At 36.7% G+C, this 57,304-nt stretch overlaps 1 protein-coding gene across 1 annotated transcript; it reads right to left on the minus strand.

Annotated features, from left to right (window-relative positions):
* Positions 1 to 24,238: 24,238 nt before the first annotated feature.
* Positions 24,239 to 48,987, minus strand: wnt3a (wingless-type MMTV integration site family, member 3A). Its single transcript, XM_051093573.1, has 4 exons — positions 48,592 to 48,987; positions 37,573 to 37,814; positions 29,493 to 29,758; positions 24,239 to 27,701 (listed from the first exon to the last, which is right to left on the minus strand). Exons 1-4 carry the CDS (start codon positions 48,663 to 48,665, stop codon positions 27,222 to 27,224), a joined length of 1,062 nt encoding a protein of 353 aa, XP_050949530.1. The 5' UTR covers positions 48,666 to 48,987; the 3' UTR covers positions 24,239 to 27,221.
* Positions 48,988 to 57,304: the final 8,317 nt, after the last annotated feature.

Below are 57,304 nucleotides of genomic sequence, written 5' to 3' on the forward strand. Positions count from 1 at the left end.
AATATTAATACTGCAGCGAAGAAGCACAATGCTTCCTGTGTTTGAGGTGATGGCAGGTGCATGTGGATACTAAGGACAAACAACTTACTATTGCTCAACCGTTATGTAGTATATTGATGGTGATGTTGAAAATGCAACCTGAAAATGAATATCACATATAATACACTACCGGTCAAAAGTTTTTGAACAGTAAAATTGTTAATGTTTTTCTCACCAAGCCTGCATTTATTTGATCCGAAGTACAGCAAAAACAGTACAGTTTTGAAATATTTTTGCTATTTAAAATAACTGTTTTCTATTTTAATACATTTGATATTTTAATTTCTATATTAATTTATTCCCATGATTTAAAATCTGAATTTTTATTCCAGTCACATGATCCTCATTGTTGTTTAAAAAAAAAACAAAAAAACATTTATTATTATTGTTATTATTGTGAAAACAGCTGAGCAGAATTTTTTTCAGGGTTTTTTGATGAATGTAAAGTTCAGAAGAACAGCATTTATCTGAAATGGAAATCTTTTGTAACTTTAAAATGTCTTTATAATCACTTTTGGTCGTCACTTTTGCTATATATATATACTCAACTGTTTTAAATATTGATAATAATAAAAGAAATGTTTCTTGGCACTGAAGACTGGAGTAATAATGCTGAAAATGTATCTTTGATCACAGGAATAAATTACATTTTACAATATATTCACATAGAAAGCAGTTATTTTAAATAGTAAAAATATTTTACAATATTACTGCATTTTCTGTATTTCAAATCAAATAAATGCAGGCTTGGTGAGCAGGAGAGACTTCATTAAAAACATTAAAAAACTTTTGACTGATAGTGTTCATTGAATATAAATATAGTATTTTTTCATACTGTCTTGTCTAGATGAATAAAAATTGACATAATCCACATACACTATAACAACATGCCTTTATTTGCATTTTGCACAGAAACTAGTGGTTATTGCAATTTAATATTACAATTTAATGAAATGGGATGTGCATATCATATCAAAAAAATGTTAAATGTCTACAATTAAACAGTTACACAACTAACATTTTTGTGAATATTATTTAAACATGCCAGAACACCAAAGACTTACCATGGATTTTTCCACTCTTTTTTTTTTTCTTAAAAAACTTAGATTAGGCAAAAACTCACATAATTACATGTTAATGGTATTTGCTTTGTGTTTGCAGGAGTTAGTAAATGAATCAGTCCACCAGAGGGGGCAGCAAAGCGAGATCACAGCAGGAACTGAAGGATCCAAAATGAAAACAATAACATCTAAAAGAGGTGAGAAATGAACATTTTGTTCCTTAAAAAAAATAGCCTCATTCTACATTATTCATTTAAAGTTAAGCAGTTAATTACAGTTAAGCAGAAACCACAAAATTCTACTGCTCATATTTGACTAAGCTGTGACAAAGTTTTGTAAATAATTAATTATTAGTATTAAAAAATGATATAATAAGTATTATAATAAGACACAATGCTAATTTTGTTTGCAGACATATGTTAAATTAAACCGCATTTGTTCCAAGTTCATTTTTAATTATTCATTTAGTATGCTTAACAGCTAAAAAACAAACAAACATTACAATATGTGTTTAACAATATGTAACAATATACACTGTAAAACCTGGGCAGCTGTTAGGTGTGAATAAAGTGAACAAAAATACATCAGGACTAAAGATTTCAGTGTCAAAACAGTTTGTTTGGCACAACAAACATGTGAGAGGCAGGATAGTTCAATAATATCTTAAAATATCCTGGGGTCATATTAATAAATGCACTTAACAAGATCAAATGAACCAGATCCAACAGCAACAAAGTCCTGTTCAGGGTAGAGAAATGGAAAGATCTGGAATCACTGACAAAAGAAGCTGCATCTCCCGCCCAACAGCAGCAGATGAAGAAAGCGATTCTGAAAGGTTCACTTTCAGCAAAACACCTGAATGGCTTTGTGTCAAATTCTGCTTCTTCAACAACAAAGGCAACAAAAGCCACTGGAGTTACTCAGTTCACTGTTATGGAAACAGTGCGTAAGATATTTGCATGTCAACATAATTGTGTGTTGAAGCTCATGTACTAACCACAGCAGAAGTCTTCTCTACGTTATCAAAATAAATATGGCACATTCTTAAAACATTAAACAATAAAGAGCTCTAAAAATGGCAGAATAAGGTTAAAATAATCATCTCTTCATGTCACTTTTTGGACCAACAGCAACAAAAAAGACAAGAATAGAAGCAGATGGTGGTTAGATGTTTAATCTGTTTAATACTATAATTTATAGTCAACGATCATCATTTCATAATCGCGGCAGAAAAAAAATCTCCGTACAGCATCCGAGAGAACTAGGTTGTTCTTGATAGCTCTGGAGACTTGAGGTATTAGTTTTCCTATGTTTCATTTATTAAAGCAATTTCATGTGTGGTTTTTCTACAATGGAATATAAATCCACTGCTAAATGCTTGATTATGATTAGCTGACAGACATTTCAAGTTGTTAATTATTTTAGCAGTGTCACAGTGGTGTTGTACAATGCACAATGCCACAGGCTAAACAACAGCATGATTATTAGTGTGATATTGCTTTTATACAACAGAAAAATGAAATTAATAAACTTTTAGAAACAGTATGAAGGAAAGGAAATACTGTTTTTGATCTAATTCGTTTTTAAACTAATAGAGTTGCCTACACTAAAACCTAAATATCCTACACTAAAACACTAGTGCACAGACCAGGGTTATAGTTTATAGGTATAGTTTTCTAAAATGACATAAAATTAAAAAAATAACTTTTTTTATGTAAAATGATCATTAACTTAAAGTATATGTATATTTTAAATTATTTTATATTGAAATAAAAAAAACTTATTTCAGCCAAAATTTCTTATTTTAATTTAGTTTGGCTTGATGTATTAAAATAACTAAAACTAAAATTGAAACAAATATAAAAAAAAACTATAAAGGTATATATATAAAAAAACAAAAACTACAAAATTGACTTAAACTTTAACTAAAATTAAAAAATGAAAATAGAAAATATATTAACAACTGATTAAAACATTATATATAAACTATAATAGTATCTCAGTGGTACTAAAATAACACTGGAATGCTGAAAGAAAGACAAGCGGAGTGAAAAAAGTGAAAAGTCGCAGTGCTCTTGGCACTTTTAGAAAACCACTTAGCCAATCAGTTTTGAGGATCGGAACTAACAGTTGTATCATTTTCAATAATTGGACAGCTATAAAAAAGTAACCACATTACAGTTCCATATCACTGGGCCAAATTATTTCACTTATTTCAAACAGCTGTGCTATTTTTGAAATATTTTTAATATAGCCTATGTGTACTGTTGTAATCCCATCTGTGATGTATATTTCATTCCTGTGTTTAATTTCATTTCCTCATGGACTCTTATTTTGTATTAGCGTCAGTTGTTTTTTTGTTTCCAGTTCCTGTATTTCTTCCTGTGTTTGATTTGTTTCCATGGATTCTGATTTTGTTCACCTGTTCCTAGTTTGGCTTCACATGTGCTGCCTCTCATAGTACTTATACAATGCCCTAAAAGCATGTACTCTTTCAAAAAAAACTAAAACAAAAAACAAGTAGATACGTTTGAATGTCTAGCAGAAGAGCAGATAAGCTTTGAGACTTACTACCATGTCATAAAAAATGTACATGGTGCATAGTGGCTGTGACATAGTTAACATCCTCATACTTCACTTCTATATACACGCTTCACATTTAAAGGAGACCTATTATGAGCGTTTTATTTAATATAAGTCTCAGGTGTCCATAGAATATGTCTGTGAAGTTTCAGCTCAAAATACACCAGAGCATTTATTATATCATCTTGAAAATGCCTATTTTGATAGGAAGCGGAAACTGTTGAAAACGCATGTCTCTTTAAATGCAAATGAGCTGCTGGACCCGCCCCCTTTTCCAGAATAGGGCTGTGCCATTACAGCTCGTAACTCAGATACTGCTAAAAACATCTGTTTGGTTTTGATTATCATGTCTATCGCGCTGAAATCGTTTCACGTTGAAACCATATTACTTTAAACTTCTGATATAGGGTTTTCTGAGTGCACACACCGAAGCACGTGGAGAGAAAGTGGCTGTCACATGGCATGTGAGTACTAAACCAAGTTCTCTTTCATGTCTTATTGCGCTTAAACTGTCAAATACACAGTTTATGTTAGAAACATACAGGAGTTACAAAAACAGCCGGTTATGTCTGTGAAGGTGAACAGCTGGGAAAGAAATCACATGTTTATATTAGATCAGTGTGGCAGCAGCGTTATATTCAGTAATTAAATCAATATATCCACTACTCTTTTGTCTCCTCTCAGGCTGCACTGTAAAAAATAAAAAAACACAATTTGTTGAGTCAGCTTAAAATAATTTGTTACCCTGTTGCCTTAAAATTTTAAGTTGAGTCAACTAAAATAAGTTTAGTCAACTTGAAATGTTAAGTTGTACTAAGTAACAACTTAGATATTTGTGTTTGCTGAACTTAACAGATGGTTAAGTAACCCAGCTGCCTTAAAATTTTAAGTTGATTCAACTCAAATATCTAAGTTGTCACTTAATATAATTTAACCTTTCAAGCTGAATAAACTTTTTTTGAGTTGACTGAACCTAAAATTTTAAGGCAGCCAGGTTACAAATTATTTTAAGTTGATTCAACAAATTGTTTTTTACAGTGTGGGTCTCTAAATAGTGTTGTGTGCTCATCTGTGCAGCCAAAGACCGAACAGTTAGCATGCTTTCCTTAAACTTTTGCCATGGCGTTAGAACTGCTACACCATTGTCGCTTGTGAAAACAAAACGGCGTGCAGATTTAGGGGCGGTAATATTATATAAGATCCCTTTACCGCGTCACAAGGGGAGCGAAATCTGACACGCTGGTTTTTTCCCATGCTTGCAAAAAAGGCTTACCAAAACAAACGTTGTCCTTTTTCACGTTTTCTGGGTTGGTAGATGCACTAGGGACCCGATTATAGCAATTAAATATGGAAAAATCATTTTCATGATATGTCACCTTGAATTACATTTACACTACTCAAACAGTTCGTCCTACTATATTGGAGACAAACTATATTGACTATATTGAAAACAAGGAGCATTAGCCATTTGATTGTGTATGGATCAACGCTTTGAAAATTTACCTAAAACAGTAGACTGTCCGGAGACTTTCGGCATACTCTTTTCAACATACTATGTTTTGGGACACACTTCTTCTAATCTCACATACTGTTTTGTTTGTGTAGTATGCACATTAGTTCTTTGTCAGACGTTGCTTTGTGTTTAGGTTAGACCGTTGCATTTTGATGTTACATCACTCATTTCAGTAATATTGATGTTACCATGGTGTAAGTGAAATATATTAGTGGAATAACTGAACGCAGTTTTCAATAATTAATCTGTCTGTTGTCAATTATTCTTTACTTAGCACACTCTCCAGCACATATTTGCCAATCATCTTAACAGATTCATTAGCATTAGGGAGCAACAATAACTTAAGATAAAGGACAAATATGTAGAACAGCAAATAGTTCTGGACAGGCTCATCAATCTGTGCTGCAGGTTTTATTTATAGGGTCACTCACCACAAAAAGAAGATAATCCCCTTAGATTTGTGTATCGGTAGCATGGAGCGCCGCTTCAATGGAGGAAGACCGCCAAGGGACAAAACGGGCCTCTCAGTAGGAAATGGGGCTTGCAGCTCAGTAGGGTACAACCACGTTCCCCTCTGAGATGGGGCCTGGAGAGCAGAATATTGCACAGTGTGAGAACAGTGTGTTTTTCAAGGGGATTGTGGGAGAATGCGTATGCATTGAGATGAGCCTGGGGTGTCAAATGCGAGCCGTGCTGGCTTTGTCAATTCAGAGTTCGGGGAAGCAACTCGCTGCCTGGTGCGCTAGGCGTGTCTGTCATCATAATAACGTGAATGACGACAATAGCAAAAGTGCATCGCCATTTGTTCTCATTGTAAAGAACTGACCAGGGACAGGAACAACGAAACTCGCTTAATCGCGTAACGGGAAGTGAGTTAGCATGTTGCTTTTTGACGAAGGCTGACAGACGTGGAAGCACCCCTCTGTTTTCAGACACCCGAGAGATCGTGCTACAAAAGAACCTCAAGACGTTCAGGTTAGGAAACAAACAACGTTACGACCACGCCTCCCCTTCCCTCGCTGGCTCGCCGTGTTGGCAGCAGGAGTCGTTGGGCACTCTACCCCACGCCTCGCACAGTAGGGGTCACCGTTGAGAGGGGCTGGGTACAGCGCGAATAAATGCGCCTCTCAGTGTCGGCTGCCAATCAGCTTTGTGTGCTGATTACTGATAGCCTGAAAGGTCGTTAAGGGGATTTACATCGCATTTTGCACCACTTCCGCAGTCACGTCAAGAAACGTGCACGGCCTTCGCAATATTTCTCTCTGTCACCCAGTTTCCTACTCTTTCGAGAAACTTACTCCTCTGGTTTGCATACTGAATCACGGTTGGAGCACAAGGCTTAAAGAAGTACAAGGGCCCATTAAAATCTTCCTTAAAGTGTCACATTAGGAAAATCTTGATTTCATGAGTCAACTTCGAGAACTCCAAACTTGCTCGTAGCCGTTTGCATGCTACCCGACATAAATAGCTTTCAAAATTTGAATTAGTCCCAAATCGTAGTATGTTAAAAGGTATATCAGATGCCCATTTACCACAAATGGTATGTTTCTATAGAGTCTTCATGAAATGTCTGCAACTTTGGTTAATATTCCTCAATGGTCATGTAAAACAACACCCTTTTTACCTTGTCAAAAACAGCTCCGTTCACAGTGACCCGTTTTGGTGCATGTCTCTTTAAATGATAATGAGCTAATGCTGACCCCACCCCTCTCTTACACTTTTTTTGTGTATTTGGTGGCACATTACCATCAAAAACAAAACTGATCCATTGCATCCTCTTACATCCAATTACAAAACACTTGCATTGCTTGCGAGACATTGTTGTCGCTACAGCTGCTCGAGTGCAGAGAAAATGGTGGACAGCATACAACTGGCTGAGGGCGGAAAAATGCTAATATGGGACAGTCTGTCATACCGCTCAGAAAATCAAAACAGCTTGATAATTGAGACCGTTTAGTAGGTATGTGATGAGATCTCGTGAGATCTGATGTGTCTCGTGACGATATCCTTGCAAAACATTTTGCAGTGTTTACATTAGAGCTGCACGATTAATCCTTAAAAGATCGATATCTCGATCACCCAAGTGATCTTAGACAACGATTTAGCTATGCCTATTACAACTGTTTCACTTCACGAGTGTCAGTGGAGCGTGAGAAACACTTTTTAATGTTAATAAATCAGAGGGTAAATATGAATGCTGTCATTCACTGATATGGGCGGCGACAACGCGCTGTTCACGCTCCACTGACGCTTACAATGTGAAACAGGTGTTACAGACATTAAAATCTGCATTCATGCTGCTGCTGATCCAGAAAGAGCAACACAAACAGTCTTTTCAACCACATTATAATTATTATTTCAGTGTTACAGACATTTAAATAACAGAAGTACTGGGATAAAAGTTTATAGTTTGGGTATAAACACTTATTGTCTACAGTAGCGATTAAAACTAAAGTATCCTAACACTTGTATGTATAGTAACGCTTATCCTCTTCCGCCAGGAGGAGGCGACAACTGCCTGTTTAAAAAAAGTATATCATTGAATCATTCACTCAGGAGATTTCAATAGTCAAACAAGTCTTAATGAAGTGAGACACTGACTCCTTCATTGAATTTTTTTTACATTGTTTACGTGAATATATGTTTTTAAAAGACTTAAGCAATGAACATTTTGTCAGAAACACTAGTAAATCACATTATTTTGTTTAGTTTTCTAATCTTTCGTGAGAGAATCATGGTTTCCAATTTATTAAAAACAACTGGGATTCTCAATTTATCCAGAATTGTGAAGCTCTTGTTTAAATGTTGTTTATTACTGCATTGCATATAATTCATTAAAATGGAAGTTTAATTTCATAAACTTCAAAATGCACCTAGATTTTTTTTTTTTTTTTTTTTTTCTGTTGAATAAAAGACTATTTTCCCTATATATTTTATCACTGAGGATTTCTTTAAAGTTTAAAAATCTCGTCTCGTCTCGTCTCGTTTTCGTAAACCCAGTCTTGTGTCTCGTCTAGTCTCGTGGGATAAGTGTCTAGTCACACCCCTACCGTTTAGGTTTTTTGGGGATTAAAAAAAAATGAGTGAATGGATTTGTATGATGGTTGTGTCGACACACTGCTAAGATACATTTACTGGCAAACACCATGTAAAAGTGAATTTTGCATCTAATGTCCCCAAAAGTAACCAGATTGTTTACTATTGTTGGTGGACATTTGAAATGTGGATCTGTGAGTGCACTAATGGCTAAAACATGCCTCTTAATTTCTCTCCGATATGGTAGGAAATTAAATGAAATGTGGAGAATGTTAACTGCAGTAAACTGTGATGGGATGCACTGACTAAACAAGAAAGAGGTCCGGTAAAGATGCAATTATGAGAAAGTACTACTTTTCTGATTCGCACTTAAAAGTATTTACATTTCCGTCATACTTTTAGGGTGTAAGTAGTATAAGTAGGCAAATTTGGAACACAACACTTTTTTTTTTTTTTTTTTGGAAAAAATGGCTCATTGCAACCAATGACATCACAACCATTAATACATTAACACATTGCTGTCCACATTTGCATGACACCTATTTGGTGTTCAGCCACTTGGCCCATGCAGTCAGAGTGAGGTAATTAGGAGGAAGTAAGGTATGTGGGGTGAGTTTATTGAATGTTGTGATATTTCCAGGTTATAGAATAGTTTATTGTTATCCCATGTTTATTTTGCACCACAGTTCCTTAGTGTTCCTTAGTTGCATAGTCAGTCTTTTGGAAATCGTGATGATGTCTGGTTCTTTACAAGCACTGATGGTTTCATAAAGAACCTTTAAAATCCACAGAACCTTTCAAATGCACAGAAGATTCTTTAAAACGGAAAAAGGTTTTTTAGATACTTAAAATGTTCTTCACACTAAGAAAAGAGGGGTCTTTTAATATCTGTTCACTGACAGGTTTTTGGGGAACAAAAATCATTCTTCTATTGCATTAATTTGAAAAGCCACTTTTGGAATATTTCTTTTTAAGAGTAAATGACAACCAACTTTTTGAGTTCCACTGAAAAAAGAAAGTCGGTAACTCTTTAGTGTAGGGAACAATTCTCACTATTAATTAGTTATATATTAGCATGCCTATTATTAACATATTTGCTGTTTATTAGTACTTATAATCTAATATAATCCCTAATTCTATCCAATACCTGAACTACCTTACTAACTATAAATAAGCGTCAAATTAGGAGTTTGCTGAAGCAAAATGTAGTTAAACGTTTGGTAATAGTGAGAACTGGACCTTAAAATAAAGTGTGACCAGAAAGTCATATCAGTTTGGAACGGCATCCCACTTTAATTAGGTGGCCTTAACTACTATGTACTTACAATGGACTTACTGTGTTCATGTTGTATTGCAAAACGCTTTTGCTGCTATTGAGATGGGATCCAGAAAAGGTTAGAGAAAGGTTTGGCGGTTTTGGGTAAGTATAAGGGTGGGTTAAGCTATAAGGGATGGGTCAACAGTGCAATTATAAATGTAATTACATGCAATTAATCACAGATGTAATTACATGCAGGTGTTTTTAAAATATAAGTACAATGTAAAAACATATATGTACACAATAAGTGCATTGCATCGACAGATTAATTTAAATGTAAGCACATAGTAGTTAAGTTCATTTTGGCATTAACTACTCCTTTAATGCACAAGTATAATATTTACATTGTAAAGCAGCGTAGGTACTTTTCTAAATAGGCGTTAGTGCCACCTTGTTTGGCCTGCTTTGCCAAATGTTTAGCTTGTCGGAGCAAACCTGAGACCAAAGACAATTCCACTTGTCATTTTGATCCGTAAGCCACCCTTGCCTCACAGGTTCTCTTAGGATGAAGGCTAAGAGACGGCAGCCGAATTCCCCTAATGGGGTTAAAGGGAGTTTAACCATCTAAAGAAGCTCTCAAAGCGTCAGAGATCTCATCGCTCTAAGGTGGTCCAGGCGTGTCTCCTCAGTGCATTTCACATGACACCAGTGTCTCTTTTGATATGATCAAATCCCCATAGACAGGCTTTTCTCCTTGATGGGCATAATTTCTTTAATTATATTTAATCCTGCATTTGTGGCATTGATTGTGAAGTATGAATCAGTTTTGACACTTTAGAATGCTGTAATGCTCTTGTCAGCATTTCACCCGTGTCACAGAGAGCCTTAGAGCCTGTTGTTGTTTTTATCAGAATCAAAAGACAGTGTAAATAAATGAGGACGCATGGAAATACTCCTTTATAATGGCACGATTCATTTCTATGTTAACGTGGTGTCTTGTCTGTGCGCCAACACCTGTAGCGGCTTCCAACTGGAAGACCTTTGGCATTCCCTCTCTCGTGCTGCTGCAGAGCACACCTGTCCTCCTCAGGGCTAAATAAAATACCTCAGTACCTGGCAGGCGGCAACAACCGCTCATTGCCGTCTGACATGGCGGTGTGGTAACGTCTCTGGAGACTTGTCATTTTGCTTTATTAAGCCCCACTGACAGGCTGTTCGACACCGTGCGCGGGGTCAAAGGTGTCAGGCCACTGCGAGCGAGAGGTGGGTTACACTGATTACCGTGCAAATTACAGCTGAGCAGAGCCGAGCGACTGAGCTTCATAATTACAAGGGATGTTTCCACCATGAAAGGCCTCTCGAGAGACTTTATCTGTACGTGTGTGCGTGTTTGATCTGTGGGGTGGAATGTTAGTCCAGACTGGGTTTGAAAGTCTTCTACAAGCACATCTGTATACGAAACGCACCGTCCGTGATGTTCGGGTGCAGTAAAATCGTTTGGAGCTTCACAGGAATTTTTATGCATGCCATAACTGATTTCAAATTGGGTCTTTGCACACAGTAACCCAGTGTTAATCCTCAGTTTTAACTTGTCCTTCTGTCATACGCAGGTCGGTCTTAACGTTTTCCCATAGCTGATGTTATAAAAAATCTTCCAGCCTTTGTTTAGCCGACATCAAAGCTTGTCTTGACAAACTTTGCTTGTCAAGTTATTCTATCCTAAGATATATTTGTGTGTTGAGTATGAATGATGAATCAAATCGTGTCATTTCCTGAGGAGAAGTCTCTTAGTAGTTTTCCAAGACTTATGGTTTCTTTCTTTGGGGACCCAAGCCATATGGGAGGACAATATCATAGCTAAAATCGGTTGTCAATTTAATCCTGTTCTGTACACACACTGTTCTGTAATTTACGGGAACGGCAACCGCATTCTACAATTAAACTGACTCCACATTTGTAGAAATTCTAAGTACTGAGTACATAACTGAACTGAATCTTGCTACAAAAAACAAACAAACAAAAAGTCCAAATACCAAAATACCAAAATAACAATCAAATTGACTATGCATTTGTAGAAATTCTAAGCAGTGAGTACATAACCGTTTATTAATGATGTTTTTAAACGAATCAGAGTTGTGGTACAAGAAATCACAGGGAAAGACTCAGTGTTGCCATATCCTGCTACAAAAAAAACAAACAAAAAAACCCGGCAAATAATAACAAGCCTATATTAAATTTAAATCCAAATACCAAAATATTGCAACTTACCAACTTTGTGAACTCCATAAATATGAGCCGAGCCCAAACAACAAGTTCAAAGACGCTTAATAAGCGTTGCTTATAATAAGTGGAAATGGCAACCCTTCAAAAGTGTGCTCTGCAAATTAGTCTTCCAAACATAAACAAAACGGCTCTCTTGGCTGTGGTTTTAGTTTAAATTGCTGGACAAAACAAGTCTTTGATCGCTGTAATATTACTTGATCAAAAATAGTTCAAGAGACACTAGAATAATAAAAATAAATTTTTTGAATTTTTGGTTTTGAAATACCATGTCCACCAAAAATTTGAGGTAGACAAAAATTTGTCCTCTTTTAAAGATTACTATTATATACCTGATGATATAAAATAAATAAAGAAAAATGTTAATATTATATTGAAGGTAAAATTAAGTGATGTAAATATTATACACAATAATGTCAGTATGTACTGTTTTGCTCTGTTTCGTTAATCATTGCATTTACGATCATCAAATTGCTGTTTCGCGTAATGATTTAGCACTTTTGAATGAATCAGAGGATAAACCATTCACAAAGATAGCTGCGAAATTCAATACTACACACTAGTTCTTACTATTTTAGGCATAGGCTGTCTGTCTATGGCAGAAATAGTAAGAGTATATGCTAGTCCATGGTTCTGAAATCAGCAAGTCACTTGCTTCCTTCCTGAATAAATTAGTTTTGAACGAAGTGGTTGAATGAGTGAATCAATGACCCACTCAAAAACCACCTACTGGTGGTTTTTAGTTTCATATTTAATGTATCAGTATATCAGTATGATGTGTATATTTTATATTTAACACATAAAATATTATTTATGCAATTGTAACTGCTGCGTAAATGCATTTGTTGTTTAAACAGTGAGAAAATATATCTAAATGCCACTTCAGATGCAGCTTGTTTTCCACTTCTGTAGTGCAAAGATGGACATTGTTTTATTATTATAATTGCATTTATTAAAAAATATCTTTGAATATCTATTTACATGAAAGATGACACTTGCATTTAATAAAGTTAGAAAATTTGCCCTTATAAAGGTTAAACATGTCCCTGCAAATTCATTTAAGGATGAAAATATCATCGCTTAATGGAAATGTTTGTATTATTACTATTATTATTATTGTCACTGATTTAAGATAATTTCCTTTTTGGTGTTATAGAAATGCCATCCTAAAGGCCGATACTGTCATTTAGCAATTTTTTATAAAATACAAAAGATGTCTACAAATTTAGGTCATATAAACACTGAGGAAACATTGTTTTGAGATGGTTCTAAAATGTTGAAATGTCCCCTTTTTTGACGTGATTATACGATTATTTAAATGTTACAAAATCTTTCCTTAGAACGTAACATTATTTTCAAAATATAATGTGTAACACTTTATTTTAAGGTGTCCTTGTTACACATGTACTTACTATAATAGTAACAATTAATAATGAATAATTACATGCAAGTAGCCAAAGCCAAACCCTAGTCCTAATCTTAACCATATAGTGAATACATGTAGTTAATTAATATGACTCAGTCCTTTTAAATGTTCTAAGAACATTAAAATGCCCAGTATTTCTGACAACATTCTACTAATGTTATTTTTACCAAAAATATAATGTTATTGAATAAGTGAATGTTAATTTTGAAAATTCTAGGAACATTGCAATGTCAAGGTTTCTTTTATTTAAGGATTTAAGGTTACCAAAACATTTCTTACAAAGTTTTACTAATTGTATTTGTACCCAAAATATAACGTTATTTTAACTTTTACATTTCATATTTTGAGAATGTTTTCTCTCAATATTATTAGTTTTTTTCAAGAACAAAGAGAATGTGGATTCTCAACATTACAAGAACATAAAGTAAAAACAACAATATGTGACCCTGGATCACAAAACAAGCCAGAAGGGTCAATTTTTCAAAATTGAGATTTATACGGCATCTGAAAGCTGACTAAATAAGCTTTCCATTGATGTATGGTTTGTTATGATAGGATGATATTTGGTCGAGATACAACTATTTGAAAACCTTGAATCTAAGGGTGCAAAAAAATCAAAATATTAAGAAAATCACCTTTAAAGTTGTCCAAATAATGTTCTTAACAATGTATATTACTAATCAAAAATTAAGTTCTCATATATTTACAGTAGGATTTTTGTAAAATATCTTCATGGAACATGATCTTTACTTAATTTCCTAATGATTTTTGCCATGAAAGAAAAATCAATAATTTTGACCCATACAATGTATTTTTGGCTATTGCTACAAATATACCTCAGCGACTTAAGACTGGTTTTGTGGTCCAGGGTCACATATGAGGATGATCAAAAATGTTGTTCTAAAGCATTTTCTTTCAATGTTATAAGAATGCATATCAAATATTAATAAAGTGATAATAATGTTCAGTAAATATTCCTTTAAGAACGTTTTGTCCTTACATGTTTGTGAAAGTTGAGAGAACGATTCCTGTTATCTGGGTAGTTGGCTGACAACACTTTCAAAACTGCTTCTTCAAAAATACAGATCCTCGGCTCAGTGTAGTTTGATCTGTGCTTCTCTCATCTGTGGAATTAAACTAATTCGACCACTCTTACTTTCACACAGTGTGCAAGATCATAAATTATACTGACAGTGTTAAACTTTTTTGACTTAATTATTACATTCCAACTATAACATCTCAACCGGAGAAGCTTTGACTCTGAGCACTCAAAACCTCTAATCCGTTTACTCAATGACACAATAGAATACAAAAAATGTCAAATATAGATCATTACAAATTGCACAACCATGTTCTATAAAGACTCTAAGCATTGTCAGGTCCAAAATCCTGGTTAAGACTCTCCATTTTTTAAGCTAAAATGGATAACACCAAGAATCTTTTATCCTTTTATCCCGTTCTGATCCCTTAATCCTGTGGCCATTTCAGTTTTCTGCTGTTATTTCTATTCAATGCAAACAGCGCTTGCTTGGTTGTCCAGCTCTGGAATGCATCTGTACCGTAGAATTAGAAGCAGGGACACTCGAGAAAGAAGAACTGCTCAACGGTGCCAAGAACAAAATTAGATCTCTTTGAGTATTTTAATGAGATGAACTTAAGTATTCACATTTGAATAAACCTTTAAAAATGGAAAAAAAGGTTTTGTTGCTTCACTGAGAAAAGTGTAAACGGGCACTTTTAAACTTTTCATTTCTGCTAGATTTTACCCCTTGATTTATTCTCACATTTTCTCACATTTTTATTTTATCTTACAACAAAACATCTTTATATACAACGTTTGAATGCTACAGAATTGTAATATTTATTTATGTAGTATTGCATCTATAAACAGTGTTGCACATTGCAGAAACCCATTCAATTTAATATCCCCCCCCTCAATCCGTTCGAAATCCTTAATTAACCCCTAATTTAAACCTCCCAATAAACAAATTATTTACTCTCTATTTACCCTGTGTTCAGTGGCATCCCTAGTGTTGAGCGGTCAGACCGGGGGGCTGGGCAAGCCGGCACCAATAAAAACAGCACTAAAATGCAATTACAGTGCCTGAAGAATGGCCAAGCTTAGCAATTTGCCCGGGTTAAAGCAAGGAGATTGCAAGTCTGAGGCCACTTGGAATTCTGTGCCTGCCCTGTGTGGGAAAAACAGTGGGATGGCGAAAACCACCCTTTGTGAAGTAATTACTGGAACTAGTCGTGAACAGCAGCAGCAGGCTTCACTAATGATAACCCCTCTCCTCTACCCCCTCTAGTCACCTTGTCATTGATATACTTACGCTGATATAAGCACACTTCTCTGCAGGGTGGGTTCACACAATGGATCTGTGCTCAAAAAGTGAATGAGTTTTCTGCTCGTCACTATCATTTACATGTAAACCAATCCAAATCCATCAGATTCGACGCTTATAATGCATCATCCACAAATAGACAGTGCTAATTAATGAAAAATGTTTAACATTTTAAGAAAAACAAGACTATCAGTCATTATACTGCAGCATATTAACCATCACAGATGATAATGCAGAGCAACAAAAAAAAAAAAAATTCACATTTTGCTTAACTTTTAAGAAAACCTTTACTAAGTTTTCCATATACTGAATTTCTTTTTCTTCTTCTTTTTTTGTGGCTGTTTTTGGCAAGTGGATTTAATTTTTTGCCAGGTGGACTCAACTCAATAACAGCTAAAAACAGCTAAAATTGAATTAGCTTATGAGTATACAGAACAAAATCAAAACCTAAAGTTCTATTAGCTTAAGACTATTGAGTTCATTAACTAATTCATTTCAGGTAATAAGTAGAGTCACCTTTATTTCTATAGCGCTTTATACAATACAGATTGTTTCAAAGCATTTTCACAGTAATTAAATGAATTTCAGATAATGTTGTAAGCATCTATAAGCAGTGTAATTATAAGTCAGTTCAGTGTTGGTTCAGTTCAATTCAGTAACAGTGTGAAGTTTATCTATTTTGAAACTCAGTTCAAGCAGTTGTGCAGAAGGCAGCAGTGTTGTTATTCAGCTTGACTCATTAAGGTCCTAGTCATTTTTCATATCAATTATGCATTCCATTGGTTTTGTGAATTGATATGTTTTGTTGTCCCTTTAAGAAATATAGAGTATTAAGTAATACATATTGTCAGCACAGTAGTGAAAACTAAATTCTAAGTCATACATGGTGAAAAGCAAACAGTCCTAGTACTGAGCCCTGTGGTACTCCATACTGAACAATATGACACCTCTTCCAGCAGCTACCTTAACTTTCCCAGAAGGACTCCCATCCAGGTACTGAACAAGCTAAACCCAATTAAGAGCTGCCAGCTGCAGTTTATTTCACTGGAGCTTCTCAAATGTATTCACACCCCTGATTATGTGATCATCAAAAAGAAGCTCATGTAAATTTAAAGAGACAAATGTAATTCGAATCAAAGATAGAAATAAAAATAGAAGACATAGAAAGTTCTAAATGTTCATCAGGGTTACATTAACTTAAACTAATTTGTGTTATTAAACACAATTTTTAATATTTCATTCTGTAAAAAAGCACTGAATTTTCATACACGCTATGCGTAGTGGCCAAAACAAGAACTACAACAACAACACACACCAGAAAAAAACAGAGCCCTTTAATGATACATTCAGAGGTTTTAAGCTCAGGTTTCTTTTGGGTGAATTCAAACGGAGCAGGCAGTCAAAACATGACGTTACAAGAACAACTGTGAGTGTCACGTCCCAACATACTCATTACATACTGTTCATAGTCATTCATCTAGCACTCCAGGGAGGCTACCCGAAACCTTCCATAACTCCAGCATACTAAACCTCAAATATCACATAGTTATTAAAATGCTCCATTATTGCAATTAACCTATCCTAACTAGATCTGAAAAGCATTATTGAGGTCAATTGCCTTGAATAATAATGAAAATAATGTTTCATAATTTTTCAACAAAGTCATCGTCAAATGTACTTATAATGCTTTATTGATATCTTCATTTTTTTAAGTTCTATTTAACAGATTACAGCTGAGTGGTAGTATTGTTTACACTTTGTCGATACAAGAAATCAAACAGTTAAGATTTGATCAAATTGGATATACTGTTTCTGTTGCGCCACTGTTTTGTTAAACTGAATTTGGCCTTGCTTACACCTGGTACTAAAATGCTTTTTGGCCAATGGGATCATAAGTAGACGAGGGTGACACATTCCTATTTACACTTGCTGTTTCAATATGATTTCTTCAAAGGGAGGGTCTGTATGCATGTGCCTTTTCTAATTTCACAATCTAATATTGCAGAATATGTTTGTGCAATTTACTTATGAACACAAAAGTTGACAGTGCAGGTTTTGTTTCTGCTCTGATAGCGGCAAAAGAAAGTAAAAGAACATTGTGCATTTTTTCCACCTTCAAACCAAAATTATGAGTTCAGCTGGCAAAGTTTGAATCCCATCTGGCTAGCATGCTTTATTAATTTTCAAAAGTTAGGCCACTAGGCAAAAGTAGGTGGTCTTTAGCAACTGTCCGAATGCATTCTATCACATAAGTGTCTATCTGGTTGTTTTAAACTACCCCTGGAAGTGGTCGAATGTACACAAGCTGAAAAACCCTTTTAAAGCCCTGTATTTAGTGTTGTCCACTTGTGATCTGATCAACAAAAATACATCTTAATACCATATGTAAACAAGGCCTTTGCTAACAGGCCTCTAAAGATAACATGGTAATTGTTTTCTTAAATGCCGCTCATTCATCAATATTACTGAAGGAATCATTCAGACCCAGGAAAACCTACATAGTTAGATGCAATGATTTTGTGCACTAAAACAAAGCATATTATAAGATATTGTTTGTTTTGTAGTAAGCATATGATGGAGAACTTACTTGCCAGGTGCTAAACTTTGCTCCTTTTCATTGTGCCACATTACCAACCTCTCACATCTTACCAGCACCTACTCTTCCACATTTTCTTGTCCTTTCAGAGTCTAGCTAAAAATCTCTTGCCCTTTTAACAGCAAAGTAATTTCGCTGCAAATAGCTCAGACATCAAAAGACTGTCGTGTGTGAAATGAGAACTGTTTGAGCAGAGGTGTGACTTTTGTGTAGCTCCACCTAACTTTACTTCTTAACATTCACCCAAGGGGGCATTTATCCGTCAGCTTGTGTTGGGCCTTGGATGCATACGAGAGGCCCTGCATTCAGATGCATTCAGATGCTGTTGTAAAAGTCTGCTGAACTTCAGGTCATTAGAACAGAAGAGTGATCGAAGTGTAGGAGCATAAAGACAGTAGAGCTGGAGGACACTGATTGCAATTAGGTCCATTGTCTTCTATTTATATGGTTATTGGGAGGTACCGCTTCGACTGTGTCAAAGTTCTCACACTCGTTGAGTGAAGTCTCCCGCAGTGGAGCTGACAAGTCCTCTTCAGGCAATTACCTGCTAACTAGGTTGCTCTCACCTTGGTGACAAGCTTGTTAGGTGGGTTTCTGCTCTGTGAAAGCAGACAATTTCCTTCAGCCTGAGGGTGTGGTGCTCGGCTACTGTAGATTCTGACTAATTTGTGAATCCGATTCTAGGTCTGGTTTCTGTCTGTCTGATGGGAGATGGGATTTGGGGCTGAAAACACAAAAATCTTCTTTGAAGTCAAGAAGTTTCTACATTTCTTTAACTTGCTGAATGTTCTTCTTAGTTTTCTTCTGTTCAAAATACGCAACACTTATATTTATATATTTTTGTTACGGTGTTGCATTTGCGTGTTTGCACAAAAGGTATAAATATACTGATGGGATATTCATAGTAGTGTTTTGTGTTGAACACATCAGTGGGTTTTCCGTTGGAGACAGGTCTATTCATATGACACCTGTGTGAGTCATTTTGGTGCAAAAAAGTTTTTGAAAAGAGATAAAACAATTTTGGGTGCAGTGTTTGCTTTTGTCTGAGATTTGCAAAGTTTTTCAATTTATGTCTGTCGATTCGTGTTTAGAGTTTTGGGACAGTGGGCCAAAGATTCAGAAAGCATGTGTCAACAATTGTGAAAAACTGTAATATAGTTGTTGCTATTTAAACTATCTGAACAGTATAACTATTTGAAATGATTATGTATTTATAAAAACTTACTCTACCTATTATTAATAAGAAAGTGCAGTGTGTACACTGTATATACATGTATATTTTATATTATGCAAATTTGCTACCTTGTTACCTGTGCTATCTACTTTCCAAAATTTTAGTATTTATATGTCACATTTGTTTTTCTTTTTTGCCCATCCACATTTTGCATGATCTTTCCCCATTGCAAATGGATCATTCCATAATATTGTGAGAGAAATAATATCGTTTAGGTCCTTTGCAAAAAAAAACAGGTTAATAACTTTATTCCAGTTTGTCCACATTTACACAAATTTGTGGACACATAGCTAACATCACTAAATTAAGCAAGCAATTTAGAGATTATTTCATGTTTTTAGAATTTCAGAAACAATTTTTAAAAAATAATATGCCATGCGCATTATATACTGTATTATATACTGTACTGTATGCAAAAATAAATATGCTAGTTTCCCAATCTGAACATAGTTTTTGGATCGCTGTCAGCATTTTAGCCATATGGATATGAATGAACATACCACATTTGTCGTGTTGCCACTGCAATGTGAGCTACAATGTCAGTTATGTTGTTTCCTGCCATTCATGACTCCTCTCTAATGGCCTCACAGGATAGTAAAGCATTTATTAGATGCACAGTTTTGAATCTCAAAAGAAGTTCTTTTAATAAATTTAGACATACTCATTTCACATACATTTTTTTGTCTACTATATAGTAGGGCAGTGGGTAAATTCAGACAAGGGTAGGTTTTCTGATGGATTTAAAAATATTAGAACTTACTTTTTAATAATCTGAACTGACATACTCTTTCAGGTAAGGAGTTTTTTGACAAGGAATAATATGATGGCAGCCACCAGAGCTTGAATAAGTATTCGCTCACGAGGGGGCCGTGTATGTCAATATTTTTTTGGATAGTGGGGTTAGGCAAAACTAAGACCTAGCTTCTGGCAGGGACATTGTGAGAGGAAGAATGAGTTATCAGGGGTCCTCTATTAGCCCCTAGTATTGGTGGGCTCTATTCACGTTGGCCTATAATCTGCTTCATGGGCCGATCATTGATGCAGTCCTGTCACCACAGAGAATTTTTGCCCTTATTGTCCCCCAGAGAACTAAGCTGGCTCCTGAGCTCTCTCAAAAGAATCAAGTTATTATCAAGGGATTTTTTCCCCTTCTTTCTCTCACACCAAAATCAAGAAAGAATGATGCTATTGTGTCCTGTGTGTTCCCAGCTCCTAATTGTGGACAAGACTGACAACTATCCCAAGTTTTAATCTGGTCTATTTATTGGATGGTTTACTCTTCAGTGAGTCAGTGGGGGACAGATTCCATATAGACTGATGCTATAATGTCCTCTAAGCTCTTTAAAGGCCTGTACGTGGTTTTAGCTATTTCAGTTTCAGCTTTCTGTTGATCTGTTTCATACTTTTTCTATTATCTTAACATGGACAGAATGGTAATTGCACCTTTCAGGTTGGAACTTAAGAGCAGAGGATTACTGAACTAAAATTGATTGCGTTTGCAGAGAAAACAACCAAATTCCGGTCAGTCGCCAAGTCCCATACCAGCCTAAGACAGTAGGGCAGAGGATGAATGGGTAGTCAGAGTCAGGCAAAGGTCAGCACCGAGAGGGGTGATGTAGAGACGAAGTCAATGTCAGGCAGACCTTGGTACCATAGAGCAAAATCTAGAGCAGGGGTGCCCAAACTCGGTCCTGGAGGGCCGATGTCTTGCAGAGTTTAGCTCGAACTTGCCTTAACACACCTGCCGGGAAGTTTCTGGTATGCCTAGTAAGGGCTTGATTAGCTGGTTCAGGTGTGTCCAGCTGGGGTTGGAGCTAAACTCTGGGACTGAGTTTGGGCACCCCTGATCTAGAGGGTAGATCACGGATGAAGTGCAAATTCAGACCACGATGAACAGGCCGATAAATGGGATCAAGCCAGAGAACTGGACAGGGATACAGCATGAGAACAAACCATACCAACAGGAACCGAGACTGACAAGACAGGCAGGAGCGAAGGTGTGGTTCACAAACACTCTGCTACTAAAGTGATGTAGAGTTCAGGCAGGTGAAAAAAGAGGAATAAGCAGAAAATAGAAGACAGCACGGCCACCATATGGAAAGAGGAAAACAAAGAAAAGTAAAGAGGCTCCACTTGGCACACCCTAGGCCTGAAGAGACTGCTGGCAGTGGAAATCCTCATTGAGCACATGGTCTAGGATGTTCCAAGTCAAGACCCAACATCTCTCTCAGACCGGATCCCTTCCAGTCCAGCAAATCCTGCAGTCCCCATTCACGCTGCCTGGAATCAAAAAGTCCTCCTATTGATGAGTGGTAGTAAGCCTTCTATCACTGGGAGGAGGAGGGAAAGGGGCAGAAGCTGCACTGCACCATATTGATTACCATAGTGATAGGGCAGGGGTAGACAAGCTTGGTCTTAGATAGCTGCTGTCCTGCACAGTTTAGCTCCATCCCTGAAAAAAAAATTACCTGCCTGTAGCCTTAGTAATCCTTGTTTAGGTATGTTTGATTAGGGTTAGAGCTAAACTCTGCAGGACAGCGGCAATCTAGGACCAAACCTGCCTACCCCTGTGATAGGGTATGGCCCGATGAACTGGTAATGACTGAGTCGGAAATCTAAAAGGTAAGTCTGTGGTGGAGATCCACACCCTTTCCCCACAGATGTAAAGGGGCACCACAGTACAATGTAGGTCGGCAGTTTTTTTCCATGCATTCCACTTTCTGTTGCACTTCCTCTTTGGCTCTTCTTCAGGTGTAGCAGCAGCACTGGATGAATGCCTGGACTGAAGGAACAGCAGCTTTAGTACCCTGGGAAGGAAACAGGGAGTTGATAGCCAAGACTGCACAATGTGGACAATGACACCGTCAGGGAATTATAGGCATATTCCACCCAAACACAACTGCTGACTCCAAGAAGGACGGGAGGGAGACTAGACATCATTTGAGATCCTGGTTCAGATAGGAGGTCAGGCCGTTGGTCTAACCCTAACCCTAACCCTAACCCTTCCTGTGAATACTAGCAGAAATACTAGCAGTAGTGCCAAACTGCCAATAGAACCCCCTTCAAAAGTGAGAGGCAAACTGTGGTTCCTTGTAAGAAACCTCATTCTCCGGAAGACCATGAATGAGTAAGAAATGGTCTACAACCACTCAGGCCGTCTCCCTGACAGACAGGAATTTGGTAAGGGGAACGAAGAGGACTGATTGGAGAGTCTTTTCAAAATGAGCAAGTACCAGTATTCCTACTGGTTGGATGGAAACGGCTGACAAACTTGTTTAAGACAAACTTAAAGACATCATCTGCCATGGCCAGACACCAAAACTGGCCAGAGACGTCCTGTTTCTCAGATGGCAGGTCAAGTTTGGCGGAATGTGTCCCCACTTGAAGACCACAGAGTGGACCTACCTAGGAACTGACCCGCTGGACAATCCCCAGCCACCTTGAATCTGCTCAAAACTACTTTATGTGACCCTCAGGCCACGGCCCCCACTTCTCTGCCTTGAGCCAAGATGGTATTGAGATCATCACCTAAAGGTGCGAAGCATTGCGACAAGGTGTCTCTCTTGCTATTCTTCAAGTCCATGAGGTCAGTCCACACCATGAATAGAACGATAGCCACCATAACAGGCAAAGCCAGGCAAAGGTTAGGATTAAGAGGTCAGTCCAATCCAGCAAAAGTACCAGGTAGAAGACAGGTAAGAGCCACATGAAGAGCAGAAAACAAAAACAAAGAAAAAGAAGAGCAGAGATGTCAGCTGACAAACCTGAACTCCGGTTTGCATTGCATTTCAGTTGAAGAATGCAAACATTTCTCTGAAGGCAATTTAACCAACAACAAGCGGAAAATTAAGAATTTGTACTGCATTGTACTATAAGAACACTTCACTTTCCTATGTTAGTCCGATAGTCACAATAGACTGATACATGTTAAATGACTCTATTAATAAATTTAAGAGAGTATACTTTAAGTCAAATTTCTTAGGAACTTTATATCTTATGAACTTTACTTAGGTTTACTTAGTAAAAGTAACTTTTTGTAAGGGCTTACTTATAAATTTTTACACTATAGTATATTTTACACTATAATTTTTTTGTCAACTTAATAAATTTTTATTTTTATTATTTACCATAGAAAATAATTTTGACACAACCCTCAGTGTATAAATAAATGTGGTATGCGTTTACATTTTTACCCCACTAGCAATGCCCCTGGTGGTGACTATAGAGAACATTAAGAAAAAATTACATTGTGTTGCTCATTGTCCCTTCCTGTCATCCTTAAGTTAATACAGAGCTTGGCCATGACATGAGTTGAAAGCTATAGTTAAAGTCATAGTTGCATATTTGAAATATATATATATATTTTGCGATGCTGTCCGTTTGCCAGTTAAACTTGCTTTATAAGTATATATATACGGTAAAGACATCATTTCGTTTTTACACAGGGGACGAGTCAAAATTATTATCTGTGTTACTCGATAATATACCATATGTGTGGAACATTAACATTAAGTTAAAACCCAGTAATATTCCTTTAAAGTCTCCATGAAATTACAGATTATTTTCCTGTGTCGATTCCTCCCTTTAAAACAAGGCGTTAGAGGATAGCGTGTCCCTCTTTTCTTTTTTAGCCAATAGCTTTTTTTTTTTTTTTTACATCAGTTTCAATTACAGCCATGAACCATAATTTTACTAAATTATTATTTATTATTATTATTTGTTGCTGTTGCTTATATATCTATTTGAACAAACCTCTAAACCTAAATATAAAAGTCTGGCATGTAACTTGATGTCTAATGTCAAATCTGGGTCCGTGAAGCAAAAACACATTTGAATCAAAAGTCAATGACAAAAGCATATTTTTATTTAATTTGGTTATAACATTAACAGCTAGAATTCTAATAACAGAGAGCAGGACATACAGTGCATCCTATGTGGTCAGTGAAAAAAGAAGCAACATCAGATTCTGGTTGCCGGTAAAACTGTTACACAAAACAACATTTTCCTCACAAGTAATAATCTTTTGTCAGCAAATATATACTCTTGCTAATATATACATTACAGTAAAATAAATAATCATAAAAAAATCCAGAACTTCCAGAAATCCATAAACACAGAACTAGTCCGTACAAAACTTTGGAATTTAAGACCATGTTTAGAATACAAATCGAACTGTGTGGAAGCAAACAATCTAAATTTAGATGCAGTGATGTACACATGAAAACATGAAGTATTGATTTTGTAGTTAGGGGTGGATCATTATGTTAAATAAAGCTTTGTGGAAGGCTGAATAGGGCATGTGCTTTGAAATGATCCCTGATTGATGAGAGATTAAATCAGTGTGAGATGGGCAAGAGGAAACTTGAGTTAATTTTCTTTGAGGAAAGATCTGCGAAAATAACTTCTGCCAAAGAATTTTACAAGCTGGGGTTTTATCTCTGCCTTCTCACATTTCCCTGCAATATTAGACCGACTTACAGTTCATATCCTATGGAGTTTACTAGTTACAAATTGTTTTTTAACCGAATGGACCATAGGTATGATCACAAAGTTTTCTTCAGAAAGTTGTTCAGTGGTACTAATATAGCGTGGCTTTCAATAACACCATATGCATCTTAATTTTCATACATTACATGTTTTATAAGCTATTGTTCAAAAGGACTCACAAAAGTGTTAGAATATCTCTATTTGGTTAATGAACACAAACTCTATCAAGATTCCATTAGTAGAAAACTTCACATTTTAGTTCTTAACTATGCTTACACAGTGTCTTTCACAGAAAGAAGAAAACAAAGAGTCATGCACATATACAGACACATTTACATACAAACATCAAGACACACGTACAGTAGATTTACACAGAGAAACACAAATGCACAAGCACATAATCACGCATAAATATAACAACAAACCTATTATTAGTTAGCAGCATTATAAATGAGGGTAGTTCATTTAGTTTCTGCACTGCTGCTAACTTTCATGTACAACTGCGTAGGGAAAGTTAGGATAAAAAAAACATTAATTTTGGTCATGAATTCACATATAATGGCTATTAAAGGCAAACATGAAAACGCTTGAGTATTACAATTGTGAATGAAAACTAAATAATTCATTTTATCATAGCAGAAACAAAACCTATAATCAGGGTCCAAAATTAACCTTAAAAATCTAAAATGAAAAATAGTGATCAAAGGTGGGTGAAACGAGAAAATATACCAGGCATTGATACTGTTTTCCATTATTTTCAAAAAATCCTATACTCACACTGGACATTTGGCAAGTGTTAATTTTGGACCCTGCATGCACATTTACATTTATTCATTTAGCAGACGCTTTTATGCAAAGTGACTTGCAAATGAACAGTGTTTCAGCTACTGAATAAAGGCACAGTTACCTTGAATATTCATTCTGAAATGTCATGGACCTCTATGTTTGTGATATATCAATAATACTGTCACACACAAATAAGGCAAAAGAATATCATGCTCCATTTGAAGATAGAAGTGCTCACATCTGCTTGTTTTAGCTTTAACAGATTATTGATCTTTGGGGAAAACTGGGTGCTTTCACACTAGCACTTCTGGTGCACAACTGGGTGCGTTTGAGTTTTGAGATTCAGCTTGTTTGGATAATGTGAACGCTGTTTTCTGAACTCAGGTACTTGTGAATCAAGTCCATGAGTTAAATTCACTGCAGATATGAATGCAGTCGTCCTAAGTTGCTTAAGTGAACCTCTATTGATGGCATATCATATAGTCAGACGTTCTTTGGAACCTTTGCAGTACATTCACGGCAGACAGACTGTGTTGACCCTTTGGAAACGAGCCCAAGGGTTAAAAATCCAAAGTACAAAACTGAGCAACGCTGTCCATTTCTCAGCCTTCTCCTAAGTAGTTATCTAGCAATAAGGGGTAAACAGTTTACCACGGTTCAGACTCAAAAATACAGTGTGAACACAATCCAGCAGGGGTGGGGAAAAAGGCGAGCAATTGAACTCTGGTTCAGACCAAGCAATCAAACCAAGTGTAGTAGCACTCTAAACAACATTAGATAGAAGAGGTCTTGATACGTGCGACGAGTTCTTAAGTCGTTTCAAGAAATCTGACATATACACAATGCATGGACATTCACTCAGATACAAGTGCATTCGTAACCTAACGTTAGTAACTTACAATAAACTCAACCTAATATATAAGTTCAGTGTTTGGTCTTACACACAGAGACAGCATGACGTGTATTATACGTTGTAAAGGAATCCGTTAATGGGTTGTTTGCTGGTATTCAGGAATGCACTTTGTATTAAAAAGATACAAATAGCTTCTTTAATGGTGTTAGTAGTAAGGCTATCGTTAATAATGCAACTATCACCACATTTCAGAGGCGCTCATGGCAAACCCTGCTATTCAGTTTGCTATTCATATAGAATTGTCCTGTCTTGAGTTTGCAGCCACGTGCCGACAAAACCTCTCCCTTTCAAAGGTTTTCTGTTCTTTTTTTGAAGACACAATTGGTCAAGATCCCAAGGGCCTGAGTCTCTAGTAATCTGATCCATCACTTATCCCCTCCTGTATCAGACTGGAAACGATAAGTCCCTTCCAGGGCAGAGCCACAGGCCTCTATTTGTCCTCAACAATGGAGAGCAAAGCCTTTATGGATTTTTCTTTTTGTCTGTTGAAATAACAGTGTTCTAGAGTTACTTCACTGTCCACTGTATCTCTTTTTTGTGATTATCTTATTAGAGAAACCACAAACAATTCAATTCAACTCATTCCACAAGTTTCAGACAGAAGGCTCTCGCATGTTCACAACCCCAAATCTCTGGTCCAATCTGGTTTTGGTTTGGTGGTTTCTTACTTGCACGTGTGGACATCATAAACTCGCGTACACTCCTGGCAACTCACGTAGCAGCACCAGTGAAAAATGCAGTGGCATTTCTCCTTGCGCTTCTCAGTTCGAGTGTTGTGGCCTCGGCCGCAACAAAGCAAGTCGCAGCCGTCGATGCCGTGGGATGTCAGGTTACATATACGGTCACGGGTGCCAAATGAGCCGGTTTCTGGGTTGGGTTCACAGAAGTTAGGCGAGCTTTCATAGTAGACAAGGTCAGTTTCGGTAGGGGGCTTGAAGAAGGTGTACTTCGGTCGTAAGGTCTCGACCCAGCCTCGTGATTCCCGATGTTTCTCCACCACCATTTCTGAAGCGCTGTCATACTTGTCCTTCATGTAGTCGCCTATCACTCGAAAGTCAGGCTGCGACCACCAGCAGGTCTTTACCTCACAGCTGCCCGAAAGGCCGTGGCACTTACATTTCAGGTACATGTGGTCTGTGATTGACTAGGGAGAAAAGGAAAACAGAAGATTGATTTTAGCACCTAGATTCTATAGGACATTAAAAGGTTAGTTCACCCAAAAATGAGAATTCTATAATTAAATACTCATGTCGTTCCAAACCTATAAGTCCTTTGTTTATCTTCGGAACACAAATTAAGATATTTTTGATGAAATCCGAAAGCTTTTTGACCATGCATAGACAGAAACGCAACACGTTCAAGGCCCAGAAAGGTAGTAGGGACATCGTTAAAATAGTCCATGTGACATCAGTGATTTATGAACCACTTTGTTACGAAGCTACGAGAATACAAAGTAAACGAAGTATACAAAAATAACGAGAGTACCACACCGCAGGTGCTCTGACGTAGAACGTCCATCTCTCTTAGTTCATTGCACCTTATTCATGAAACACGAGCAGAATTAATTTTTGGGTAAATCGTTCGTAAAGCCATTCTTACGTAAACTTTCACATTTATGAAAAGGGATAAATACCACACAACCATCCTACTTGTACAATGACTGCCTACAACAATGGAGAAGTCAATATTACTGGCTACTGCTTTTTTGTATTTAGTAAAATTCTTCAAAATTAGATATTAGCAATATATTGCTGCCGTGTATAGCCTATTCCAAATCATAGCAACAAAAGCGTCTCCACTGGAAAAATGCTGTGCCACCAAAGCGTTTTCATGCTCCACCAGCTGGTTGTTTTAAGTAGAGTGCATGACATTTTTTCAGCTGGCTAAATACTCTTTGGTGGTCACATGTTATTGAACATTTATTTTTAGGTATATGGCATATAAGTCTTTTTTGCATTTATGCAATATACTGGAGTCAAACCTGAGAAAGTAGACCAGAATATTCCACTACATTCCTGGACACGCAATTTGCATAGCTGTAATTAATAGGCGGGATTATGTTAATTGTGTATGAGCATGCACGAACGCCCTATTTACGAATTATTGAAATTCATTAACATACACGTTTAACTATCAAATCGGACATTAACAAAGCTTTCGTGAATCTGGAGAAGGTCTGTTTTACTCGCAAATTGCTCAGAATTTACTAATATATTTACTCAAGTTTTATGAATGAGGCCCAATGTCTGTATATTCTGGTTCAAATAAGTAAGGACTAGGCCAAAAATTGCAAGTCATCCTTTGTCGAAATCTTCAGACATGTTTATGTACAGCGTGCATCTTCTTCTGCTTGTAAACTAGGCACAGCGCATCCATCGGCTTCTGTATCAGCAGAACCACATGCATACGTCGTGGTACCTAGTGAACGTGGGTCAAAGACTGACACGGATGATAAGAAATTACTGAATAAAACGATTGTTTTTGTTTTCTTTGTGCATAAAATTATTCTCATAGCTTCATTACATTACGGTTAAACCACTGATGTCACATGAACTATTCTAATGATGTCTTTACTACCTTTATGGGCCTTGAATGTTGCATTGCTGTCTATGCAGGGTCAGGAAGCTCTCATTTCATGAAAAATATCTTAGTTTGTGTTCTGAAGATGAGCGAAGGTCTTACAGGTTTGGAACATCATGGAGAGAAATTAATCAGAGAATTCTCATTTTTGAGTGAACTGTCCCTTTTTTACCATGGGAGCAATTCAAAACGGCACTTCTGCATTTGGATGTTGATCCTTTGGTTTCCCGACTAAAGATTTGTAATTTTTTTTAAAATACTAAGACTTGCTTGTTCACCAGCAAACAGCATAAACTAACCTGAACTAGAGTGGAAAATCATTTTGGTCTTTTCGGCAGAAAAAAAAAGTGCCTACCACACGTCCAGCTTCGTTGTTGTGCCGATTCATAGCTGAGCGAGCGTCTGGCCGATTCTCACGAGCATCAGCGAACTCTCGGGATACCATGCTGCCAAACTCCACATCCTCGCTGCAGCCACCCCACTTCCAGCCCTCGCCTGGCGGTCCTTTCCTCCGCGTGTCACAGCCGCAGATGGTGACGGAGCCCTCGGAGCAAGCCCGCGTCACAGCGAACGCTACCCCTGCTGAGGCAATCGCGTGGACAAATGCTGATTCTCGTGTGGCTGTGGAAATGAACAGAGAAAACTAGCATTGTTACATACATTATACCTCAGGATGTCTATCTAAAGGCTTAATTTGATTAAACTTCTAAACACAGGTAAAGGTAAAGTTAACTCAGGTCTCATTTTGGACATGGTATGGCATGCGTCATGGAAGACCGAGCATATTCTTCCAGATGAGGTAAATACAAGGCTGACAAGTCTATAATTAGAAAGACTCAATTAGGCAACTCTGAGGTGGGGAAATAGGCCTGTATTACTCATAGCTAAGACTCACTGTCGAATTGTGGTTACAAGACCCAACGCGTTACTTTACTCATAATTAATTTGAAGAATGAACAATGCAAGTTTAGGTTGATACTAATCTCCGAGATGATCCAACATTCCGTCTAACACTGGATTTTTTTGACGATTCTTGCTGACGAGGGCCCCATACGAACTTAAAAGCATTTTCCAACAGACAGCTAATGAGGTTGGTAATTTTGATGAATACTCTGTGGTCTTGTGCAGTCTTGCACTTGCAGGAGAGAGGAAACGGCTACGGAGACGTTGTGAATCAAGTCTTCCTTTGTTACAGGTTTCAACTGGTTCGAGAAATCAAGGCAGGAGATAATGATGTTGCAAAACTGGCCACAAGCCTTTCTTATTCCACAATGCTAATTATAATGACAAAAAGATTTTGGTGCCTTTGGATGTTTGGATTGAAATTACCATCCAAAACAATGTTTCTTTGTTCCTGACTACAAAAATATTAAAACCTATATCTGTTGATGGTCTTCTGCTTCCGTCGACTAAATCACATGGTAGTCGAGGGTACGAACGGTCGGGTCTGAAAGGGCCATTCAATTACAATTTAAAACCCACTGAGTGACCTGTGTTTTATGATCAGGAAGCCAATAAAATGTGGGTCAAATACGGCTGGCCGACAATGACATGGCAGACCGGTCGGGGGAATAAAGGAGAGACGGCGCTGGGGGAAAGTGGGGGCAGATTAATATCCAGAGGAGGAATGGCTGGAAATGGATAAACGGGAGATACGGAGACACTTTAGAGTGGCAGGGGGTCTTTACCTGAGAAAAGAATGCAGGTGAAGGCAGATTAGACTGATTATTTGTGACAACGGTTGGCCCCTGCTGCCCACCTTCTGGCTAACTTTGCTGGACCCTCACATGGCAAGTGGTCCCTGTTACCTGCTGGGACCCTGAATCCCTCATTGTGCTGCCACTGTCACGGTGAATTACGCACACAAAAGCCCCCCGATATTTTATATGAAATTTGCCCTTGCCAGTGATTAGTGGGGACCAAGTTAAGTCATAGCAACAGAGAACTATGCATTGGCCGGACCCCACTTGTCGGCAGACGGGGAAATCCCCATTGAAATGGTTTCATAAAACAATCTAAAGGGCGTGTGAATTGTGAAAGGAGCTTTCTCTCTGGCTTAATCTTATGGTCGCCCAGATATTGTGTGGTGAGCTGGGCCCAGCAGGAGGCGGGGCTAAGGTCCCACCATCAACTCCGTTTGCCACGCCCCATTCTTTCTTTCTTGGGCAGAGTTAATGATATACTGGTGAGCAGACCTCCCCCGGCACAGTTAAACATGCATTCGATGAAAGGCATGGTGCTCCCGGTACATCCTAAATTGCAACAGTTTCTCCTCCTGAGGGCAGAGGTCATAACCTGGGTAGCCTGACCTCATGCAAAGTTGGTTTAGATGAGGGTGTTAGCATTGAGAGTCATGGGATTCCTTCACTTCATTTTGTGGTGGTGGCCAACATGGTGGATGCCCCCGAGGAATTCCAATGAAAAGGCTTTCATTGACACCCAGATGTAATTTTATTGCTTGTTAAACGTCTGGCGAAGGCTATTTTGAACAAACATCACGAAACAATGCAACCTACGTCAAAGTCACCGCTTTGATTACGGTAACAACAGAAATCTTGAGTGACAGTGAGAACAAGTTAATTCTGGTGTCCAATTACAGCTCGCATGCGACTGGCAGCGTTATCTGCTCAAGGTGTGTTCAGCAAACTCTTCTAGAACACCTGCGCTGACTCTCCTTTCATCACGGATTCCAGTGGGCCGTGTTTTGACACTTTGGTTAATGTAAATTAATGAGCGCTGATGCAGACGTAGCCTGAGGCAGCGCTGTGAAATAGATAAATGGGGATGAGGTTTGAGAGGTAGTTTACCTTTGCAAAACAATGCAATACTTTAGGCAACACATACACAGATTTATGAAAGGTGCAAAGCTAGGCGGCAAAACGGACTTTCTGTGCATGGAAAAGCTGTCAGAAAGGCCTTTAGAGGTGCTCTTTCTATCTCAAATTAAAAAAAGAATGGCTTTTTCAGACAGGTTTCCAGAAGCACAGAGCAAACAGGTCCCACCCTTAGTTACATCATTAGCTGCGCCATTGTCAGGATGATCGGGATGCTTAAACAAACAGAACATCTTCTGATAGCCCCTGTGTGATTGTCAGTAACAAGCCGCTGAAGACCTATTAAAGATCACTGCTCCATTCAGCCCCACACAAAACAGAGGAGGAAACCGACGCACATCCGTCTGCGGCGCAGACATTAACACGGGCGCACAATGGCAGTAGCGCCGCAAAAGTGACAGCGTTAGTCACAAAGGAGCGAAAGTGAGAGGTGCTCTTCTCTGAGCTCTGTGAAAAGCTTCTGAGCTTCGAAGCGGCCCTTAAACCGCCCCCCAACAAAGCGCTTAATCTGCCCGCTTTGACCTCTCACATTATTAAGAGCTTCAGAAGCTTTAATCCAATCAAAATGATTTACTAAAGCCACCCCTGGACCCCGATGACTGACCTGGTTCAAACCCCCATCACCCCTGTCCCCTGACCAATCTCCCCTTCAATTTAGACCGGAGGAGGGGGAACTGCAGGGGATATGGAGTGGCTATTAACACTACAATGGGGAAGACCTGAGCAGTCCTCCCATCATCAGTGGCCCGCTTGGGCTCAAGCCCTCTCCATCAATGTAACAATTGCTTGAGAGTTTATTAAAAGCAATTGGCGCGGCTGACACCGCCTCCCACCGTAGCCCGTTATCAGCATTCATCCCACCTGCGGCCACTCTGTGCGCTCCGGCTACTTGTACCCTGACCCCTCAGTTCGCCTGGATGCTGTGAGAGGACTAAACTGATATAACATTTTTGTAATGTGAAGGGAATAAAAGCAGCAACAGGAAGCCAGACACGTGGGCAATACCAGAGCAATATCAAGTGACTGCAGTATTAGGGAGTAACAAACTTCAGTACAATAGCTCAGCTGTTTTGAATACTGAGTAATTTCTCCAGTAACTACTCCACAAGCTACTTCTTACAAAGTGTAGTGGTGTTTGCTGAAAAAATATCACATTGCTAGTTTGCAATACCCAAAAACTGGCCTAAAATGCCTCTAAAATGTTTTTTTCTTATATAATGCTGGAGCTGTGACAAGATTTTTTAATGTTTTTTTTTTCCATTTATAAAACAAGGTAAATATAACAACATCTGGAGTTTTTGTTCTACAATGTACACTTTTAAAAATAAAGGTCCCAAAAGAGTGTTTTGCATTGATGCCACTGAGGAACCATTTTTGGTTCCCCAAAGAACTTTTCAGTGAACAGTTGCTAAAAGAACCATTTTAAAGAACATTTTAAAAATCTAAGAACCTTTTTCGACTATAAAGAACATTTTCTGCCGTTGAAAGGTTCTATGGATAATCAAGGTTCTTCATAGAACCACTGATGCCAATAAAGAACCTTTATTTTTAGAAGTGTAAATTACACACACTCGTACTGAAAACATGAACTTTAAAGCAGGCATGTTTTTTATTATTTTTGGTATTACATAAGAATGTTTAGGGTGTGAGTGTGCGATATTTACGTTGTAGAACAAAACCTCCAAGTACTGTTAAGTTACGTTTACCATAGACTATATTTTACTTATGAAACCCCTTCATTAAAACCCTATAGCAAAATCCCAAGGAACTCATGGTGAATTAGTCTTCTGGGTTTTGATATCACGGCTGAAAGGTATAGTTCACCCAAAAATATTAATTTACATGTTCCAAACCTGTATGAATTTCTCTCTTACGCTGAACACAAAAGAAGATATTTTGAAGAATGTTGGTAACCAAACAGTTGATGGTAGCCATTGACTTCCATAGTATTTTTTTCTGTACTATGCAAATCAATGGGTGCCGTCAACTGTTTGATTACTTGAAGGTGAATCCCTTGAAGCACTTTATTGGGAAGGCTGATTCATTTAATAGAGCGTTTTATTTTTTAATCAGTAAAAACTGGTTTACTGCAACACATTGTGTCTTCTTTTTGGATATGATAAAGTGAAATACTACTATAGTACATTCCTTTAAATATTAATTAGGGCTGTCAAATGATTAATCACGATTAATTGCATACAAAATAAAAGTTTGAGTTTGCCTAATATATATGTGTGTGTGCTGTGTGTGTATTATGTATATATAAATACATGCAAATTAATGTAAATATTAAAGAGAAATTTTATTTATGTACAAAATATTTGTATTTATATATAATATAAATTATATAAAAATTATAATGAATACATATACTTGTAAATATTTCTTAAATATATACATGAATGTGTTTGTATTCATACAAAATAATTACACACAGTACACACACGTGTATTAGGCAAACTCAAACTTTTACTTTGTATGCGATTAATTCTGACAAGCTCTAATATTAATATTATATTTTACTTAGATGTGGGTATTCATCACTATGTTTTGACTAACTAATGCAAAATAAATTAATAATATGTAATAATTAATTCGTACTATTAACTAGTTGCTTATTATCATACTTATTACTAGCATATTGGCTGTTTATTAGTTCTTATGAAGCATAAATTAATGCCTTACTCTGCATATTTCAGATCCCTTAACCCTATCCAATACCTAAATGTAACAATTAATTTACTAACTATTAATAAGCAGCAAATTAGGAGTTTATTAAGGAGAAAAACATAGTTAATAGTAAGAATTGGTCCTAAGACTAAAGTACGACCAAAAATATTAACCCACACACCAGTGTCATTTTCTTCAAATTTGATCTTGTCAAGATATGAGCATTAGCACTAATGATGCTTCCCTTAGCAAAATATACATTTCTATAACGAAGCAGTCTAGTTTAGTCGTTAAGCAACAGTTGATGAGGATTTTTTTTGTGGAAAATGTCACCTCATGTTGTTAAATCTACATAACCCTAAACTGTGCTGTGTTATGCACAGACTTGTGCCTTAGACAAGAATCCCAACTGATTAAAGACCAAAACAACACATTCATAACTTCACCTTAGATAAACACACACGCTGGCAATGTAATCCGTGTGAGAGCACGGTGAAGTATGTCTCTTAGACACACACATGCTGAGATACTTCTGAAATGCCTTTTAGGAACGTCAGCGCGTTGCTGCTGTGAGATGCATTACCTTTACTGTGCCGGGACAAACACAATGAGAAATGTGGGGATTCCCTTTGACAGAAACAAACAAAACACGTCCCACCCACTTTACACGCGTGCATCACTACATCTGTACAAACTGTCATAGTCCAGTGCACCTGACTAATGCCCATTGAGAGTGGGATTAGAGAGCAGCAAATAAATAATGTGCACAGAACAACAGAGTAATCTCAGTAATCAGAGCTGTGTGCAAACAGGGACCTTTGTTGTAATTGAGAAGTCATAATGTTACATAGTCAACGAATACAAAGGAGCACTGAATGAAATATGATTTTCAAGTAGTTTTCATTGTGGGGTGGATAAACGGCAGATCACATTCCTGTTCTCCTGTCTTTAAAATGTAGAAACTGAAATTCATGGGTAATAGAGTTTTACCTCTGTAAGAATCAGGCTAAATATTTCAAGGCAGCATCATAGTCATTCTGCAATTTACGGTACATTTCACATCTGGGAAAAAGCGTAAAAACAACATGCTTTCACAATATTTTGGTAGTTGCCAAGCTTAGTCATTAAAACACTATTTTGATATTGCAAAGTAAAAGATGTTTTCCAGATGTTGAGTTTGTCAGCTGTGTTACAGACAAACTGTGTGAGTTTACAGGTAACGGAGTTGACAGTTTTTGCCATTTTGACTGATAATTTAAATGGCAGGTTTTGTCTGGCCAACCAATGTTATTTTCTTGATAACCTCACATCATAATATTTATTTCATTTAAAATCATAAAAATATTGCAGACCATACTAATGTAGCCAGCTTAGTTGATTGGCAATTATTATACTCTTTGACAAAAGGTCACCGGAGATCAAATGTATGGAAGCCCATTTCCGCTACTGAATAAAAAATAAAAAAGTTTATTGCAACTTTTTTTCTCAGAATTAAGTGATGTAAACTTGCAATTGTGAGTTGTAAAGTCAGAACTGCAAGATATATGCCTACAATTCTGACTTTTTTTTTTCAGAATTACGTGAAATAAACTCACAGTTGTGAGTTATAAAATTGTGAGAAATAAATGTATAATTCTGACTGTTTTTCTCAGAATTGCATGATATAAACTCACAATTGTGAGAAACGAAGCCAGAACTGCAATTGTAGGTCAGAACTGCAAGATATAAGCTTACAATTTAGACTTTTTTCAGAGCTGTGTGATATAAACTCACAATTGCGAAATATGAAGGCAGAATTGTGAAATAGTAACCTTCAATTCCTTCAAAACCTTTTATTCTTAGAATTGCGTGATATAAACTTGCAAATGTGAGTTATAAAGTCAGAATTGTGAGATATAAACTTACAATTCTGACTTTTTTTCTCAGAATTGTATATATCTCACAATTTTGGCTTAATAACTCTCGACTGCATGTTACAAAGTCAGAATTGTGATATAAACTCAGAATTCTGAGAAAAAGTCAGAATTGTGAGTTGTAAATATCTTACAATTCTAAGAGATGTAAATCTGCAATTGCAAGAAAAAAGTCAGAATTGTAAGATACAAAGTTGCAATTACCTTTTTTATGTTTTATTCAGAGGCGGAAACGGGCTTTCATACAAATGTAAGATGCTTTTTTGATCTTTTTTTTTTAGTTTTCAGAAATGTGTTTTGTTAGAAACATATAGTTGTCAGAATTTTAATTAAATATTTTCTTATTTGAAAGAAAATTAGATGTAAGCCTAATCTATTTTTAAGGTGTTTAGAAATAAATTTAATGTATATAATCTTGACGTTACATTTTTTTATTCATTATTCTGAACTCAAGACTCATTCAAAAAGTGAACACTGTAATTTAAGGGATATAAAGAAAATTTCAGACAAACTGAAAAACAGGCTGCACAAAATATATGCGTGAGGTTATAATATATGACCCCAGACCACAAAACTCATTTTGAGATTTATACATAATCAAAGCTGAATAAATAAGCTTTCCATTGGTTTGGTTTGTTAAGATAGGACAATATTTGGCTGAGATACACCTATTTGAATATCTGGAATCTGAGGGTGTAAAAATCAAAATATTGAGAAAATCGCCTTTAAAGTTGTCCAAATGAAGTTCTTAGCAAAGCAAACTTTTGATATATTTACGGTAGGAAATTTACAAAATATCTACTTGCAACATGATCTTTACTTAATATCCTAATGATTTTTGGCATAAAAGAAAAATTTATAATTTTGACCCATACAATGGCTATTGCTACAAATATACCCGTGCTACTTACGACTGGTTTTGCGGTCCAGGGTCACATTAGTATTCTCTTAATGGATATGGACATGAAATGTACCCTTAATTATACAATTCCCATTGATTCTCTTGTTGTAGGCCTACCTTTATCCAGCACTGGTCCAAAGATGGCCAGGTTGTCATTAATAGTCGTGCAATTCCATCTGCGGCCACGGAACTGATGCTGACACTCTTGGATGCCGATTTTCACTCCCTCCGCCACGCTAGGCATGATTTCCAAATAGTTGCGGCAGAAGCGGAGCTGTTTGGGTACTAGACCAGGAATTGAGCTGCACAGGATGGGCTGAGTACCCAGAGATGTGTACTGGTGTCCCACCGCCAGAGACCTGCCGTGGAAAATATGGAGGTGAGCAGTTGACTGGAACAGTTTTGGCAGCACTTCATTTTATAGTCCTTTTCTGCATGTGCATACTATAGTATCCAACCATATCCAGTCCATATAATTACCTTATAGTTCTTAATACTTTCTCAGATAAGATGAGAAGATGAGAAGTCCACTTCCAGAACAACAATTTACAGATAATGTACTCACGGAACTTGTTTTTTTCCTTTTCATGACAGTTAGGGTATGTCGAAAAACTCCCATCTCATGTTCTCCCTCAACTTCAAAATGGTCCTATATCGCTGTTTTACCTTTTTTGTTAGTGATGTTTGATCTTCTTTGCATGTTTACTTTCCATAGACTGTGTCGGTACTTCTGCAGCGATGTAGGATGATTTTTGAAGTTGAGGGAGAAACTACAACTGGAGTTTTTCGACATACCCTAACTGTCTTGAGCCGGAATACACAGAATTCAGGCAGAGCAAGACAAGACAAGCGTTTGACATTAAAAAGTAAATAAATTGTATTATTTTTATAAAAATAACATTTCGCTAGATAAGACCCTTCTTCCTCGGCTGGGATTGGTTACAACCACATTTGGGATCATTTGAAGCTGCATTTAAACTACATTTTGGAAGTTCAAACTCGGGACACCATATCAGTCCATTTTATGGAGAAAAATCCTGAAATGTTTTCCTTAAAAAGCATAATTCCTTACAACTGAAGAAAGAAAGACATGAACATCTTGGATGACAAGGGGGTGAGTACATTATCTGTAAATTGTTGTTTTGGAAGTGGACTTCTTGAAAAATAAAGTGCAACCTCTTTTTCTTACATTTTTTTCTGTGCTAAACTTCATTGCTACCTGAAATATGACAAACTGATCAATGCACCAGGTTTAACAAGAAATCAAACAGCTACAGTGCGTTGCCACAGATACAGTGCTGAATGAATGAGTTAATGTTATGCATCTCTACTGAAAACAGCAGTTTCTAACAGAATTCATGCTAGTCCAAGCCTGTTTATAGTGGTTTGCTGCTGGTCTAGCTGATGGAATTGCAATGGAGGAGATTGTTTTATAGAGTGTATCAAAAAAAAAAAGTGAGAATAAATTATGGAAACTCAACTTACGGAGACACTTCAGAAAGACAATAGTGCCATTGTTTAGCTCAAGTCAATTCACTGCACGATGAGTCATATTTCAGTTGTGATCTCGATTTCAATTTATTAAGCATAATCGTCTGTATTTGCCCGCTGGTTATGTTTACCAAGGTATTCTTACTGGTTAAGCTAGTTACAAGGCCTGTTGGGGCGTAGCAGCACACTAGCGTCCCATGGTGCATCCAAACCAAAGCATTTGATGTTTGCATTTTCATCCAGGATTTAAAATGAGCTTAATTTAGCTCAAAGCACAGACCCTCCTTTACTAACAGCTCCTATTTGCAGCATTATCACGGGTGTATCGTTTGCAAGTTAGTTGAAAATGCCAGAACAGTGTAATTTGAACAATTATAGGATCAAAGTGTAACATCTGTGGATGGACTCCAGGTCCTAAAGTAAGGAGATCAATCCGACACTTGGCATTGTGTATGCACCACGCCAGTTCAAAAATCGAGCAGTAGGAACTTGTGTTTGAACCTGTCATAGATCTTTTGCTTTGTGGGAGGAGTTCAGATAAAGCCATAACACGCTGCTAAGTGGTAAACAAACATGAAAGACCCAGCTGAGACGGGAGCGGTATACTGATCAAGGATTCACGGTGCGGGACAGGTGCCTTGTCATTAAGGGCCACCGACATCCTAAAACTGTCCAAAAGTGAAATAGGCCTGTGGCTTGCTGTAATGACACAGTGCGCACTGGTCTGGCTGAGCATCAGAGGATGCTTGACTTACGTTAGTTTGAACTCGACCATTCTTTGATGACACACGGCTCAGATGCGACTCGTGTGCTGACATGCTTTTCACTTACAATTCACAGTTTCCATTGCAATGTTTTGGAAAGTTTGTCAGTTTGTCAGTCGATACCATAGGTGTTCTGCTACTGTTTTTCTACTTTGTTGTCATCAGTTTCGAATATAACATATAATCTGTAACCTAAGTCTAGCTTAATTATGACAATTTAAAAGAAGATTTAAAGTACTGTATATTGATAAGCTAACAACTCATGTTAAGAACAAAACACATCTACATTACACCTCTGATGATTTCAGAAATAGGATTTCAAAAATCACTATTTTAGATTTAAAAAAATATATAACTCAATAGTGAGTGTGTATAGTGTGTAAACTCTGTGAATGAAAACTTGAAGTTGTCACAACAACCCCCAGCAATTGTTCTTTATTTTAAAGAACTTTTTTATTTGATTACCATTGAGTATTATTGTTTCGTTAAAATATATTTACAGAAAAGCTGTAATAAAAGGAATAGTCATAATCACACATGGCATAATTGCAATGTGTTAACTATGAAGGGAACAGAATTACATTTAAAATTGATTGTTTTCACAACGCATCATCAATCGGCCATATTGGCGACGCTGCACATAAACAATACCACTGAACTGACTGAAGCTTGCATATTTTGCTGATTATTCCTGATGAAAATGGTCAATTATTGTCATGTTTTGGGCTGTACTTATTGGTCGGACCAGGAAAAACATTGGGAGTATTATAGACTGCCAAAAGTTATAACAAATCAAGGAAAAGAGTCCAAAAAACTATCAAACAGGGAACAAAAGGCATTTGTGGTTGGCCAAACTAAGGCAGGATTTCCAGGGCAAGAATCTTGGCAACATTCGTGTTTGTACATATGTTTACCACCTATTAACTTTAGACTGTCAAATTACTGTGCCTTTTCCTACTTACTAAGTCCTTCTCTATATGATTTAACAGCTTCCACGTGTTTTTTTCCTTGCTTTAGACAGCATAAATTAGCAGAACAACATATTCAGTAGTACATTAACCGTGTAATCCATGCTGTGGTTTACATCCAAGTATTGTCAGTATGGCCGCGCATTTGGGTAACTCTCTATAGGATTTTCATATAGTTTGGACACACTACCGTTTTTTAAGCCTTACCCACCTCAGGTTTTATCCTAATACAGATAATCTACAAATAATTTTGTATTTGAAACAGATAAAGATGCAGATAATGGCTTTGCACATCCCTACAACTGACAAAAATAATGCTTATAATTTGTTATTTTTAATTTGTATAAATAGAAACATTTTGGATAGGGTTGCACTATGAATTGTATTTTTATCATGATCACAACTTCTGCTTCTCTTTATTTATTAAACATAACCGTCTGTGATATTCGCCTGCTGGGTTAAAATGTTTTATTTTAATTTGGCATTTGCCTTATCTTGCAGCTTTGGCAAGCTTTTATATTTTCGGTTGCCAGAGTTTAAGAGCCAGTTTTGCGAACAGTTTGCGCCAATGCAAATCGTTATTTTGCGTTAAAATTGCATTGTCAGGTTTTACTAAAGACGCGTAGTGAAGAATTAGCGCTGAAAAGGCGTGGACACAGTTATTTTTGCGCCTGACCTTACTGAATATGCATTTGTAGGAGTTTTCCCTTCAGACTAAATTTATGGGAGGAGAGTATTAAAATGAATCACGCAACGTGTTTTACTAACGTTTGCGCTGGTCAAATTACTGGCATTTGCATGGCTGCAATTATTGTTGCTAGGAGGAGTCACCGCAGAGAACAGAGAGTGCAGAACAGAGAGTAGAAGGGAGAGGATTTTCCACATGTATTAATTAATTTCAAACATACTGTTTGCCATGCCATGTTTTTTTTATTTGCTTCAGGAAATAAAAGACGACTTGGAACCCAAGCAAACTTACATTTTTCTTTATTTCTTTGGTTTTTATTTGCGACTACGCTAATTTGCGCTACACTTAGTATATTGCGTTGGTCGGTATGTAAATGACATGTTGCGTCTGTGTTCTTTGTTAGTAAATCGCCCGCAGAAATTTTCCCTCTCATCGGCGCTGTTTTGGAATTGTGCTCTCGTGCTAATTTTCCCTGTTTAATAAAACTGGCCCAAAGTCCCCCACCAGACTTTTTTCTTAAATCAATGCATTTTCTGTCAAGTGGTTTACTTTATCTGCCTAACCTGGCAACCATGCACACAGGGTCTCTCTACATTATGAAAAATGCGCAGATGAGCTGAAAACATCGGCAAACGTGTACGTTGGACATTAGGGATCTCTGTTAAGATATAATGCTCAAATTGAAGTCTAATGCAGACAAATCTGCTTTCTTTGACGTGGTCGTTTGCTCTGTTTGTCGTGACTAAATCTGTGAGTAAACAAGTAAGTGAGTTGATGATCTCTTGGTGCTTATGTGAAAGAGCACTCATTCTGATAAAGCGTAAAAGCTAAAAAAAATTAAAATGACAGTGATCGTGTTTATATTATATTATATTATATAGCCCTAATTTTGGATATTAACGTATTAAATAAGTATTGATAGTTAAAATGAAAGCAAAGGTGTGAGCAGTCTCTCAATTAGCTGTGTGTGTTGAGCTGTGTTATGAGCTGATTACTAATCACAACAAGAGGGCCCCTCGGTGACCCCTGACCGGCAGTGATTAGACCTGAAGGGCTCTCTCAATGACAAAGACTACGACACTCCCTCATCAGCTGATGCGCCACCAACCGGCTCCTATACCTGCTGCATTCCACAACACTTCCTCTCATCCATTGTTCTGAGGGGGAAGTTATGGATCTCTGGTTGTAAAGGAAATGAATAATGACTTAGATCAACCACATTGGCCTAAAGCATGAATTTCATTGTGCGTGATTGTAGCAGGCTACATAATTTGGAGTTTATAAAAGAGTACAGCAAGTACTTGATTTGAATTACCCTCGAGAAATGTGAAAGAAAGAAGTACGCATGCTAGTCATTGCTAACAGCTTCCTTGACTTTCCGCTGCATGGCATACTCTTTGATGTCAGTTCTATGACTGCTCTTGTCTATAAACTGACTTCAATAGGTAATGCTTTGTATAAGCTGATCCCTGGCATTATTACACTGTGAGTCAGGCCTTTTTACATCTTTCTCGGTAAGGAGCTTAATCTGAATTTTACTTTAAAGAGAGCACAAAACAAGAGGAAACTTGAATGAAACTGGCCCGGGAGAAGATCCTAACCTCATCAAGCAGGGTGTAGCGAAACTTTGAGGATTTGTTCACTAAGTAATTCCTATTACAGTTTGACCTTTTCTTAGCCTTTGTCAGTCCTTCGCCTCGGGGGCCACGTAGCCTCTCAAACCAATGGCACGGGACGTTTACGTCCCCCCCGCCCGCGCCGTCTGTCTCACGCTGTTGCAGGCATTTCTTTTACATGCATACAAATACGCAACCAACCCTCAGTGCGACCCAAGGGCAGAACTAGGGGGTGGCCAGGGGTGGCCGTGGCCAAGACTGACGATGCTTGAATTGCGATTCAAATATTAGTCAATTGCCGTTACAATTCTTAACAAGAATGAGTTTTTTTAGACCTAGTACTGTCTCTTTATGACCACAACACATGCGAGACTTTTCAGGTGCACACAATGCTGAGCGCAAGTCAAACAAGTCAAATAGATGAACACTGACTAAATGTGGAGACGATTACAGCAGTGTCAAAACTGTGCTTGTAACATGTCTTTGAGCTAAATATACTTCTGAGATCACAATATGACAAAGGCATTTATATGTATGATTTTGATCTGTAATTTAATGCACAAATAAGTGCAAACCCTCTGCATTTGTACTGACTGCACATGGGGATTCAAAATCAAAAAAAACAAAAAGCGTTTTTTTTTTTTTTTTTTTTTCAATTTTTAGAGCTGTTGCAATTAATTAATCTATTTATTTAGCTTATAGAATGTTACACATTTGTTGTTAAATTTCTCAGCAAGTTTTTGGAAACAGTCCTCACAGAGTTAATTGATTATATATAATTGCATGAAGGCTGACTAATCTTTGAACTATGTAGATATCGGCATATCAGCAGTGATGGAGAACAAGCTGTTTGAGAAACTTTAGTAGTGTGAGCTTCTTTTTTATTAATATGCCAGGAGTTAAGAAATAAGTCAAAAATGGTCCTCACTCAGTATTACTTAATCTTTTCCACCATCTCAATTACAATTATGTACAAATAATATTCAGTTTTGTTGTAGATGCTAAAACATATTTTTATGTTGAACACTGGTGCAACCACAAGCAGCATCCTCAAATAAAACTAAATTACGCTCAGGTTGCATGTACACTCTTACAAATAAAGGTGCTTAATGATGCCATAGAAGAACCTTTTTTGTCTAAATGGTTTCATAAAGAACCTTTAACATCTGAAGAACCTTTTCTTCAGAAGGTTCTTCGTGGTGAAAGAAGGTTCTTCAGATTATAAAAAGTAAGAAAGAGATGGTTCTTTAAAGCAGTGGTTCTCAATCCTGGTCCTGGGGGCCCCCTGCTCTGCACATTTTGCATGTCTCCCTTATTTCACACACCTGATTGAGATCATCAACTCATTAGGAGAGAGATCCATGAACTGAACTAATGAGCTGATGATCTCAATCAGGTGTGTTAAATAAGGGAGACATGCAAAATGTGCAGAGCAGGGGGCCCCCAGGACCAGGATTGAGAACCACTTCTTTAAAGAACTTTTGACTGAATAGTTCTTTGTAGAAGCAAAAATGGTTCTTCTATGGCAGGGGTGGCGAACGTCGGTCAATAGTTTTGCTTCAACCGTAATCAAAGGCACCTGAACAACCTAATCAAGTTCTGAAGGGTTACTAGAAAGCAACAGGAAGGTGAGTTTTAACTAGGGTTGGAGCTGAACTCTCCAGGGCTGCGCCTCTCCAGGACCAGAGTTCGCCACCCCTGTTCTACGGCATCGCCTTATTTTTTTGACCCCTTAATTGCCCGTAACATTTCTCTAGAGATTCTACATCTACATTACTGTAATTCATTAAAAGAAATTAAAAACTACATTGTAATACATTGTTCAATTAAGCTGTAAATGAGACTCATAGTGCCTTGTTTCTTTAGTTATATAATTTTTGTATGGCTTTGAGTGGTTTTATTATAATCACCCAAAAAGCCAAGTGAGGCTGTTACAATTATTTCAACACAGGTAAGCCTCGGTTAAGCTGTGGAAAAGTGAGTTCAAGTAATGCAGGTTTGCAAATTGCAACTCTATGCATTAATACAGAATTCAATTATGTGGTCACAGGCGTGCATGCATTGGCTATTTTATGACAGCTTCAACTGTGGCTCATCCATTAGATTTTCAGCTAGAAGTATTGTTTCTACCATTTCAATTTTTACTCTTTTTTTTTTTTTAGCTGGCAAACGGTTTGTGGGTAAAGATGCCGTCAAGCGTGGACAGCCCTCAGGTATACTGCAGTCAAGACTAAAGTGATAATTAATAGGCTCTGCTGACGGCTAGAATCACCACCTCATACTTTGGTATTGTACTTTGCCAGAAGCTGATGAATTTGAGACGTCACCACCGCTGAGTGAGGTGAACAGGTGTTTCAGTGACATGTCCTCACGCTCAGCTGTCTTGGGCGTGTGTCTGCCCCGTCATCTGCTGTATAGCTCATGATATTGAGATCACAATCAGTTAGTAAAACTCAGGCCCTCTAAAAACAAATAAAAGCACATTGGGCTGAAATGAAATTATTGTCACTGTATGACTGCACTGAGACTGGATTAGCTGGTATTTCTTAAAAAAAAATACATAGATAGAATAATTTATAAGGTTTTCTTTGAACCGAGCTTGTGCCAAACGGATCATATTTTAGCGATATCCCAACTGAAAGGATGACCAACTGACATCCACCCTCCACCCTGGCAGAACAGTACCGTCTTTACCTCTGCGAAATCTCTTAAAGCCAGGTAATTAAAAGACAAAAGGACAGAAATGAACATTCCCTTTGCTCTGGAGTCTTGGATATATTTGCTCACTTTTCATCTGAAGTGTATCCAGTCTAGGTTTTAATGCATATTTCAGCAAGCCCAAGCAAGTGCACCTCTGAATTACCACTTTACTTGTAGGCCCCGGGGCCACAGAGCCGACTTTGACATCAAGAGAGAAGTGTTTGGGAGAAGGAATGTGCGGCAAGCTTTCACCTCCAGGTATTTATCTTTTAAGGTGGAGCGCGGGGGTGGAGGTGCAGTCAGGCTACACTATGTCATGAGGAGATGCAGGAAGCCATGAACCTGGTCTCTATACCTGACCCACATCAAAAACCTCCTTCACAATCATACAAAGCAACACATTAGCTTAGGTATTATCCAACAGTATGGATACACTTGCTGTCCAGGTGTCCTTTGCACGGACATCGGCAGTCCTGCGTTAAATCACAGCGGTCGTGACTGCAGGTTATCATATCACATAACTCTCTCAGCTGGAGAACCGCAGGCCACCCTACTGAGTTAAATTGCCCGGCGATGTTTGCACATATATGTTCCTTCAGTTAGGGGGAAACCGAAACTCTGGCTTGTTTTGTTGGGATAAAAACGACAGACTATACCTCTGTCAGAAGCTGATTGTTTTTTCTTTTTGAACAAAGTGAGGCAGTAAATTTCTCATTAAAAAAAAAGAATTAAAAACAACACTTTCTGATACTTCTAACTTCTCACATTTTACCTTGAAGCTGAAGTTGAGGCTGGAGCTGAAAAAAAACAAACATGTGACTCCAGAAGCACTGAACATTCTGTACAGCTTGACAGCTGTATTGATGGTTAGATTGTTAGCTGTTTAACTCGGTGTTTTTGTAGATTTTTGTATTGATTGTTTGACAGTTTTATACCTTGATGGAACGTGTACTTGTATAGCACACCCCTGAGCTCCCTCTCGAAACATAAAAACACTTTAGCAGTGTTTATTATGGAAAAAAATACTTATTTAAATAAGAATATATTTAATTGCGAACAAGATGCAGTGTTTTCAGAAACCTAATTGCATGCTATTTACAATTAAATAAAAACGTATTAAAGGTTAAATTTATATTGAAGAGTGATTTCACCCAATTAGGCACATCTTTATATGTAATTTCATAATTACTTTCATTATCTTTGAAATATGGGTAAAGTGTAAAAGGGTTGAGAGTACTGACAAGCATTTATGATGAACTTAAATATACTTTAATGTCATTTCTGTTGAAACTTGTATTTAAATGTATTTGTAATTACACATTCATTATGAAGATGCTGTAATTTAGTACAACTATATGAACTTTAAATGTATCAAATAATTGTTTTTTAATAAGTGCACTAACGTCATAATTATAATCATGTATATTACATGTGCTTTGGTATGTTAGTATGCACTTAAAAATAAGTGAGTTCAAATGAGTTCAAATGTTCTTTAAAGTAAAACTTTTTACTTGATTTTTCATTGCACTTTTTAAAAGTGTACAAAACAGTCAAGAAAGTGTATTTTCTTTAAGAGTGGGCATTTTTAAAATGAACATTATCTTCAAGTAGTTTTTTATTTTTTTTGAAGTATTTTTTGAAGTACATAACAAGTGCACATTCAATACAATTAAGCACACATCTTTTTCCACAAGGCTTGGCTGCTCATAATAAGCGACAGAAGTTTCTGGATGCTGTTCTCTGAACTGGCATTGTGAATGAGAAGGAAAGCACAGCTTTAAAAATCTCAAGAGGGTCAGACAGACAACAATTAACAAAAAAGAGCGGCCTGGACTGTGACTAATGACCTACTCAATTACAGCTTTTACAACCACTGAGAAAACTCTGCTTTATTGTCTTGTCTCCCTGAAACAATGATCTTTGAGGTGTATGAGTGAAATCGGTGGAGTTCTAGAGAATGTGTCAGTTATGAACTGTACTTTTTTTGTGGAAGCATAAAGATATTTTAAGAGTATATTTGTGATTAAATGTATTGGAAATTCCATTGATTTTTTCTTTTATCAAACATGGTATAAATAATAATACAATTCTGCATACATTTAACAATCAGAGGTGTTGAAAATAATTTTCACTTTAGGCACTTCAGCTACAATTTCCAGTTTTACTTTAACATTATTAGAATGTTTTAAACTTGTTTAAAATACAATAATTACAACTAAGCTTTCAAAACCAAATACAACACTGTTGATAACAATACAAAAACTAAATATGCTGTAAGCCTAATTTAAATGATTTCCGATTAAGTTTATTTCTAATTAACGAAATTGAACAGATTAAACAAATCGAACAGCTACATTAACAGCGGATTTATTACAATAACCGATTTATTACAAATAACACGTAATACAAATTGCATTTCCCCGCATGCGTTTTATTTAAAAACAAACCGGTTTGACGTCCAGCCCGTCATAAAATATATCAGTCACAAAAAGTAAACATCAGAATCACTGAGATTTTTTTTTTTTTTTGCAATTGTTAAACCTTTAGCTATATGAAAATAACTAATTATATTAACAATTTTAAGAAATAAATAGAATACGAGTTGCACATATTACAGGTCTATGTTGACAATACTTGATCCTACAATTCACTGAAGGAACTTCAAACGATTAACAGGTGCACGACAGACACAGAGACAGACATACAGACAGAAAGTTAGATAGATAGATAGACAGATAGATAGATAGATCGCGTCACCGATCATCATATCGATATTAGTTACAACTGACGTCACAGACATTTTCAATCCCCCAAATCATTGTCAAGTTGAAAGCTTGTCATTTACCCTTTCTAGACTAGCAAACTCACTGTATTTCGCAGAGAAAGGTTAAAAAAGTCATAAAACTTACCACCATATCGGGTAGCTTGCCATGACACGCGTGAGCCCACAAAAAAGAAACAGGAAATATCCAAAATATATCATCCTTTAAAAAATTAGGCTTAAACAGACACGCACACGCACACACGCACATACACACACACATACACACGCACACATACACACACACGCGCTCGCGCGCACACACACACACACTCGCCCGCGTGTGTCAATGAGAAAACGCGAAAAGGTGATGATGAGCGATATTTCTCTCCGATAATCCTACAGCGTTCTCCTGTGCGCGTTCATGAGGCGCATATTAAAGTTGAGAACAGCTTTGCGTTCGGACCCAATCACAGGCTTTTGCCACGGGCGAAATTCTGATGATAGAGTCACTCAGTCAGCCTGAACCGCAAATGCTCGGGACACTCACTGTTTTAATAGTTATTGGGACATGCAAGGCTTTGTGTGTTATATATATAAGGTTGTCTAAGGGTGGGTGGGGGGACCCCTGTGGATTGGGTAGCTATAACAACCTGTCCGGATTTCACCCCCCGGTTTAAAGCCCCTCATATGCAAAAATGAAAACGTGTGAATTGCTTGCTTGCCTTGTGTTAGTTTTTCTTGCAGTATTGCTGGCTTTGCTGTGCTCAGATTATTCCAATAAAGCTGTTTTTTTTTTTTTTTTTGTTTGTTTATAATAATAATAATAATAATAATAATAATAATAATAATAATAATAATAATAATAATAATAAAATAAATTCAACCTATTTTTTAAACGAATGTTTTAACGCTACAAAAATAAATGCTAAGATGTTAAACCACAATTTCCTTCCAAATAGACTTTGCAACATTTCAAAAACATCAAATCGAATTAAAACTGTTAAAAACGACAGTATTGCTCAGGATAATAGCTACTAATCTGTCTTTCTTATAATGACCGAAACGGGTTGCCGTCATAAAATTGCTCAAAATTAATTACCGGTGATAATATAAAGAAAAATAATTATAATCTATGTTATAATAATTAATAATAGGGTATAATGCTATATATATATATTTTTATTAACTTTCTTTTTATATGCAGATATTTCTAGTAGTTTCAGAGTAAATTCCATCAAAGCGTGTTGTGTTTCCGACTGGAAGTGTATTCATCGTTTGTATTCATATTCATTGATCCTCTACACACCTGCTCAGATGCGGTTTGTGGTGGAACAGGTCCTTAACAGAGATTTATCTAGATCTGAAGGATTAGCTCACGTCGAGTAGCCTATAGGAAATGTTGATTAATTAATAAATACTACGTTCTCCCTCATCATAAAGTCTTAAAATGTAATGACTAACTTGCAGATCTAATCTGAAAATTCTTTCCGACTATTAACTGTTAAATAACTATTGATCAACTGTTACTGCGGTTTTTGTTTTGTTTTTTGTGTGTTTTTTTTTACATAATAGGACACTAGTGAAACAGCGCTTTCCATATATAGGCCGACATATAGGCCTAAATTTCCTTAAAGGTCATGGAGAAACTCTTAAGGACTTTTAACGGAGGGGCTGTGTCGACCAGCTTCCATATACTTATCTAAGCAAGTCATGAGATAATTTTAAATTAAAATGATAATGTGTTCACAATATATTGATTAACATACGTTCATGATGTCATATTCACGTCTGAGAAGTTTCAATCATTTATTAACTACCCATGTTGATGAATAATATTTTAAATAATTAATGCATACGTTCATTTTCTATTGCGTTCTTTATTTGACGAAGGCAGCTGATACAGGACTGCGTTCAAACGCATTACTGTTTCACATGTCTCCATCTAGTGGCAATGCACGATGTTGCAGCAGCAGCAAACTCGATGTTGCTCTTCAAGTTGCTCGGCAGATTATTTTATATAAGCAAGTATTTTAACACAGCCAGTACCGTCCATAAGTATCAAATTTAATTTTCTCCACAACTTGGGTAGCAGTGAACGCTCTCTGTCTAAAGCTTTCAGTGCTGTCAGAGTTGTCAATGTCCCCTTCATGTTCACTTAACATTTGACCTGACCAAACTATGCCCTCCAGTGGGAAAGAAATGTTATAACAGACAAAAAGATTTACATATTAGCAGCCAACGCTTCATAAAAGTACCAATAGATTATTTGATCGCGATTTGTGAATTACTACATTCTGTCACTAATTAAGAAAGCTGTGTTGCCTTGAGATATGCATTGTGAAATATCTCTTACTGACAAATCAGCTTCCTGGTATGATGGACATTTATAGCCATTAAGTCAGAAACTAGTGGTTTCTGGAAGTTATTTTGAATGCCTCTGTGTTGTAATAAGTGACTCGTCTGTGTTTAATGGGAAGATTAACTTTTGGATTAGATATTCATTAAAGGAATGGTTGACACAAAAATAGGCTATGCAAAAATAGAGTGCATTATAATTTTTTCGGTGAACTATTCCTCTAAGCTTTGAAAAATTTATATTTAGTACCATTAGTCCATGTTCATTTGCAGTTTGTTTGGTCATAATAAACATACTCTTCTTACATGTAAACACCTGGTTGAAGGGTGTTGGGAGGTGTTTTGTCAAAGTAAGTTTTGTGCATGACATAGAGTGTTTTTACTTTTATTTCTGGACGAGAGACAGCAGAGGTGTGAGTCGAGGCGCTTTTTCCAGCCGTTGTAATCATCATGAGCTCACAGGCAGAGTCAGCACTGAAAACATACTCAAATGACACGAAAAACGTCAACTGCAGTCCTGTCCACAACATCACCGGTGGAGGAGAAATATGAAACAGACAAAAATGTTTGAGGTTCTGCTTCAGAGTCCAGCTAACAGAGCTTGAACAGGGTGAGGTGTTGTTTAGTCATGGGTTACAGTATATGGGCAGAATGTCAACTGTATTATTCCAGCCATGAGAATGGAATATGATTAATATTGCCCCCAGGTGAGTATGAACTCAGCGAACCTTCACACTTTTTCCTCCTACCGGATCTTGTTGACAAAGTCTTTCTAAAACTTCTTGACATTTGGGGCATTTACATGTACAAAAGTTGCCATTAAAGGGGTTGATTATTATTATTTTATAAAGTTCCTTGAGGACCACTAATGTAGTATATGTGACCATGGACCACAAAACCAGTCATAAGGGTACATTTTTTGAAATTGAGATTCATACATCATCTTAAAGCCGAATAAATAAGCTTTCCACTGATGTATGGTTTGTTATGATAACATTTGGCTGAGATGCAACTATTTGAAAATCTGGAATCTAAGAGTGCAAAAGGAAAAAAAAAAAAAGGGAGAAGATCGCTTTTAAGCAATGCATAATTTTACTAATCAAAAATATTTTATATATTTACAGTAGGAAATTTACAAAATATCTTCATGGAATATAATCTCTACTTAATATCCCAATGATTTTTGGCATAAAAGAAAAATTTCGACCCATACAATGTATTACTGGTTTTGTGGTCCATGGTCACATATGTACTTAAATGTACGGTTTTTACATCAAAGCAGTCCTAATTTAGAAATAAAAGGCCGTTTTCTGTCTTGTTTTTGTCTGTCTAGTTTGAACACTACCTTTAAAGGTGCGTGTCTCCTATAAGACTTCAATGTAAATGCATTATACAACATAGAACTGTTGAAATTAGATTATGATTACAGTTGCTGCGATTATAAAGTGAGCATTCTTTTTATATAATCACAATTTAAATATCAGTTGTTTTTAATGCTACTAAAAGGAACATGTGAATATGAGTCGATGTTGAGTTGATGGGTTGATTTTGAGAAACAATTTTGAGACAGAACAGGAGCCATCATTTATCACAGAGAATATCACCTGAGAATTAACATGGCTACTTAAATGTCCTGTTCTACCTTTCACTAAAAGTGTGTTTGCAAAGCTTGTGTCTAGTTGTGGCATAAAATAATTATGCCCTACTGACATGTTCAGGCACTTTATTGAAAATAAATAGCCAAATGTTAGAATTCTTCAGGCAGTCTTGAAACGTGTGTTTTTATAGCACAATGACCTCTTGTCGAAAGATCAAGGAAATTTTGATTCCTCAATTTATGACCCTTTAAACAGAGCTACTGTAGACATACATGAGCACATTACCTTGGTTAATGTAAAACCGTAACATGGTGGAAGGTGAATATAAAACATTAAGGCATAACTAGGTGTTTCTTTAACAGGAACCTTTCAGCTAAAACTATGCTATAAACTTTTTTTAAAATTTTTTTATTACAATGCCTACATTATATTATGTGTCCTTAACTACTATGTACTTGCATCAAAAAATAAGTACTTATTGCATTCATATTGTAATGAAAAACACTTTAGCTGCTATTGAGGTGGGATACGGGTAAGATTAGGGACAGGTTTGGTGGTATGGGTAAGTTTAGGGGTAGGTTAAAGTGTAGAGGATGGGTCAACAAGGTAATTACATATGTAACTACAGAAATTAATTACAGATGTAATTACATAGGTTTTTCAAAATATAAGTACAATGTAAAAACATGTAAGTACACAATAATTGCATTATACCAAATGATTAATTTCAATGTAAGTACATAATTAAGGTAAGGCCACTTAATATAAAGTGGGACCCAGAATTTTATGTGATATATATATATATATATATATATAATATTTTTAAGTATTAACTGTAATAAAAACTGTCTCAGCTGTGATGTAATACAAACAATTTAGTCTTTTTTGTAGTCAGTGTTTAGTTTATTAGGTTCTTGGATACCATGGAGTGTCAGTGAAGTGCAAAGCTGAGAAAAGTTAGCATTTTTTTTTTTTTATTGTGCATTTTTTCCCCAATCCAATTGGAATATGATTATGTGTGAAAATATTATTAAAGTTTGTGTATTTAGGACATGGTAGCTATGAAATTAGCTTTAACAAGCAAAAAGAGACTGCTATTTTAGTCCTAAAAATGTTGAAAGAGTAATTTTAACCACGAAACACAATACAGAATGTCGGAGGGAAATCACATTTGTTGGTTCACAAAAATAACAGCTGAAAGAAAGAAAGAAGACCCAAGACCTCTGGGCAATACTAAATTAAAAAAACCTTTCATGTTTCCCTGGTTTCACAGCTTTTAAATGTGCAGTCTCTCGCCCTCAGTCCTTTTTGCCCATCTTTCACTTTTTCTGTGGGTAACAGAGGGACCTTGTGTCAACATCATGGTGCTTTGACGCGTCTATTCTGACCTCACCGAGAACATTATGTCATGTGGAGAAATGCAAAGTCAAGGTGGTATCCAGGAGAGTAAGTGCACTGGGTGGGCCAGACCTCCACATTAGCTGCACGTCACTGAACCTTCCTCTTTCCAAGTTGTGTTTTACCACCTTCTCAAAATTCTACCTCTACCTCATATGGTAGCAGGTCTTCATTTTCAGTCCAGCATGAAACAGAAAATATGATACAATTAATGTGGATGTTAGAGTTCACTCATAATGAAAACAAAAAGCAGAGGAGAGAGTGAAGTGAGGACCCTGTGTGTGTTTTTCTGTTCAGTTTTTTTCAGCAGGTCTATAGGCCTAGTTACTGTATGCCAGTCCCCTCGCTTTAAAACTGTTAACTGTGAGAGTGACCTCCCACACCGCTCTGTAAAAACAAGATGGCGGAGCACAGTATGGAGCTTTCTGCTGAAGGCGAGCTAACTACATGACATGTGCCTTTTTTATATTAGTGTGGTAACTTACCTAGTTACGAAAGCCTCAAATTTGGGATCTCAAATTTGTTATATATCCATTCTTCTTGATGCATTGGGGATTATATTTTATTTTTTGTTTAGTGTTTTAGTGATGTAACAATATCAAAATCTCATGATATGATAATATTGTGAAATGAAGTCTACAATACGATATTTATTGCTGTGGCAATATTTATTGCAATATTAGAAAAAAAAAGAGACAAATGAAGAATTTGAATTTTTTTTTCATTTTGTACATTTTAAAGTTAATGTATTCTATCTAATGCACTTTGAGAGTTCAAAATTAAGAGCTCCAGCCCATATTCTTAACTAAGAAAACTTAAGTCAGAAAAAAGTCAGTGAATTGACTTGTACCTGAATTTTAAAGAGAACTCAACCCTCTTTTTATTAGTGGTATACTGTCTCAGTTTAAATTACATCCATGCTGTTTTTTTAGGAAGCCAAACTAATTAGTAATACTATAATAACTATAATAATAATAACAACAATGACAGTAATAGCCATATATTGTAAAACAACTGCACTGCAAAATAAATGAAAATGAATATTTCATAGGTATATTATTTTTGCTATACACTACAGTAGGTAAATTACAATGCTTCTGTCCTAATTTCTACACTTGAAAGAGATATTTTGAATTTGGACTGCAGTAATGTTACCCATTTAAACCGCTAGCTGGCAATTTATACTGCACTTTTAAGCTTTTATTTTGACAGAAATGGCAGTAGAGCTTTTATTTTGATGGAAAACTCCAGCTTCAGTGAAAACAGGCTTACAAAAACACCTCACTACAAATCTAGTAAAATGCTGTAATCATCTGCCGCCAAAAATAAAGCATAACTGGTGGCCGTTGCGTTAAAAAATTTGCGCTAAACTCACAGCACATTCAATAAACAAATTTACTGTGCATTCACTGTGAATGGAGCCGTTCTGAGGTGCGGAAAACACCAGATCATGGGTTGATCGCCTGAACGAAGTGCACGTTTTGCTTTGAAACGCACAGTGAAAGCAAACTTGAAGGGATTAAGCCATATTGATCTTTTGGTTTCTTTTGACAGATACTGTGCCAAGGCATAATGGCCCAAAACACAGCTTTAATTTTTTTTTGTTAGAATAAGAAGTTTAAATTTATTTTAAAAATTACACTTTTTGCCCGAAAGACCTATTGTATCATTTCACCTATTGTACCATCATGTGACCACGATAATTTGCTGTCGCAAAATCACAATATTTGTTAATATCACTACATTCCTATTTTATTTTATTTGACATTTCAGTAAATTATAATGATCCTGCTCCCATGTGACATCTAGTGGTTGAAAAATCTTATATAGCACCTTTAAAAGGGAGTTAAAAAAAAGAAACGGTTATTCTTTGGTTACTTACATTCTTCAAAATATTTTCTTTTGTGCACAACAGAAGAGAGAAATTCATACAGATTTGAAACGACATAAAGGTGGATAAATGATGACAGAATTTTCATTTTTGGGTGAACTGTCCCTTTAACGAGACATGTAGCACTGCTCCAAGTGGGCAGGGAGGCTCCAAATGGGATGAATAGAAGATCAAAACCTAACGTTACTCAATTTGAGTTGGGTACAGATCCTGGGACCTGAGAAGACCTCTACCTGATGGTCAAAGAGGCATTACGTTATAAAAGTGTGGACTCGGAGGAAGAGCACTTGGGTTCCATTTGGGACAGGGCCTGTCTCATGCTCTCAAACCACTATACTAAATGTCACACCAAATAACAAGACAATGCAAAATGCGTTTGCGAGATTCTTTCACCTTTACATCTTACTCTTATATTCTTTATTCTGTAAATATTTTGTAGTCACACTCATATTGTCAAAGTGTAAACAATCAGACTTTAAAGATGCTTGTGAGTAGCCTATCAAATAGAGCGCTACAGAGAAACATTTGCTGTACATAAAAAAGTATATTTTATGGGAATATTATAGGTATATTATTTACACGAAGAATAATAGCAGTAATGCCAGGTATACTACACTATTCTAGGTCTTGTCCACACAAGTCTACATTATTCCGGATACATCTGAAAATCTAGTTTTTTTTTTTTATTCTTTCCGTCCACATTAGCATTTTCAAGCATTTTCAAAAAGTTTCTCATCCACACTGAAATGTCAGAAAACGGTAAATTTGACTTACTGTACATGTAAAACCTCATAAAATCTCACTGAGATGATACAGATGGAACAGACATAATACGTTTTTATGCATTTCTTCTGGCAGGATCATTTTATTTACGGTGCTCACTCATGTTTGATCTAAATCTCAACTGCCCTCATGTTTTGCCACAGGACAGCAATTGTGACTAAATTTTCTGTCATCTTTTTAGGACTGTAATATGAAGAGTGTACAAAGTAAATAACTTTAGCAACAGTGTGAAAGTGAATAGCGCATAACAGGCACAATTACTGGTATAAACATAGATGTCGATTGGTACAATATGCCTCACATGACTAAACATGCGTCATTGTTTTCAAAAGCCTCTGTTTTCACAGTCCACACTACAACGCGAAAACTGCGTTGAAAAAAAAAAAAAAAAAAAAAAAAAAAAAAAAAAAAAACAAAGTTAATGCTAATGCGTGTGTCATGATTGACTAGGAAAGACTCAAATGCGGGGCAAAATAGGTTTATTGAGAAAAACACAAAAAAAAAAAAAAAAAAAAAAAAAAAAAAAAAAATATTCAAGGAAAATAGTCCTCCCAGCGCTCCACCCTGGAGGTAATCTGGGGAAAGCAAAAACAAAACAAAAACTCACAGTCCAAAAGCGCACGGGGAGGAACTCCACCCGTTAGGCAAAACTCACGGAGGATGACGTGCAAACAGAGAATCCCTGGGGAGCGATCTCGACCCAGCGTTGAAAAAAAAAAAATAAATAAATAAAAAAAAAAATATTCACAGCAGTAATGAACGGAAAATCCTCGGGGAGCGATCTCAACCTGACGGAATGCAGAGCCGCAGAACCGTCAAGCTGGCAAAACGGG

Source organism: Labeo rohita, chromosome 2 (assembly GCF_022985175.1).
Source record: "Labeo rohita strain BAU-BD-2019 chromosome 2, IGBB_LRoh.1.0, whole genome shotgun sequence".
In the NCBI taxonomy this organism is placed as follows: domain Eukaryota; kingdom Metazoa; phylum Chordata; class Actinopteri; order Cypriniformes; family Cyprinidae; genus Labeo; species Labeo rohita.

Coding starts and splice junctions, on each gene's coding strand:
- wnt3a (XM_051093573.1), bottom strand. CDS start 48,665: ATGATATATTTTGGATATTTCCTGTTTCTTTTTTGTGGGCTCACGCGT. Junction 29,759..37,572: donor TGGACCAGTGCTGGATAAAG/GTAGGCCTACAA, acceptor TCATTTCCACAG/CCACACGAGAATCAGCATTT. Junction 27,702..29,492: donor ACAACGAAGCTGGACGTGTG/GTAGGCACTTTT, acceptor TTTTCTCCCTAG/TCAATCACAGACCACATGTA.